This window comes from Mustela nigripes, chromosome 5 (genome assembly GCF_022355385.1).
Source record: "Mustela nigripes isolate SB6536 chromosome 5, MUSNIG.SB6536, whole genome shotgun sequence".
Classification (NCBI taxonomy): domain Eukaryota; kingdom Metazoa; phylum Chordata; class Mammalia; order Carnivora; family Mustelidae; genus Mustela; species Mustela nigripes.
The window spans coordinates 84,931,899-85,003,987 of record NC_081561.1 but is presented as its reverse complement, the minus strand read 5'-3'; the positions used below and the strand labels follow the sequence as shown (position 1 = coordinate 85,003,987).

The 72,089-nt window shown below is 37.5% G+C and overlaps 2 protein-coding genes across 17 annotated transcripts in view; both read left to right on the top strand.

Moving 5' to 3' along the window:
* Positions 1-826, top strand: part of MAP7 (microtubule associated protein 7) — a 167,451-nt gene extending 166,625 nt beyond the window's left edge. For all 12 annotated transcript variants that reach the window (XM_059400796.1, XM_059400791.1, XM_059400789.1 and 9 more), the window contains one exon: positions 1-826. This exon is cut by the window's left edge and continues 706 nt beyond it. The gene's annotated coding sequence lies outside the window, so the exon portion shown is untranslated.
* Positions 827-40,804: 39,978 nt separating this feature from the next.
* Positions 40,805-70,623, top strand: BCLAF1 (BCL2 associated transcription factor 1). 5 transcript variants are annotated; one of them, XM_059400783.1, is made up of 13 exons: positions 40,827-41,026; positions 47,883-47,985; positions 49,614-49,727; positions 50,454-51,359; positions 52,757-53,422; positions 53,573-53,742; positions 56,076-56,181; positions 57,246-57,330; positions 59,648-59,823; positions 60,956-61,136; positions 62,218-62,364; positions 67,671-67,883; positions 68,045-70,623. In XM_059400783.1, the coding sequence occupies exons 3-13, from the start codon at positions 49,624-49,626 to the stop codon at positions 68,048-68,050; spliced, it is 2,760 nt and encodes a 919-aa protein (XP_059256766.1). In that variant the 5' UTR covers positions 40,827-41,026; positions 47,883-47,985; positions 49,614-49,623; the 3' UTR covers positions 68,051-70,623. The 5 variants fall into 5 exon arrangements, 4 of the variants coding, with proteins under 4 accessions (XP_059256768.1, XP_059256767.1, XP_059256766.1 ...); XM_059400782.1 differs by having other exon boundaries at positions 40,828-41,026; positions 50,448-51,359; XM_059400785.1 differs by lacking the exon at positions 62,218-62,364 and having other exon boundaries at positions 40,822-41,026.
* The last annotated feature ends 1,466 nt before the right edge of the window (positions 70,624-72,089 follow it).

Genomic DNA, 72,089 nt, shown 5'->3' with positions numbered 1-72,089 from the left:
TTATAAAGTTTTTCCAGATAAACTAATCAAATAAATTAGAACAACGTGACAACATTGCAAACTTTGATTTATTAGATGCATTCCTTATGTTACCATGAGAGAATGTTCGTGATGATTCAGGGCTATTTCTGATGTCTGTACATTGCTGCTGTCCCCAGTGATGGTGGGACTTACCTTTGCCTTACCTGATCACAAATTATGTGGGGGTGGGGGGGTGGTTGGAAGGGGAGTAAAGATTTACTATTTCTTTAAATAAAAAAAGAATTTGGTTTTGCTCGTTTAAGAGCAAAGAAAACCTGATGAGATGTTGACTGTTTGGCACACGGAGCACTGTGCAGGTCACCTTCCCAAACGTCCTCCCCCTGTGTGGCTCCCATCAGCTCTGACTTTTCACTCTTCACTTTTGCTGCTGAGCTTAGCCGTGCAAGCTTGCACTTTCATCTACTAGCATAATTCAGTTTTATTTTACCATTTTAGAAGCTACTACTAACTAAATGTTGAAGGAGAGGGGACTCGGAAGGAATGCTGTGTGTGTGTGTGTGTGTGTGTGGAGTGTTTGGAAAGGTAAATGTCTAGCAGTGTAATATGTTGGCTTTATTAAAAGAGGGATTGGGTAATCTATATTGAATGAGAAACTATTCATTTATTAAAATCCAGACTATAGTAACAGCTGTAATTTGTGAAAATATTAATTTGGGGGGTTTCCCTATTCTCAGTTGTCCATGTACGTGTAGTCATATTAAAAAAAAAAATCTGTTCAACAAAGTTGTTTTATTTGTTTAAGTTGACCTAGCACGAAACACCAAATAAAATGGTTTTGACATAGTTTTACTTTTAGGTTTCTCATATGTTACAACTTTACTAGGATTGAGTCTTGAGTTTTCAAATTGCCCTTCATTCAATCACAGTGCCATTTCCCCAGCTTCCTTTGAATGGGAATATAGAAAGGTTTATTTAAAATTTAGAACAATAGTTCTATTTTGGCTAGATTTTCCTGGTTTTGTTTATATTTTTAAATTTGAGCCATCATTAACAAACAAAGCCTTCTAAGTAATCAAGTTTTAGTTAAAAGTGACATAAAATTAACTATTTTTTAAAGATTTTATTTATTTGAGAGAGAGCAAGAGAGAACATGAGCAGGAAGAGGGGCAGAAGGAGAGGGAGAAGCAGGATCCCCAGGACCCTGGGATCATGACCTGAGCCAAAGACAGATGCTTAACCAACTGAGTCACACAGGTGCCTGTAAAATCAACTATATTTTAAAAACAACAGTACCAGAGGATGACCTGGACCTTTACAATGTCTTGATTGCTTTTTCTCCAGCCCTTAAATGTCGATACCCGCTAGTCATAAAGAAATCTTTAGTAGGTACTATATCAAGGGCAGTGCTCAGGGATCAGATATGATCCTCAGCATGAAATGAGGGTGGATGACTTTTAGTTTCTTTTTCACACCATTGTAGACTGTCTAAGCCAAAGTAGTCACCAATCACAAGTTCCTTTGGTAGAGAGTGGCCCACCTCTCCTGGAAGGGGTAAGGCCATATGTCTCCTCTTGCCTAACCTCATTCCCTGGTGGAACATTACCATAAAAGCAAATGTAAAACAGAGTTCTCGCACGTGAACAAACGTTTATTATCAAGCAGTGCCTTTGCCAAACTTGGATAAGTTCCTTCTCTGTGCGTAATCCCACAAACGCCTCAATCAAAAATTTCATAGTAATACCAAAGCAGTGATACTCTTTTCTTTTTTTTAAGATTTTATTTGTTTGATAGTGAGAGAGGGAACACAAGCAGGGGGAGTGGGAGAGAGAGAAGCAGGCTTCCCACCGAACAGGGAGCCCGATGTGGGGCTCGATCCCAGGACCCTGGGATCATGACCTGAGCCGAAGGCAGATGCTTAATGGCTAAGCCACCTAGGCACCCCCAAAGCAGTGATATTCTGAAGGCAGAAGTAACCTAACTGAAACAGCCAATGCAGTCTTAAATGTGTGGGGTCGGGGGAAAGATGGCACAAGAGCAAAGAGCTCTAGGTCTGAAGCACTAATCAAAAGTCTTGAACTTGCATGGTCTGCCATATTCTTACACCTCGTTTTGTGTGTTTTGCCTCAATATCTTTCTAGGCAACCACTTACCTTTCAAGTTCCATTTGCTAATGAAAAATTACTAACCTCCCTTATGCTGACTAACACTGGTATAGATCTAGATGACAATAGCGCCCAGCCACCAGGTTGGAGTCCTTCAAATGCTATCTGACCTAGCCATCAGGGTAAGACTAAAGTGACACGGACATCACAAAGTTGATACTAAAGCATTTTGTAGTAAATTATTGCATGTTAAAATATAATAGGCACCAATAAATTCTCCCATCTTTGGCATTTTTGGAAAGGTTTTATTTATTTGAGAGCAAGAGTGCATACAAGCTGGGGGGAGGGGCAGAAGGACAAGCAGACTCCCTGCTAAGCTCTGAGTCAGACACGGGGCAGGATTTTAGGCCCCTGAGATCATGACCTGAGCCAAAGTACGCCACTTCGTGGGCTGAGCCACCCAGATGCCTTTTGCATTTTCTAGATGGTTGGAAATTATTTCACTATCGGCCTACATCAGATGGTGCGTAGAACATGAAAAGACATGATGGAACGGCTATTGGATCAAGTTGCAAAAAGCAACTAAAACATTTTTTTTTAAAGGGTTTTATTTATTTGTCGGAGAGAGAGACAGAGACAGCACAAGCAGGCAGAGTGGCAGGTAAGGCAGAGAGAGAAGCAGGCTCCCTACTGAGCAAGGAGCCTGATGTGGAACTCGATCCCAGGACCCTGGGATCAGGGTCGAAGGCAGTGGCCTAACCAACTGAGCCACCCAGGTGTCCACAACTAAAACATTTTTAAAGATGCCCTTCAAAGGAATTTCAATTCCCCGCCTACCCCTTTTTTTTACTCAGCAGACACCTAAACCCGCTCAGAAGTACCCAAGATTGTCACTTTTTCACATCCTTCAGCACCTCTTTAGTTTGGGGAAGAAGCTCCAAAGACTTTGCAAGAAGACAGAGGAAAGGACCAGCATGTGAATTGAAGATACAATTTCCAATTGTTACAAATAAAACAATTCATTAGTAACTTTTTCCTTGTTGACTATCACTTGGATTTTTATGTTGTTTGAGTACAATTCTAGAAGTCAAAATTACTTTTAGTAGTTAGTGCCAAGATTGGTGACATTCAAAAGAGAAAAACATTTTGATTCCTGTTTAAAAATATACATGAAAAAAGTAGTACTGACAACCACCTTTGAATTATTGGCTCTTTAACACCTTATAGAAGACCTAAAGGAGAAGGTTAGGAGATGGGACAATGGGGAAGAGCCAGCACCTAGTGTTACAATACATCTGATTTCCAGGTCTGCACTGATGGGCTTCATGAGGCTTGGTAAGTTCTCCATGTGCTCCGGGTCTAGATTTCTTCATCCGGATGTGGGAGACAATGCCCATCTCATTGGGTTGTCTTAGTAGTTATCAAGATTGGATTGAGAGTAGATGTAGGTTTCTGACACTGAGTAATTATCCAATAGATGTTAAGTGATTTTTTTAGTCTTTAGTCTGAGATCCCTGTGGTAGGCAGGACCCTGTCCTAGAAGGTAGGAAACTTCACTCTTTCCAACAGTAGCCTTGAGGGCCACTATATATATATATTTAAAATAAGTTGCCTGTTCTAAGTATATACCACACAAGCTAAACAGATAAGGATTCATTTGTCTAGAACAGTATAACAACTTTGGAGTTTCTGATCATTTTTGAGTTGTTAAAAATTACTATTTAATTTCATAATTTCCCCTTTCTCCACTCCTCCCACAATGGTTTATTTTCAACAAGAATTATATTATTACTTCATAGTCTTATACGCATGGAGGCACTCCTTGACATCCTCGGACACAATTAGACTGGTCTTGTTGGCTGCAAAGCCGGGGTTGATTAAATGTTCCTCTGGAAGCTGTCAACAGTGGACAACCTTCGGGAGGTGCTTGCAGGAACTGGAGCAGCGGGAAGTTTGCAGAGCTGTGTGGGGAACTGGAGAGCAAAGCAAGTCATCTTCAGACCTTAGCTAATGACTCCTTTTCCTCCCCAAGTAGAGCTGCTCAACCAAAAGATGTCAGAGAAGAAGATGGATTAGGAAGGTAAGAATTTGGAGGCCCATGTCAGATTTGAAGGTCATGAATCTTAGTGTGTTCTATTGATTGTTCTGGAATCATCCTTCCTTCTCTGGTCGGAGGGGGGTGTGGGGAGGTGGCAGGAATTTGCCTCTTCACACAGAGCTTCTCCTGCCCTGTGCTGTGACTGATGTTGCCAACTGACAGGCTCTCCAGCTGGAAGGTCAGTGTCCCAGGCTTTCAGATGTTTGGATTTAATTGGGAGAGTGTTAGGAAAGGTAAGAGGGGAACTAACATCGGTGACTAGCGTCATCAATTTTGCTAGGGTAAGAAGAGTAAAAATAAAACCACTCTGAAGGCCACTCTCAGTGGCTCATGCCGTCAGGGCACACATTTGAGGAAACTCTGGGAAAAGGTATGTACCTTTTCCTCACTGGATTAGGCTGTTACCATGGTAGCTCTCTTGATAACACTCCATTTTTTGGTTGTCTGTCCTTCCTTGTCTCCTTCCTCCATTTCCTTGGAGGAGTTCCCTTTGCCAACCAGATAAACAACTACTGCTCCATCCGTGCCATAGGGTGTGCTTTCCAGGAAACCAAAACCAAGATTATGCTGAGGTCTATTAGCATGAGGTTATAAAACAGCATTTTATTTCCCAGAAAATTAAAAAAAAAAAAACAACAACAACAAAAACCAGTTTCGTTCATAAATAAATGCATAAACATAACTTTGTCACACCAGTCAGTGAAACATATTAGGGTTAGGGTTAGGCATAATTCAGTTCTAACCATATGTAAATGAGCAGTAAATGTGCTTCAGTTTTTGGGTGGATCCTGGCCTGTGATCATCCGTGATCACCCAAACACTCCATCATTGTCCCAACAGTTTATGTTCAGACAGGTGGTTCCCAGCTGTTGGATTCTGATTCCTCACCTTCTCACTTATGTCCCAGATTCTTTTCAGTGAGGTCTCAACATGTTTCGAACTCCCTACTGTCCTCCACAGCCCTCGAACCCTCTCCTCACCCTCACAGCACGATCTGTGCTATGACGACCAAGTTCCGGAGGAGTCGGAAGTACTGAATGGGTAGCATTTGCTGAAAGAATCTTTTAAAAAATCTAATAGCTTTTTTATTTTTTATGTTTTATTATTTTTTTTAACAATGTGCTAAACTCAATATTATCAAGTACTTTTAAAAATTAAATTACTGCTACTACTTACACAAATTGCTCGTCAGAGAGGGATTTTCTTTCAGAGACTTTTATAGGAAACCAAGTGGAAGTGGGAAGGAAATATGAAAGATAATCCAGTAAGTGTGTGCTTTCACAGAAACGTGAAAGCTATCGAGATGTTACATAAACGTGCACATAAGGCTCATGAAATGCGTTCAGTTGGCCTCTACAATTGCAATTTTTATATCAAAATGCTTATTTTATTTTTATAAAGAAATTTTAGTTACAAAAGAGCATGGCAGATCATTTCAAAATCATATTTTTTTAGCCAACAAATTTTTTAGAACAATAATTTGGGCACTATTATAAACACAACAACCCACCAGTTGTCTGTCTTATACATGAAGTACTCCAAATGTAAGTCTTCTATTGAATATTAAGGTGATATATTAGGAATGGAGATAGAGGAAATACGAGGCCAAAACCTTTACTGGTAGGAAAATAATCTATTGGCCATATTTTCAACAGAAAGAATGAAATGGAAACCTAGCATAGTTTAAAAACTAGAAATACACTAGAGATGAAATGGTATTCTACCCTAAAAGGCCTCATGGTCGCTATGTAACTTCTAGGTTTCCTACAACTCATGAATGATATCACCCTCTTACCGTTTGAATCAGTCCAGAAAAAGTTCATATTTCCTTCAGATCTCTCTTCTAGGCTAGAAGCACACCCAGCTACGTTTGCGCTTCACTCAACCTAGAAAGCCCATTTCACATAGCCAAGCTACTTGTTCTAGACTCAGCCCCAACTATAGAAGGAAGCCAGCTGTCCAGTAAGGGGCTGTCCTGAATGTTCCTGCTGTCTATGTTGCTGCTGCCTGTGGATCTCTGCACTTTGGTGGCTTCTGCTCTGTGGTGACACCATCTGCCAGGTGACAACTGGACGCTTGGATATTTGGTGCAAGTTCTCAACAATAATGGGACTCAAAATCCCAACCCTTACAGAAACTACAAAAGTCACCCTGAGACAAAGAGGCCACTCCATCCAGAGGTGTCTGCAAGAAAGTATGTCAAAGATAAAGCCAGACACTAAAGTAGTAAGGACTGATTTTACTCAATAGTATACTGGAAGCACTGCAGTATTTTCAGCTGAGGGGGATTTACATACTTTTTAAATTGATGGAAGGACTGGAAGAGCATGCTGCAGACTGGACCTCCAGGAATGACTCCCAGGTCACAGCAGATATCACCCACTGGGAGAGATGCTGCCTTTCCCACATCAGAGACATGAGAAATCAGGAAGCTGTCCCTGGAACCGCTGACTTCAGGGACACCCTTTTTTCTTTTTTTTTTCTTTTTTTTTTTTTTGATGGAGAGAGACACAGCAAGAGAGGGATCACAAGCAGAAAGAGTTCGAGAGGGAGAAGCAGGCTTCCTGCAGAGCTGGGAGCCCAATGTGGGGTTTGATCCCCAGACCCTGGGACCATGATCTGAGCCAAAGGCACATGCTTAACCAGCTGAGCCTCCCAGGTGCCCGGCATCCTTGATTTACATGCAGGGACCACACATCATCCCGTGTGTGCCTGCTGTACTGGTGTATGTCCTGCCATCATCCCCTTTTGCTATTCCAAGGTGCTCAGGACACGGATTCTCTCATCAGTTGCTAGAGCCCTCCCTCCTGATTCTGGCTGTCAGGGCCTCTCCTGAGCCATCTGTCCATGAGGCCGCCCCCACTTCATCCCCATCTAGCCAGCAGATCTCTGACCAGACCATGTTCTGTTCAATCCCCAAGACTTAAAGCCACTTAGAGTCTCACGAAACACCCATACAGGTCTGCTGGTGAACTGAAGGAGCTTCGTGCACTCTCTCTTAAAATCACAGACACAGGGATTTTGCTCCTAATATCAAATTTTCAAAACTCAATTCTTTCCTTGTCAAAGAGGGCGTATGTTTGTTTACATAAAGCCCAAGCGCCTTGTGCCGATGGCTTCTCTCCATGTCATGATCTGTTGACTCCGAAACCTAATTCTCTAATCCTGCAGCTCAGGCGGGGTCCCAGCCTGCTCCCCAGTCCTCTCTCCAGAATGACATCATCACTCTCCAGCTGGAGGTGACAAGTGTTGCCATGACAAAACAAATAGGCTTTGCTGGCAGAGGCTTTTGTATGTGAGTGTGTGTCTTTTCTGTGTCTTTGGCTGGGGGGTGGGGTGCGGAGGGTGCAGTGGCGGGGGGGGGGGGGGGGGGTTGGCTGATGAAATCGACCCGTCTGACAGCCTGGATAGAACAGTAAAATAGAGAAACACAGGCAACATAAGATGTTTTTAAACCGAACATGGAGGCAGTAATCCCTGGAAAACAGGACCATTTACTTATGCTTCTTAGGCACGAAGAATCCAGATGTTTTGTTATAAAACATTTTCTTCTGATTCAAGATACAGGCTCTGCTGATAACATCGAGCTCCACTGCAGAGTGTACTTTTTCCTTCTGTTCCTTATCCCTACTTTCTCTGTTAATCAGAATGTGACAAGAACCATTTATGTGAGCAGAAGGGCAGCCATAATATAAATAACAGTGACGGTTCGTGAAGGGCTGCCTCATTTTCAATCACCCCAACAGCTGGTAGAAGTACCATTATTCCCATTTTAGAGATGAAGAAATTGAGGTCGGTGCCAGGGCCAGGATTTGAATCCTTGTCCCCTTGGCTCTGAAGCCAGTGTTCCATCCACCCAACACAGCCCAGGGAGGGTTGTACAAATAAACTCTACAGCTAATAACTCTACTATTTGTGTTGACACCTTAGGGATGGGTTGGGAAGGGAAAGGAGAGAAAGGATTTGGGAACTAAAGTAGCCGTGGGACACAAACTCCGGTACTCACTGCAGCCCTGAGATAACTTAATGAATAAAGCCAGCACATACAATCAACGGCTCTGAGCGATAAATATGAACTTTATTCCCCATTTTGTTCTCTTCAAGCTGTTCCCATGGAGACACAACCCCTCGATTGATCTGGAATCCCACGTGCTCAGGGCATATGACCAAGGGGGCTTGGAGGGACCGAAGAGAAGCCAGTCCTGCCTGCAGACTCACTCCACTTCCTTCCCATTCTCTCACCCTTTCTCGTTTTTCACTAGGAACTCAGGGCGGGATGGATTTTGTAAGGAGATGCAGACTCAGTAAAATACTCCGTTGGCAAACATTCTCAGGAAGAAAAAGAAACGTCTATGATGACCAATGGTTTGTGGGCGAGCAGCAGGCACCACTGGTCCCAGCAAAGCTTATCTCTCAGGGCTGGGAACCATCCCTCGAATGGTAGACATCACTGATACCCAGGGGATCTAATTAGACATCCCACGCCCAGTCTGGGCGCTTGCTTAATTAAAACACTTATCCTGCCATTTTAGCACTGAGATATATCCCATTCCCCCCATCAACAGGGATTCTTGAAAACAAAAATTACCTTCAGATAAAATGTTGTGATTGAAGATGCCGCCAAATGCTGTCTTATGTTTTCTTTCAAATGGGGCTCCTCGTTTGACCGTCTTGGCACTAGTTTTTCCCTTGTTTCTTAAGACAGGTGTTGGGGTGGGGGGAGAAATTTAGGTCAAAAAATAAATTGTAGAAATCTACCAAGTTCCCTGGCCAGTTTCTTATAAAACACAGACCATAAAAGCCCTCCGTGGCAACCCATTTGGGACCCCTCTCACTCTAGAGAGCATTTTATTTCCTTTGTGTTCTCACCCTCACTTAATAAACATTCACTTCACTTTAAAAAAAAAATCGTTGTCCTTCAAAGGATTAATATTCAACGTACGGAAAATTATTGAGTGAGAAAACAGCTAAGAACGTTAGTATTCAAAGGCAAAACCTAATGAAAATGTTAAATAAAAGTTATATGGAATTATCTTGAAAAAGAGAAAAAGAAGAAAAACTTAAGGAGAACTCATGTTTGTCTTCATTTTGTTTGTCGGTTCCTCTCTTTCCTTTTCTTTTCTTCTTTTTTTTCCCCCCCACTCGTCCTTCCGGGTCAACAAAGAAGACTTTTTTTGAGACAGACAGAGAGCAGGCACATGCGCATGCACCCGCAGGAGCAAGGGTGGGCAGTGGTGGGCATGGAGCAGAGGGAAGGAGAGAGAAAAAGAACCTCAAGCAGGCTCCACACTCAGCACTGAGCACTGAGCCCAAGCCAGGACTCAAACTCACAACCCTGAGATCATGACCTGAACCGAAATCAAGAGTTGGCTGCCCAACCGACTGAGCCACCTACATGCCGCCAAAGAAGACTGGAAGGAACCTTTGGTTGAAGTTCCTACCTTCCCTCCTTTGCCTTGCTAATGAGATAAATTACCTTAACACTGGAAAGAAAGTAAGAATCAAAGGTTAGTCCTCACATCCTATATAAATATATTAAACAGAAAAACGAAAAATACTCACAGCTTCTACATGTTAAATGCTGTGACCATAAGCCAGACTCGTGAGCTGTGCATTTGCCGTTCTCCCTGGATCCTCACACCACTCCTGCAAGATGAGCAACAGCAGAGCCATTTACCGTCTCACAGGCGCAGAAGCCGGACTCTGCAAAATGGAAGAACCTATTGGGGCACCTGGGTGGCTCAGTCAGTTAAGGGTCCAGCTCTTGATTTCAGTTTGGGTCACAGTCTTGGTGGGGGATGGGGGGAGGTGTCCATGCACAGCAGGGAGTCTGCTTGAGGATTTTCTCTCTCCCTCCCCCAACTTGCATGCACTCTCTCTCTCTCTCTCTCAAATAAATAAAAATAAATCTTGAAAAAAAATTAAGGAATATATCGAAGTCTCACATTTGGCAAACCCAGAGGCAAGGCTGGAACCTAGGTGTGTCTCCTTTGAAACATTATTGTTTCTGTACCACTCCATGATGTCACTCAACTGTTCACCTTAGGCATTCAGAGTATAAGAAACATGGTGAGTAAGGAGTGAAAATGTTTCTTCTAAACCCTAAAATCAGGTATGTTTAAAGGGAATAGAGTGAAAAGACTTCTAATATAGTAAAGTGCCTGACACACAATAGGAGTGAAGCGAAACTTCACACCCCTTCTCTCAGGAGGAGGAACCTAACTTGTACTAGAAAGTTCCATGACTTAATGATATTTTAACATTGTGGCTCACAAGCTTGAAAGTCTCCTCATGGCAGGCTGACAGAACAATTCTGGAAAATACAGTACTCACCAGTTCACTGCCCCGCATTCCCCTATAGCCAATACTTCCTTCTATGCCTTGCTCCAAGCCCAGGGATTACCTATTCAAGGCCACAGAAAATGGGATTAAAGAAAATGCAACCAGCAAAGAAATCCTTTCTAACCTTCCCTTCAACACTGAACATTTTCTGAACACGACCTATAGTCTTAATTAAGTACCCTACGCCCTTGTCATCTTGGCAGTATCTACACTGGGATTTATCTTCTCAGGAAATGTGTAACAAAGGGCAGAATAAGAAAGAAAGAATAGGAATTGACTAAATGTGTTATTCAAGCTTTAATGAATGAAATTTGAATGAATGAAACAGCTTCCACAATGACATCAGGTAAATACCTCTGGTTTGCAATTATGTGCTATGTAAATGCGTGTTTTCAAAGACCAGGTCTGTGCCACTCAGGGGACTCATAAGACTTTTAAATAAGCACAGTTTCATTCTAGTCATTAATAGGATTCCACAGTACCAAAGGCCAGGCCAGTATTTCTCAGCAATTCTGTGAGCGGGCTTGTCCCTTGAAATACATGCTGCTTTCTCAGGCTTATTTCAAATGAGAAATCTGTATTCTTCCTTTATCCCTACAAGCAGATCATCTTTTTTTCTCCTCCTCTCCATGCTCCTTGCTCCTCCTTCTTTTCCTCATTCATCTTCCTCTTCTGCCTCAAATTTTATTAAACTTCTCTATACCATATTGTTAGTATTTATCGATTTTAAGTTTGCAGCATTGTCCCATTGACCTACTATTTACCCTTCCACTTAAATACCTTCTCATAAAGTCAGATAGTAACCAGAAATCCAGATAGCCAGTCACATAAATGACTGTCTGGTTAGGCCTTTCTAACTAAAAACAGCATTTTTAATGAATGCAAACGTTAAATCTTATTTCAAAGACAGAGAACGGCATGACGTCTAGCCCAACTGTAAACACCTGCAGAATTCATGAAAAAGCAATTTTTAAAAATCCACAAAGAGAGTGAGCCTCATTATGGAGTGATAAGAATACAGTACATTTCACCTCAAAAGAAAAAGCCAAGCTTTTGTTTACTAAGGACTTAAATGTAAGGCTTACAAACTCTAAATGGTTTGTTCAGGTGCCGGTCATGGAACATTATTACGACCGGAAAAGATCTCTTGCTTTTCAGTGTCACTAGTGGATATCACTCCATCTGGACCAGCAACTCAGATCCAAATGGGGCCAAAGCCACTCAGCAGCATGACCTCAGAGCCATCTCTGTCCTTCATGTTGTCAAGCTAAAAGATCTTCACACCTAGCATCACACTAGCAAGGATAAGCATCCCGTAGGATGTTGGGGCGACAGAAGGGCTGATCCTATCGTCGTAATTAGCAGTGCAGCATCTGGAGGTCTGGTCTTTGCATTTGGATTCTGACTGTGTCCCTCATAAGCGGTCTGCTAACTTCTCTGTTCCTGTATTCTCATCCGCAAAACGGGCACGATAGGGGCACCTGCCTCCGATGGTGAATAAGGTCTAAGTGATGTAAGACTTGAAGAGCAAACAGTAAATATCGGCTGGCATAAATATTAGCTGCTGTGATTATTGCCCCCAGTATTACTGTATCAGGGCAACAAGTGGAAGACCGAAGCTGTTGTGCCAAGTCTGAAAATATGGTGTCTAAATTTGGGGGAGTGTTTTGCAAAGATCATTAGCGTGAGCGAAGTGTACATGTCTGATGGTCTTGACTAGGATTTTTGTATTGTGACATAAAATGCACATGCAGAAACACAGGTAAAATATTAATTACAGCAAAAAAAATTATTTGAAATCTAACACCCATGTATATCTCCCAGGTCAGAGAAAAACTTAAGAGAACCCCCCAAAACCTCTGCATGCCTTTTCCAAAACACGAATTCCTTCCTGCTCTAAACTACTATTCTTATTTGAATATAATCATTTGTTTTGCTCTCTTTCTGCTTTGAACCTAAGTATACCTAAACACACTGTGGTTTTGCAGTCTTTTCACAGCAAATATAAATGGAATAATACAGTGTGTATTCTTTTATATCTGGTTTCCTTTGATCAACATTATATTTTTAAAGATTCCACATTTTATTTCTTTTGACATTCTGCCACATGAAGATGCCACAATCTGTAAATATAGTTTCTGCTCTCAAGGAATATTAGTGTTGCTTCTAGTTTGGATTTTTAAAAATATTGCTATTACACACACACCTGAACATGTGTTTTGGGCTGCTCGTTTTATATATCTGGAATGGCATGGCTTGGTGACAGGAATGCAAATGTTCAAATTTAGTTGATGCCAAGTTGTTTTCTGAGATAAATGTACCAGTTGGCACTCTAACCAACGGTGATGAGAGTTTGGGTTACTCCACATTCCCACTCCAAACTGGTCTTGTTAGACTTTCCAACATTATCCATTCCAGTGGTAGCCCATTGCATTTCGTGGATGACTAATGAGACTGAGCACTTTTTCAATCTTTATTGGCCATTTAGAGATGCATGTCTCTTGTTCATTTTTCTTCTGGGTTTCATCTTTTTCTTATTGATTAGTAGGAGTTCTTAATATAGTCTGCATGTAATTTGTTACTTGTGCAAATGGCTTCTCTCAATTTAGACTTGCATTTTCACCCTCTTAATGGTCTCTTTTGGTGAATAAAAGTTCTTAGTTTCAATTAAGAGTTACCAATTTGTGGGAATGCAAGCTGGTGCAACCACTCTGGAAAACAGCATGGAGGTTCCTCAAAAAGTTGAAAATAGAGCTACCCTACTACCCAGCAATTGCACTACTGAATATTTACCCTGAAGATACGAATGTAGTGATCCAAAGGGGCACGTGCACCCGAATGTTCATAGCAGCAATGTCCACAATAGCCAAACTATGGGAAGAACCTAGATATCTGGAAACAGATGAATAGATAAAGAAGATGTGGTATATATATACAATGGAATACTATGCAGTCATCAAAAGAAATGAAATCTTGCTATTTGCGACCACGTGGATGGAATTAGAGGGTATTACGCTGAGCAAAATAAGTCAATTGGAGAAAGACAACTGTCATATCATCTCCCTGATATGAGGAAGTAGAGATGCAAGGTGGGGGGCTTGGGGGGTAGGAAAAGAATAAATGAAACAAGATGGGATCGATGGGATCGGGAGGGAGACAAACCATAAGAGACTCTTAATCTCACAAAACAAACTGAGGGTTGGTGGGGGGAGGGGGGAGGGAGAGGGTGGTGGAGTTATGGACATTGGGGACGGTGTGTGCTATGGTGAGTGCTGTGAAGTGTGTAAACCTGGCGATTCACACACCTGTACTCCTGGGGCTAATACATTATATGTTTATAAAAAAATAAAAAATTATTAAAAAAGAGTTACAAATCTGTTTTTTTATGGTTTTTCTGTTGTGTGTCCTATTTGAAAACTTCCCCAACACTGATGTCCAACACTGATGAAGATATCCAACACTGACTTTAAAAATCTTTGTTTTCTTTATCTTTCTCAAGAAGTTCTTCATCTTAGTCAGCTCAGGCTGTTGTAACAAGATACCTAGACTGGGGTGGCTTAAACAACAAATATTGATTTCTTACAATTCCAAGGGCTGGGAAGTCCAAGTTCAAGGTGCTGGCACTCGACTTCTGGTGGGAGCCCTCTTCCTGGCTTGCAAATGGCCATCTTTTTGCCGTGTTCTCACGTGGCAGAGAGAGTGCAAGAGCTCTGGACACACTAATCCCATCATGGGGACCCTACTTTCATGACTTCATCTATACCTAATTACTTCCCCCAAACCCCACCTCTAAACACCATCACATTGGGGATTAAGGGCTTTAACACAGGGTTTTGGAGCGGGACACACACATTCAGTCCATAACAGTCTTACACTGGGAATTTGTTTTTGCTAGCCATCTATTTTAACATTTTTGCTTCTAGATAACCAACTGCCCCAGCACTATTTGTGGATAAGCTGCCCTCTAGCAGCTAGCTCCCCTACAATACCCAATTTTGTCGTAAACCAAATGTCCATTTTATCTCTTGATATGTTTGTTTCTCTATTGTATCCCATAATTGGTATGTCTATCCTTAAGCCAAAACCACCTGATATAACAATATGCAGGTGAAGTGAGTCCTCCTTTAACCTTCATCAAGTGGGTCTCTGACCTTCGCATTTCCACAGAAACTTCAGAATGAATTTCATTTCTTTTTTATTTTTTAAGATTTTATTTATGGGACACCTGGGTAACTCAGTCAGTTAAGCATCTTGCCTTCAGCTCAGGTCATGATACCAGGGTCCTGGGATGGAGCCTCGCATCTGGCTTCTTGCCCAGCGGGAAGCCTGCTTCCCCCTCTGCCTCTGTGCTCTCACTCTCACTCAGGTAAATTAAAAAAAAAAAAAAAACTTTAAAAAAAGATTTTATTTATTTCAGAGAGAGAACACAGGAGCTGGGTGAGAGTCAGAGAGAGAAGCAGACTCCCTGCTGAGCAGGGAGCATGACTTGGGGGGCTCCTGGGACCCCAGGATCATGACCTGAGCTCAAGGCAGACACTTAATGGCTGAGCCACCCAGATGCCCTGCAGAACCAATTTCATTTCAAACATCTGTAGGATTTTTGTTTGAGTTTGCATTGAATCTGGAGATAAATTTGGAGAGAACCGGCCCATTTATACTATCTCATCTTCTGATAGTACTATAAATGGTTTCTTTTTAAGATTTTATTTTCCAACCACTAGTTGCTGGTAAATAGACATACAACTGATTTTTTAAAATTTATCTCCTATTAGCACCCTCGGTAAAGTCTCTTACTAGTGTAATAATTTATCTGCAACTTAATTTTTTTCTTATGTGTACAATCAGATAATCTGTGAAGAACACCTTTTATTTATTCCTTCCCAATACATATGACTTTTTGTCATTTGTATTTGTCAATATGCATTGACGAAGACCTCCAGTACAAGGTGGAGTATGATTGGTGGTAGGAGACAGTCTCTACTTGGTCCTGGACTCAAAGCAAAAACTTTCAACATGTCACATTTAAGCATGGTGTTTGCTGTAGGGTTTTTTAAAACTTTATCACATAGAAGTAGTTCTCTCCTATTGTCTTCTAAAAGTCTTATCATGATTGGATAGTACATTATTCTTAAAATATCTGGAAATATCTGGAAGATATTTTAAAATACCTTATTTTAAAATAAATTATTTTAAAATAAGGTATTTTAAAAATAATTTATTTAAAATAATTTTTAAAAGTTAAAATAAATTTAAAAAATATTTTAAAATAAATTATTTTAAAATATTAGAATTATTTTGAAATAAAAATATTTTAAAATATCTGGAAGAGAAAATATCATAAAGATCTATGACGGCAGAAGCCCTGTGTAAGTGTGGGAAAGAAGGCACTTTTTGACTTGATCTTTAGCTAAAAATGGAATGGACTATTGATTATAAAATCTCACTTAATTAAAAAAAAAAAAATTCTAAACCGGACAAGCTGTGTGAGCAGAAGAGACTCTATATAGCCGATTATCTGTGTTCTTAGATATTAAAAAAAAATGACTTAAAAAGAATGTGGCCTTTTTTTTTAAGTCTTCAAGCAACAGGATCTTGATATGGTAAGGTTTTGGTTGTTTTTATCCCAATATTAATTTTCAGTGTAAGAGAGGTGATAAGGAATTATTAAAGAAAAAAATGCCTAACCAACAGCCCTGTTATGTCTCCAAATTTCCAGAAGGTGGAGGCAGCGAGCCACTAAGAAGATTTCAGCCTCGTCTGTTTTCTGCCTTTAAACACCTATTAGGGGGCGCCTGGGTGGCTCAATGGTTTGGGCTGCTGCCTTCGGCTCGGGTCATGATCTCAGGGTCCTGGGATCGAGCCCCGCATCGGGCTCCCTGCTCCGCAGGAAGCCTGCTTCCCTCTCTCTCTGCCTGCCTCTCTGCCTACTTGTGATCTCTGTCTGTCAAAAAAAAAAAAAAACACCTATTAGTAATTTGGATTGTAGAGAAGTTGGCCTATCTGTAGCTATTTTATCCTTATTTACTCATTTAATTTGTAGTACTCCCAGGCAGAAATAATCCTTATTAAAGCAGCATCACGTAAGGAGGGCTGCTTCCCTGGTTTGACCTCACTGGGCTAGAATACTCAGGGGTCACTCAATCCAGGAGGCGTCTTTAGTTTTGGACTGATGACAATAAAATTCATTTGCAATGACTGAGCCCATGTTCTGGAATGAGTAAACAGAGGTAAGTGTATTGCTACAGGCTGTCTCCGTCTGCTCGGGCTGTGGTAACAAAATGCCCTTAGGGTGGCTGGCATAAACCACGGCAAATTTATCTTCCCATTGCTTTGGAGGCTGAGAAGTCCAAGCTTTTGATTCCTGGGGAGCACTCTCTTCCTAACTAATTGCATCATAGGCCTCATTCTCATGCCCTCATCTAACCCGAATTATCTCCCAAAGGCACCTCCAAACACCATCAGACTGAGGGTTTGAGCTTCAGCATGTGAATCTGGTGGGAGAGGGAAGACACAAATGTTTAGTCCCTAATGAATAAGTGCAAAGGGTGAACAGTGGGTCTCAGAAGGAGCTGCTGAAAGCTCTGAGCCCTAAAGAAGACAATTGACACATTCCTGATGGTCTGGATCTTCTCTTCTCTGATCTCCACTGTGTATCTCAGCTATTTCTGTCCAGAGCCTGGAGGGTTCCTTTATTAGGGCCCTTATTACCCAGAACAAAGAGATTTTATCTCCCTCCTACCTACTCTCAGACATCCCTTTAAAATAGACTTGTAATCACACTATGGTTAACTGGGGTTTATTTAGTTCACTAAACTCTGCAAAATACAAGCCACCTACTTTTGTTAGTGCTCTGCAACAGTAGCTTTAACAGTTTTTGTTACAGTTTATTTTCTCTGAAAGTTTTTCATTGGACCTTAAAATTCCCGTAATTATAAGCATGGGTCATGACTCAGTTTTAGCCTTGGCTCAAGAAAAAGAAGCAGTTTCTGGAAAAGAGCTGTTCTTTCGGGCGCTCTCTTTTCTCTTCCCCTTCCCTATTATTTCTCTTGTATTTATTTCTCTTGTATTTATTTCTCCCTCCTTTTTCCTCTTTCCCTGAAAAGCAAATGCTTTTTTTTTTTTTTAAGATTTTATTTATTTATTTATTTGACAGAGATCACAAGTAGGCAGAGAAGCAGGCAGAGGGAGAGGGGGAAGCAGGCTCCCTGCTGAGCAGAGAGCCAGATGTCTGATGTTCCATGGGCAGCTCGATCCCAGGACCCTGAGATCATGACCTGAGCTGAAGGCAGAGGCTTAACCCACTGAGCTACCCAGGCGCCCCAGCAAATGCTTTTTTCCATGGTAACAATCTTTTCCTGACTGTGCTGTAATAGGGAACAAGCCACCTCTTCTAATCCCTTTAAATTCTCTTAAAGGAGCAGAGCAAAATATAATAAATAACATAACGTAATGTAACATAACAGAACAACATAACATAACATCATAACATAACATAACACAAAAATGAGCAATGCTGGGAGACTCTTCAGTGGGGAGGTGGAGGGTGTTTCCTCAGGGGCACTTGGCATCGTTTCTCGCACCAGTGCCACTGCCCTGGGGATGCCAGAGAAACTGGACTCACTTGCAGACATTGAACGACTCCTTCGAAACTCTACCGTTGTTATTAGTTATTTCAATGACTTCTTTTTGTGTTGAATCCCCTTTTCAGCTACTCCTACCATTCATAACAGCAATACCAGTAATGGTGGTGGTGAGGCTTGTAGCAGTAACAGCAGCAGGAGGAGGGAGAAGAGGAGGGAACAGACATTGAGAACTTACTCTGGGCCAAACCAGATGGTAAGAGCTTTGTAAGTGTTATCTCATTCTGGGTATGTATGAATTCAGAACATTTTGGATTTGGGTAAAGTAATGTATTGTATGTCCTGTATAGTATGGCACACAATCAGCAGGGGTTGGGTGAACTTGTAATCAAATAAATTTACACACCTGCAGCTTGGTCTATGAATATGGCAAATTACATGGAGGCTACACAGGAAGCCTCATATCACTTCAGATTAGGTTTGTAGCCACTTAAATTAGTTTGGTTGGATTTTGACACCAAAAGTTTTGGAAAGAAACATGTGGTTTTCAATTTTGGATTTTGGAACCACAGATAAAGGAGTTGTGAACTGACAGCTTGATTTTTTTTTTTCTCAGATGATAAAACTAAGACTACCAAAGTTCAGTAAAGGTCAGGAAGTAAACATGATCAAGGTTAAGTTTTTCCCTAAATGTGTGTCCACTTGTTTAGCAGTATTTATTCAAAAAGACTTTCTTTTCTTCATTTAGTTATATTGGTAACTTTGTTGAAAATCAATTGACCATTATGTGTTTGGGTCCATTTTTAGGCAGTCTATTTTGTTTCATCTCTTTGTCTACCCTTACACTGAGGCCACAATATCATAATTACTGTGGTTTGCAGTGACACCTGCAATCATGTAGTACAAGCCCACCACATTTGTTTCCTTTTTGGGTCTGGCTTTTCTAAGTCTAGCACATTTTCACATAAATTTTGTAATTAACCTGATAATTTCCACAAGAATGTTTGTTAGTTACTTGTGGCTGATACAATGATATATCTGGAAAATCCTAGAGATAAATAATAAAATTAACTCAAACTCAAATTAAGTAGAGTAGGATATAAAGTTAACATGTGGAAATAGCATGAATATATATATATATATATATATATATATATATATGAATAGCACTCATATGTACAAACAGTAACCAACCAGGAATATAATGACAGAGAAAAATCCTAATTACAATAACAAAGCTAAAATAATAGGCATACAGTGAATCATTGATATAAAAATCTATATGAGAAAAACTTTAAAACTCTCCTAAAAGAGACAAAACTAATTTTGATTAAAGGACATTTCTCATATTTGGATATGATAACTCACCATTATAAAGACATCAGTTCTCCCTAAACTTATTTATAAATTTAACTCAGTCCTCCTGCCAACAAGTTCTAGCATTTTCATGAAGCTAGGCAAGCTGATACTTAATTTCATATTGAAAACCATTCAAGAACCATCAGAGAAACACTAAAATAAAAATATATATGAGAGGGCATTAGTCCCCTTGCCTGCCATATTAAAAACATATTATAAAGACACTAGAATTAAAACTGTAGTACTAGTATATGAATATGCAGGTATACCTATATATAGAATAGAATAGAAATAGTAGAAGTAGAAAAAGTCTAGAAATAGATCCAAGTTCATATGAAACCTTAATATGTAATACAGGTGGCATTTCAAGTTACTGGGACCAAGATGGAATTTTAATAAATGGTGCTAGGACAACTGGTTGGCCATTTGGAAAAAAATAAAATTAGATTTTTACTTCATGCCATATATAGGAATAAACTCCAAATGGATCAGTGACCTAAATGTGAAAAATGAAAGCATACAAGTACTGGAGGAAAACTTGAGTGAAATGATCTTTGTCTTGGGTGAGAAGAAAGACTTTCTAACTATGACTGAAACTCCAGATTGCAGCAAAAGAAAAATGGACACATTTGATAATATAAAAATCAAAACCATTTTCATGACAAAAATGCCATAATCAAAGTCAAAGTCAGGCTGGTGACTGGGACAAAATATTTGCAATACATATCATAATTAAATGTCCAGTATGCTTAATATAAAAATTTTTTAAGTGAGGAGGAAAAGACTTGGATGAAAGATATTAGGATAAAAAAATCCATACAAAGAGATAAAATAGTGATCCTTAATTAGGCCAAGGAGCAAGAAAAATCTCTAATAAACAACCTAATCTTACACTAGAGGAGCTAGAAAGAGAAGAACAAACAAGACCCCAAATCAGTAGAAGGAAGGCAATAATAAAGATTATAACAGAAATAAATGAAATAGAAACTATAAAAACAATAGAACAGTTAAATAAAAATGGGCGCTGTTTCCTTGAAAAGATCAACAAAATTGATAAACCTTAGCCAGACTTATAAAAAAAAAATAAAATAAAAAGGGAGGGAGTACTTCCTGGCTAGCTCAGTCAGTAGAGCATGTGACTCTTGATCTCAGGGTTGCAAGTTTGAATCCCATGTTGGGTGTAGAGATTACTTAAAAAATAAAATCTTTAGAGATGCCTGGGTGGCTTGTTTAAGTGTCTGCTGTCAGCTCAGGTCATGATCCCAGGGTCCTAGGATAAAGACCTGTATCAGGCTCCTTGCTCAGCAGGGAGCCTGCTTTTCCCTCTGCCACTCCCCCAGATGGTGTTGTCTCTCTCTCTCTCTCAAACAAACAAACAAATAAATAAATAATCTTTAAAAATAAAATAAAAATAAAATCTTTTTAAAAAAAGAAAAGAAAAAGAGCGAGGACCCAAATGAACAAAATCAGAAATCAAAGAGGAAAAATAAAACCAACTCCATAGAAATATGAAGGATTATGAGAGAATATTATATAAAATTATATTTCAACAAATTGGACAACCTAGAGGAAATGGAAATATCCTCAGGAACATATAATCTACCAAAAATGAATCAGGAATAAATAGAAAATTTGAACAGACCAGCATAAATAAAAATAAATCCCACAGCTAACATCATATTCAATGGTGGAAAAACTGCAAGTTTTCCCTTAAGATTAGGAACAAAGATTCCATCCTTACCATTTTTATTCAACATAGTACTGAAAGTCCTAGATATAACAATCAGATAAGAAAAAGGAATAGAAGGCATCCAGATTGGTAAGGAAGAAGTAAAACCTTCACTATTTGTAGATAATGTGATACTATACATATAAAACCCTGAAGACTCCACCAGAAAACTACTAGAACTGATAAATGAATTCAGTAAAGTTATAAGATACAAAGATCAATATATAGAAAGCTTTTGCATTTTTTTTTAAGATTTTATTTATTTGACAGAGAGACACCTAGAGAGGGAACAGAAGCAGGGGGAGTGGAAGAGGGAGAAGCAGGCTCCCTGCTCAGCAAGGAGCCCTATGTGGGGCTCGATCCCAGGACCCTGGGATCATGACCTGGGCAGAAGGCAGACGCTTAAGGACTGAGCCACCCAGGTGCCCCGAAAGCTGTTGCATTTTTATGTACTAATAATGAAGTAGCAGAAAGAGAAGTTAAGAAAACAATCCCATGTACAATTGCACCAAAAATAATAAAACACCTAGACATAAACTTAACCAGGAGGTGAAAGACCTATAATCTTAAAACTAGAAAACACTGATGAAAGAATTGAAATGACACAAACAAATGGAGATATTCTATGCTCAGTGATTGGAAGAACAAATATTTTTAAAATGTCCATACTATCCAAAATCTACAGGTTTAATGCAATCCCTATCAAAATACCAACAGTATTTTTCTGAGAACTAGGACAAATAATCCTAAAATTTGCATGGAACACAAAAGACCCTGAATACCCAAAGTAATGTTGAAAAACAAAACTGGGGATGTCAAAATCCCCAAGATACACTACAAAGCTGTAATAATCAAAACAGTATGTTACCGGCACAAAAATAGACACATAGCTCAATAGAACAGAACAGAAAGCCCAGAAATAAACCCATGCTTTTATGCTCAATGAATCTTTGACAAAGAAGGTCATATGCAATGAGAAAAAGACAGTCTCTTCACTAAATTGTGTTGGGAACACTGGACAACTACATGCAAAACAATAAAACAGGACTACTTTCTTACACCGCACACAAAAATAAACTCAAAATGGATTAAGAATCTAAATGCAAGGGGTGCCTGGGTAGCTCAGTGGGTTAAGCCTCTGCCTTTGGCTCAGCTCATGATCTCAGGGTCCTGGGATGGAGCCCTTCATTGGGCTCTCTGCTCAGCAGGGAAGCCTGCTTCCCCCTCTCCCTCTGCCTGATGCCTGACTCTCTGCCTACTTGTGATCTCTTTCTCTGTCGAATAAATAAATAAAATCTTAAAAAAAAAAAGAATCTAAATGTGAGAACTGAAAACACAAAAAATCCTAGAAAAGAGCACAGGCAGTAATTTCTCTGAATTGGCTGTAGCAACATCTTTCTAGATATGTCTCCTGAGGCAAGAAACACAAAAGCAAAAACAAACTATTGGTACTACATCAAAGCAAAAAGCTTCTACACAGCAAAGGAAACAATCAACAAAACTAAAAGACAACCTACTAAATAGGAGAAGATACTTGCAAATGACATATCCAATAAAGCATTTGAATCCAAAGTCTATACAGGACTTATACAGCTTAATGGCAAAAGAACAAAAAGTCCGATTAAAAATTGGTAGAGGACATGAACAGGTATTTCTACAAAAAGGAATGGCCAACAGACATATAAAAGATGTTCAATATCACTCATCATCAGGGAAATGCAAATTAAAACCTCAGTGAGATACCACCTCACATCTGTCAGAATGGCGAAAATCAAAAACCCAAGAAATAACAAGTGTTGACAAAGATGCGGAGAAAAAGGAACATTTGCAACTTGCACACCATTGATGGAAACACTGGTGAAGCTGCTGTAGAAAACAAAAAAAAATTAAAAAATGGTGCTCTATTCTTTTAAAAAAATTAAAAATGGTGCTCTATTCTTTTTCTGGCTCTTTCTTTTGTGTGTGTGTGTGTGTGTGTGTGTGTGTGTGTGTGTGTGTGTTTTATTGTAATTTCTATCGACTTGTCTTCAATCTTACTGACTCCTTCCTCAGCTGTGTTCAGTCTGCTGATAAGCCCACCAGAGTATTCTTCATTTCTATCCTATATTTTTCATTTTAGTATTTTCCTTTGACTCTTTGTTATGTGTCCATGTGTTGCTAAAATGTTCCACCTGTTTAGTCATATTGTCCACCTGGATCACTAGATCCACTAACATGTGTGCCACAGTTCTTTTAAAGTCCGTATCTGATAATTCCAACATCTTGGCAGTATCTTCCATGTATGGCCATACCCTGCATCTTGGCCATCCCTTGGCCATTCTGCTTTCTTGCATGTCTCATAATTTTTTATTAAATGCAAGATGGAGCATATATAAAGATTGAAGAGACCAAAATAAATAAACTTTATATTCAGAAGAGGGCACATCTCCTTCTCTGTCAGAATGTTAGTATAGGAGGATGAGTCAATCTGGTCTGTAGTTGAGTGGGGCCTGGGCTTTGTTGTTATTTTAGATAGAGTCAATTCACCACAAGCTTCAAATTTTCAAGGGTTGAATTAAAACATTTTCTTTTTTTTTTAAGGTTGTATCTATTTATTTGAGAGAGAGATAGAACACAAGCAGAGGGAGTGGAGGAAGGAGAGGGAGAAGCAAGCTCCCCATTGAGCCCGGAGTCTGACATGGGGCTCGATCCAAGGACCTTGAGATCAGGACCTGAGCCAAAGGCAGATGTTTAACTGACCGAGCCACCCAGGTGCCCCAAAACATTTTCTTTAGTATATTTGGGATCTGTTTGCCACAGGAGTTCATCTCTGCTCTTCAACAGACCCCACATTTGTACCTCAAGGGGAGAAGGTCTCTCTCATAGCTCCTATTCTTCCCCTAGCTGTCAACGATGCCTGATGTGCAATGTAAGGGCCAGAGTTCCTATGATTCACATTATTCTCTCATCTTGCCATTAGATTTCAGCAGACCCCATCCAAGGACCTGTGCCCCAGCACGGGTATCTCTCAGCTCTCCTATTTGGGCCTCAGTCTTTTTCATGAGCACTGTGTGAAAGCCCAGGGACAATCCCATGGATTTTAAATGACCAAGTCAGCCTATAGGCAGTCTTCAAATTCTCATTGTAAGTTCGGCTGTTTTCTGTCTTCTCCTTACCTGCCTCTGTGGAAGCTTCCTCCTCCCCTGAGCTGTCCTGCTCACCACTGCCCTGTCCCTCTTCTCCGAGGGGATTCTACTTTTGGGGTTTGAATTCATTGGGTTTTCTTATGACCTTCTCGTTCTGGTGGGCTTTAAGAACACTAATTCTGTAGTTTATATGGTGGGAGCAATAGATTGTGTTTCCTGTTCTCAAATTTCCATTTCTTACAATTGATTCCAATTCTCTGCCAAAACTTTTGATTTTGCCTTTTATCACCTTGACAAGTTAAATATAAAATATATGCACAATATTTTCAGTTTCCAGAACACTTAGAGCTTGCTCTCTTTTTCTCTGTCTCTTTCTCTTTTTGCTGGCTTTCTTATGTTGTTTTGTTTCTCATGTGCCTAACTATTTGAAATTGAATGTCAGACACTGTATTTATAAAATTGTTGCCAAAACCAGTTTGAGACTTAGGAGGCCATCTTCCTTGCCAGAAGCTTTATGTTTGCTTCTATCAAAAGTCTTGGGGGACCAGATCCTGGAATACTTGGACAGCTAGCTTTGTTCCTTTATTCAGTAAAGGAACAGGATGTCTTAGCTGAGCTGCAGTCCCAGGGCCAACCTACTTCTGATTCATGCTTAGTCCTTGGTGAAGCCCTCTGGGTACTCAACCCCAAGTAAGGCCCGTCCTTCCGAGAGAACTCTTGACTCTAATCACTTTCCCTGAGAGGCTGTCAAAAGCACTTCTCAGCATCTTAGCCACCTCCTTCAGAATCCACAAATGCCCCCAACGTAAAATTACTCAGGTAACAATGCCTTTCTAATTTTCTTGCCCATCATCTTCTCCAGATCTTGGCCTACTAGTCCTTCTCTATCTTTTTACTTCTTCAGTGCCTTTAAGCAAAAAAGGGAAAAAAAAACTATTTGTCTAATATTTTAGTTGTCATTAGTAGGATGGTTAATCTGAACTTGTTGGCCCACAATTGACTGATAAAAGTAGGACCTCCTTCTTAGTATTTTTCTCTCAGTTGTTGGCAGTGTTTTAGAGAACAGGAGTCTGGCTTTTGTCTCCCCAGCATCCTTTCCCATCACCACTCTTAATTTGGTAGACTTCCTCTCTCACTCTACACGAACCTGGCTGAGGTGTCATTCAAGATGTCCTAAGGTCCCCTTCCCAGGGAGTAGGCATGTCACCATAGCTAGGCAGTCAGAATGTCCCTAGCAATGACATTAGTTTGAAATGGCTACTCAAATTCTCTCTTCTTTTTTCTACATTGTGTTAATTGATGAGTTCATGTACTTCTAGCTCTTTAGAGCAGTATTATGTTCTCCATTTAACAGATGAGGACACTGAAGCTTCAAAAGTTAGGGTTAGGGTTAGGGTTATGCTGTTATTAAGGGACTTGGAACCTCAGTACCCTGGCTGTAGAATTAACACCACATACTATTATGTTTTTTCTTTGCTGGGACAAACACCATTAAGCTGAGGACACAGTAATGGGGAGAATATGGAGGCGTGTTCCTGAAAGAGATCCCAGGAGCTACTGAAGATAGCTCTGTGAGCAACTCAGTTTCAGTTTAGCTAAATATACTATTTCCCTTACCTAGAAACCCTGAGCATAGAGGTGGGCATGTGACTTCAGCCTGGTCAATCAGAGATGCCACATTAATTTGTGCATGGAGTAAGCATGTGACTTCATTTGGGCCATTCAGAATCTTTCCCTGGGATTTATATATAAATTTGGGAAGAATCAGCAGCTGCTTTGCCAAGCTGCCAATTTATGAATCTGGGGTTGCCAATAGTCATTTTCCCCACATCTCAGAGGATACACCTATCTGCAGAGTGACAACATAGAGAAATCGGAAATACACAGACAGATAAAAATCAGTTCCTGTGGTAGGAGTATGTGTTCCTGGAGATTTCTCTTCAGTCCTAGGACATAAACAAGGATCCTCAGATATCTGATTCAACAAATTACTTTTCTCTTGAGGCTAGTTTTGTTTTTCTGTTACCTGCAGTTAAAGGTGTCCTGATAAATAAATAAAGTCTGAATGAAACCTTTTGCAGGTGCATAGGACTTGAGGTGCTTAAGAATTACCTTATAATTTGGACCAGAAAGAAAAGAAGTGCTTCTAAAACTCTATTTGTAAAATAGCCCATACAATTTACTTTCAAACTTCTTGATTTAATGTATTTGTTTTGTTTTGGGGGCGAAATCCATCATTTGTACAGTGGATATAGTTTTGTATTTTATTTTTTTTTTAAGTTTTCTAATAAGTCCTAAGTAACACTAAAGTTAAAAGGCTTGTAGAAAGGACTTTTGGATCTTCCATATTCAACAACTCTTAACATTTTACAACTGTTACATTGAGTTGATCATTTTCTCTCTTTCTTGTTTTGTGCTAGCTGCTTCACTTAAAATATGGCTAGTGTCACAGAGGAACTGAATTTTTAATTTGATTTAATTTAAATGTAAATGTTAAGAGTGCTAATTGATTCAGTTATTGGAGAAAATTTTAAGTATGTTAGGAACAACTTGGTTATGAGAATCTACTTTTTTGAGATGTTAATTTTATGACATCTAAATACAGACTGAGTATTTCCAGGAAAAATTTAGCTCCCAAATTGAGATGTGCTTTAAGTGTAAAATATATAATGGATTTCAAAGACCTAGTGTGAAAAAAAGAATATAAACTCTTTCATTGATAATTTTAAAATATTAGTTACATGATGAAATTATATTTCTTTGGACAGTGCTGCTATTCTATCCGTATGAGAGCGCATAACAGATGTCCTACTTTCTTATCCCTGAATCTTTTAGAATGCATTTCCTAAGCAGAAGGACATTTTCATATATCACCAATATGATACAGGTTTTCTTTTGTACTACAGATCTTGATTGAAAAAGGATGAATGAATCTGCCATTTCATAACGACTTGACTTAGCAAGAATTTGACTAGAGGCAAAAATGGCTTCTGAAGAATCTCTATTACACTACATTTTAGCGAAGTATAAAATATTTTCACATATTTGATGGAGAGCTAGAAGCCTATGGCATAAGCCAAAGATAGTATAGAAATAGTTCTCTTGGATCGGAAATCCTCTAGGAAAGCAATGATCTGGAATTTTCTACAACATCATCATACTATGTTGCTAAGGGTCATTCTAAAAAGATGTGCACTCTTAAAAATTATTTGTATCTTGTATTTCAATTTTCTGTGTTTTATATTTCAATTATCTGTATTCTGTATTTAAAAATAATCAAATATTTTGAATATCTGATACACAGTTTGAACATCAAAAGGGTACATGAAAAACACATAGGAGGTATGAAGCAAGTTATTTACTTACCCTACCAGTTTGCATGTCCATAATAGAGGAAATAAGTGGTTATGATACTGTATTTTCAGAACAAGTTTTTAGAGCTTCTAGCATTTTCCAACTAGGAGCAACTTAAGTCCTAAAATATGTGGAGTGATACGGCAGACTTTCTATTGACCGGAAAAGCTTGGCCTCAAAGAGAAATAAAGCAGACCACATGTAAATGTGTCTTTGGCACACATGTTTGCAGTCATGCTCGTGGGCATGTCAGGTAGGCTGATCCACAGTCTTGATTTCAGAGTCAAGAACTAGAGGACATCCAGATCTGAATTGTGGTTAGTTGGTGCCACAGGCTGCTGCTTTTAAAAATATTTTGATTGTCTGGGCCGCTGGGTGGCTCAGTGGGTTAGGCCTCTGCCTTCGGCTTGGGTCATGATCCCAGGGTCCTGGGATCGAGCCCCGCATCGGGCTCTCTGCTCAGCAGGGAGCCTGCTTCCTCCTCTCTCTCTGCCTCTCTGCCTACTTGTGTTCTCTGTCTGTCAAATAAACAAACAAATAATCTTTAAAAAAAAAATATTTTGATTGTCAGTGGCTGGGGATGAGGAAAATGAGTAAGTTACCCAGCGATGATCCCCATGACGAGTCCTTAGTATGACTAGTAAGAGACCATCAATTGATGGGGAAAAAGCTGCCAAACAGAGGGCAAAGCCACTGTTGGAAAGAGGCAAAGAAGGAGAACAAACCATTCTTTTGGCAAGTGAACATCAGATGGAAGTTTGAAGAGAAGCAAAGAAAAGAGCAAAATAGGCAAGGAGAGAAGCTATTTATTTTGGTAAAAATGTAGGGATCAACTAGCAGATAACAGTAGTAAATACAAAAAGGTTTCTTGCATTGACCAAGTGGCCCTGAGACTGAAGAGCTTTGGTGCCTTCCAAGACTCAAGAGTCATAGTTGAGTCTAAGGCAGAACCAGCAATTTCTTTCTGGAAAGGGCTAGAGAGTAAATTGTTTAAGCCTAATGTGGGCCATACGTTCTTTATTGCAACTACTCAACTTTGCTGTTGTAGGATGAGGGCTTGATTTCACCCATGAGCCTCAGCTTGTCCACCCCTGGTTTAAGGCAACATCTAGCCTAGAATTAGCCTTCCGTGTGAATATTCTCTTTTCTGGAATTGCAGTTATCTTTTACTTTATTCTAGTCCTAAGTAAGCTTGATCTGACAAGAATAACATACCCCCTTTCCAGGGTACCCAGGCCCATGCTGGGCTGTCACTGGCTTCTAGAACACGCTGCTGTCTGTGGAGGGAGAGGCCGAACCCCGAGAGAGCAGGACGAGTGAGTATTCAGCTGGACAAGGTCAGTTGGGGTAGTGCCATTTATTCCATTTCCTTCACAGAAAATGACGAGACATTGCTAGTCACAATGGTCAGTCAGGGGCTACAGGAACTACTGGCCCTTTGAGTCATGAGCTTCTGAGTTTTCAGCGTGGGGTGTGAGAGAGAAAAAGCCCTTCCTATGATCAGAGAGCAGAGCTGTCTTCCCGGATGGGGTCCCATCTCACCTGTCTTCTCACAGTAAACTATAATGGTGCTCTAAGCAGTTTGTTTCTACTGTAAAATCATTCCTAAATCGATTGAATTAGAAGAACTTTAACTCTACAGATTAAAATCCTCAGCTGTTCAAGGGATTCCTGATTTGCTTCAGAAACCTTTCACTGCCAACTCCTGTTCCCACTCTTGCCCCACCCTTGCTCTAACTCCTTCTCAAGCTCTGCTCTCTGGTGTACTCACACCCACCCTCTGCCTGTCCTTACTGGAGAACTTTCTAGAATAGATTTCTTCTTATGCCATTGACCATACCCTTCATGGATGCTGAGAGTGGCTTCCGTCTTTCAATGTTTCTCTGGCTCTGAAGGAAAGAGGGGGAGAGCTGTGGTCCCATGCAGCTGTTGCAGGAGGCAGATGTTGCTGGCATGTGCTCAGATTTCAGTTCCATCTTTACACCAGTGAGGGCTGCAGGCAATCCTCCCTCCCTGCCTCAAGTTACTTAGGGGTGCATACAACAGCCTCTGCCTCCGCCATTGTTCAGACTCATTCTATTCCTCCTATTAACATGACTTTTATTCTATCCTGTGAAAGAATAGTGCAGCCTAGTGTGTTCAGGAGCATTTTGATTCTTTCCCAAGCTGATTCACAAGACAAGGGCCATTTGATCAAGTGGGCCTGGGCCTACCACAGTGGTTCTCAAAGTCAAGTGTACATTACAATCCCCTGGAGGGCTTGTTGAGCTGTGGCTTGCTGGGCCCCATCCCAGAGTTTCTGATTCAGTAATTCTGGGGTGGAAACTTGAGAATTTGCATTTCTAAGATACAGGGAGGCTGCTGCTTGTGGTCCAATGTCCATTTACTCTATTAGAATCACCTGGGAATCAGGTGAATCACATCCTTCTTTGGTAGAGGAGGAGGAGGGAGTATCTCAGTTCCTATCATGACCTTGGTAATTTTTAAAAAGTTGCATTCAAGAACTGAATGCACCTCACCAGTGTATTGACATCAGGCTTGAGAACCACGGCTTTAAACTGAGGGTATGGATTACCCATTACAGAGGCAAAATCTTCCTAAGCGTCAGTCAGATCCTTTTGAGGAAGAGTTCTTAAAAATTAAATGTTTCTTTAAATAGAACTGCGATAACCACTCACTCCCTTACTTTTTCTGATACATACAATAACGAAGAGTGATGTTTTAATTAAATATAGATTTTAGAAGTTTCTGGATGTGAGGTTACTTGTGTTCAATGAGATCATTCATTTCCTATCATATATTTATTGTAAGTGTATACTTCATTATTTCAGCCAAGGAACAACTATCAATAAATATCTGTTGACTGATGAATGAATATTCAACGTTATGAAGCTGAATATAATTCCTACATAATCCTGTTGGCTCACTAGGGAGAATAGATGTGGTGCTAGGAACCCCAGGTTGCTGAGGGGGGAGAAGAAAGTGACAGGTGTTCAGAAGGGGAGGGTAGCAGGGAGAGAGGTGCTGTTCTGCGAAGAAACTTCCAGCAGGCCTCTGCTTGTGACTGATGGTCGTATGGATTATTGTCTGCATTGGAATGTGCAGCCTCAGGTTCAAACGGGACTGAGAGCCAGCCCGCACTCTGTTTCCTGCTCATCAAGCTATGTAACTGAGCACAGGGCTAACACAGTCCAACGGAAAAATTAATTGCCTAATCTTCCTAAATAAGACACCTGGCGAGCTACTGGCAGCCCAGGTTTCCTTTGTCCTGATTTTTCTCCAGGAGTCATTCGTCACCGGCTGGCTTGTCAGTGTTGGAGAGAACACAGGATAACTCATTTTTCACATGATACTATGTGTATAGGACCTTATGGTGGACTTTTAAGAATTCTTTCTTGCCATTCCCCCATCAGCAGAGGACTGGAATCCTTTTTTAAAGCTTTCTGTGAACATCGAGGGATAGCTTTACTTTGTGAATTCAGAGATCCTGGGAGTGGCCCCATAAATGATCCCAAAGAATTACTCTATTTAACAACTGGAACCTGACATTCCGATTTAATATCATGTTTTTAGCCCAAGGCATATTGAAATTAAAAAAAGTAATTGTGAATTATTCTGCTACTAGCACCCTGTGGTTATGTATGCCACAGTACACAGCAGAGAACACTGTATAGATTGAGTTGGCTAAGCCATTTCCTTCATCATAAGCTCTAGAAGGGGAAGTCTTATTTTTGGCAATCTCATTTTCCCCAGTACTTACGTTAGTCTCTGTTACATAGTAGACTCTCAGCAAATGTTTACTGAATGAATGAATGCACACCATGATTGTATTCCATTCCTTACTTCAGAAAAATTAAGACTATATTCACAACCTGACAAAACTCATTCTTAAGGACAACTAAAGAAAAATTCCACTTCTGACTTTCTGATCCAGATGCTGGACTCAAATTAGTCCTCTACATCTTCAGATCTATAGATGTCTTATCACTTGGAATAAAAATCAATTCACAGAATATGGTTTATGTCATTACCATCTGCTTCTTTCATTTGACTGTATTTATTTTCAAATTAGCTTTAAGATTTTATTCTAGCAGATGTCATTTTCCTTGCTTTTCTTCATATTTGGGCATTTGCTCTGGCACAATCTATTAAAATATATCCCTCCCCTAATATAGAACAATGGCTAGCAAACGTTGTTCACCGAGGGCTACGTTTCCCAGCCACCACTGCATCAAGAATGTTTTAAGAATACGTAAAATAAAATACTAGAATTATAAAGGAAATAAATTACATTGAATCCAACTATCAAAATATTTATAAAATTAGTGATATGATAATATACAGGTATATTAGTGATATATTTCTATGGAACAAATTACCCCAACACTTAACACTTAACTTCTCCAGGTTTCAGGAGCTGCTTAGCTGGGTGGGTCTGGCTCAGAGTCTTTCAGAAGGCTACATTCAAGTTGAAAACCAGGGGATTCAGTCTTCTGGAAGCTTGACAACAAAAAAAGTCTGTGATTTCTATTTGCCACAAAGTCACAAGCATTGCTAAGACTTCTATGAGTTTTACCTACATTCATAGCCAAAGGAAATGATAAGTTCTGGTTCAGAGTTCAAAGGGATGTAATTGTCCCCATACAAGTATACTGATAGCTCGGAATTCTACTCATGGATCCTTTGGAAGTTTATGGACCTTTGAGTTCAGCCCATGGGTCCTATGAAATGAAGGAGTCGCAACATTGCCTAGGGCCCCAATCACTGCTCAAGGAAATATCTACCAACCTGTCCTTACTGCCTTAAGATGTTGAGAGAGAAAAAGCCTTTACTACACATGTGCTACTATGCATTTTAGAGTCATTTGTACTGGCAGCCCAGTCATTTGTACTGGCAGCCCATGTGCTACTATGCATTTTAGAGTCATTTGTACTGGCAGCCCAGTACTCCCTAGTACCTTTGTCAATTAATTATGATATTGTTACTTTTTTCATTTTTTCCTTCATCATCTACTTTTGGGTAAAATTTCAGCTTACCTTTGTGTTAAATTCCATATATGTTTCTGCTATACTAGAGCACCCATCCTATTCCATTAACAACTAACCCACTAACTTAATATGTATTAAAGATGTATGGAGACTATATTTTCCAGTGATTTTTACTTTATTTTTTCCCTTTAGTTTTCAGTTTTATACCCCAGATGGTTGCCAGCTGGATCTCTATGAATAAATTGCAAATGACCAATAATGATAAATATTTGTAAGGCTGCTGTTCCTGAACGATTTTTAAGCATGTTAATGGACTTGTTTTCAAACAACAACCATCTCATTGTGGGGGCAACAGATCATCTAATATGCCATTGCCAGAAATATCTCCCTCAAATCTCCCTGAAACATCTCCCTAGACATTCTGTGTCTAGGCAAAGCTACCAGATGGATTTGTGTTGGCAGAAATTAACCTAGCTACAGTACAGTATTAAACTCTCTCTCTCTCTATATATATATTTTTTTGGTCATGGACATAAAAATAAATAATGGCACAAATGCTAGAAAAACAAAGTCTGGTTCATGATTTTACAATCTTTTTTAAAACTTAATTTAAAAATGAGCCAGTGGTGTTAACTTTTAACCCAACTAGCCAGATTCCACTATGACAAAATGAATTTTGAAGACAACTGTCTTGCAAAAAGATCATGCCATTTTTAGGCCTATCTATCATGGCTGGTTGGAATTCAGTATATAAGTTCCTTTTAAAAGATTTATTTATTTATTTTTAGGGATAGGGGAGGGGCAGAAGGAGAGGGAGAAATAGAATCTTGAGCAGGCTCCCCGCTGAGCATGAAGCCCAGTGCAGGGCTCCACGCAGGGCTCAATCTCACCACCCTGAGATCATGACCTGATCTGAAATCAAGAGTCCATTCCTTAACTGACTGAGCCTCCTAGGTGCCCTTTTAAGTTGCTTTTAAATGGAAGCAATTTAACATAACATTTTCTCACTGAACTACAGTATTTCCCTTAATTGCTCAAGAGAAGGTTCATGAAGCAAAACAGAGCACTGTAGGGCAACCAGGAAAAAAGAAAAAAGAAAGAAACTCAAAAATTCTTTCTGAAAGCAAATATCCCCCTTGAAAGTCATTTAGAATTGGGTTTATCAAAGAACATGCTTTAGTAATAGATATTTTATTCTTTGTTGGACTTTTGACATCTGATTTATAAGAACCACATATTAAAAACATCTTTTCTTAGATTTTGAGTTCTTAACTCAAGATCTTCCACAATTCAAATAAAATTCAGTAATATAAATTTTAAAGTTTATTATAAAAGTAAAGCTTATTGTACAAATTTTATTAAATGCAGAAAAGCGAAGGGAAAAAATTGTTTAAAAATAACCTATAACAAATAATTTTTAATTTTTTTTTAAGCAATTCTTACTAGGATTAACAGATAAGAGACACCCTTGTCTTCTTAAAGTTTTCCAAAGAAGCTTTGTTTTTATTGTATTTTCTTTCTTTGGAATCTTCACAGGGACAAAGCCTATATTATTTCTGCCCTGAAGTTTAGTGATTGTTTTCCTGAAAAGCTAGAGCTGAGCAGTCATAAAACCTTTGTCATTTTGGAGCCAGACTCCTATCATTGCCCTAGTTTATTAGTCAGGATGTTGTTATTGTAGAGGAGAGGCCTAAGCAAACATGAGGAAGGCCTCTATCTAAAAACTCACCAATACTGGCCTTGTTTTCGGTTTGTGAATATTGAACAAAATTACTATCACAGTATGTGCTGCACAGTAGATGCTTAATAAATATCATTTCCATTTACTCCGTTCATACCAACTCTGTCCCCAATCCTTAATGCCAAGAATTATTCTATTTGCTATTCAAATTGACCCTTTTTTACTTTTCTAGAGGAGCAAAGAAAGCTAGTTACCTAGCCAGATTTCTTCAAATATTTTTTTAAAGATTTTATTTATTTACTTGAGAGAGAATGAGAGAGAGAGAGAGAGAGAGCGCATGAGATGGGTTCCCCACCAAGCAGGGAACCCAATGCGGGACTCAAACTCCAGGATCATTACCTGAGTCAAAGGCAGTTACTTAACCAACTGAGCCACCCAGGTTCCCTCTTCAAATATTTTTAAGTAACTTGCCCAATTGTATCTTGAACTTAAGACTCACCCCCCCCCCCACTTTTTAGTCATTTCAATAGGATCAATTTTCTTAATTTTGTAGCTTTTTGATTTATTTTTATTTATTTATTTTTAACTTCTTAACCATTGCCAGGGTATAAAATGAGTTGATATCTGGTTGCTCTATCTTAAGATAGACTTATTCACTTGTGGCTTTGTTTCCACAGTTCAAGCAGTTTTTCTTTGGCTCCTTTCATGTGTTTTCTTCTTTAGATAGCATTTAGTAAGGAATTATGACTTCATTAAAAGGTTCTTTATATTTTTAACTTACATGGAAAACTTATTCTAAATCAAATATATCAAATATATAGTACTATAAGTGAAGTAAACTCATGACGAATTTCTTATGAGCATGTTTTATCTGTAATGGCTATAGTTCTATGAACACTAAAAATCTAACTTTATGATATAATCAAATACCATATTACATTACTTTTATGATGCATATTTTTATATATTTTAACAACTCTGAAACTGACATTTATATAATAATTGATGAACACTATTAATGTGCAGGATTTTTTTTTCTTTCTTATTGGTACTAAAATAATAGAGCATCTTAAAACTGGCTTTTAAGATTTGATGGAAATGCTATAAACAATTTTTTTATAGAATGAAGGATAATATTTGTTTCTAGGGTAAGCAAGATTTGTTAAATATGAGACATAATATTAGAAATAAGGTAGTCAAGGGAAGCCTCATCCATGAAAAAAAGAAAAAGAAAAAAGTCCATGCTGCATCGAAATCAGTTACAAAGTGATTATAGATGCATATTCTCATTATAAGATTTTTCACTAGTTCATTGTAAAAGAAAATTCAAAAGCAGTTTTCTTTATAAATGGTTAAATGGTGGAGAGTAAAACTGTTGGGTGTCTAATAATGCTTGTAGAACATTCAAGGTAAATGGATTCAAGGTAAAATGAGTATGACTCTGTATAAGATCATATAACTTATGCTGGAAGGCACAGCCATTTTCAAAGATGGCTAGAATTTTGCTTATGACCTGGATTTATCTCAAGACTCCCAGGAACCTTAAAGCTTAGACTAAGATTTATTCCCCTCCCATACATTTGTTCTTGAAATCGTGTCAGTTTCATGAAGCAAGAGTCAGGCATTTCTATCAACTGAGCATGACCAAATGTTTGGAGATGCACAGAAAGTTCAGTTGTGCCACTGATCATTTATTACCTATCTTGATAAAAAAAATGTGCTGATTAACAGATATGGCATCACAGTTCATCCAGCTGACTTTATCTACTTTTCAAAATTCAATCATTTTTTTTTTTTTTGACATTAGCACAACTGTTTATCTCTGGAAAGCTGAAAGGCATACTTTCCATTCAGGTAATTCATATGTTTACAACTGAGCCAGGCTCTCAGAGAGATTATTTAATTCTGTTTTCTGTCCCACACTTCTCCTGCTATTGTACATACCCTTAGTGCCTTACTTTTCTAACCCTTTAAACATTCAGCTTTCAGTTAATGTGCACCTAAATCCATCCTTGAGCTTGAATAAGGATGTGATGCCAAATGGTCCCCTTGGACCAGTGAGTCAACCATTTTTGGCCATTTTGTTACCTGTCCCACAATGTCTTTTCTTTTCTTACATCACTAATACATATACTGACCTGAAGCCCTCCCACAGATGTTCATTCCACATTTATCCCTGTGTAGCACACCATTTGTGGCCCACATCTTGAAACTACTTAGATTTCCTTAATTTAAGTAGTCTTGTGATATACGCAATGAGTGGCTCAGGTAAGATCTAGCCTGATAATCCCCAACACTGAGAAAGCCCTGTAGGCAGGGAGAAGTGGTAATATTATTACTTATCTAGTGCCTTAATCAAATATCTGAAAAAGGAAATTTGAAATGAAAGAAAACATTAATACTTAATATATACCAAGTAAAATTATATCATGTGTCATTCATCTAGTAAGACCATTTAATCATGGCTTGGAGACTATGAAGTTTCTAAATTTGTTTCTTTATTTATGGGTAATAGAAAGCTATTCAGATAAACAAATAGACATGTAGATGTACATATGTTAGAATATATATTCTATTACCTAGAATAGGACACATGGGAACTATCAATCAAGTTGAATAAAATAGAAACAACACTTGAGGTGAGGCTGATCTAATATTATCTGTATTTTATTTATTTTTTAAAAATTCTTTAAATTCCATTTATTTAACATATACTGTTATTAGTTTCAGGGATGGAATTTAATACACAGTGCTCATTACATCAAATGTCCTCCTTAATGCCCATCACCCAATTATCCCTTCTCCCCACCCACCTCCCCTCCAGCAACCCTGTTTGTTCAGCGTCTCTTATGGTTTGCCTTCCTCTTTATTTTCATTTTATTTTATTTTTCCTTTCCTGCCCTTATTTTAGCTGTTCATGTGTGTAAATACAGCTGTGGAAAGAAGGTGGTTTTTGAAGCCGGATGGATCTTTGATAAAATCTGAATTATTTTAATATTATTTATATTTAATAATATTTATTAATATTATTTATTTTAATATTATTTAAAATTACTTACATTTGATACTATTTAATATTATTTAAATTTTAATATTATGTAAATCTCATATAAAATGTGATTTATTTATTTTGGCAAAATACTCTACCTCTCCAAACTTCAATTTCCTTACTGTTAAAATTAGGACTATATACTAAACGTTATACAGTTTTGTTCTAATGCATGGATGTGCTCATAAAAATCACTATGCTATGCAAAATCACACAATAAAGACCACAGGTTTTATGGAAAAATAGGATTGCAGTATGATACTCAAAAACGTCATCAGTTACACATGAAAAAAAAAAAAAGGAACCAACCTAACAAAAACGGTAGCAGAGATGGCTAAGAAATACATAAACACTATAATTAATACAGTATTTTATCTTAAAAATACCTAAAGTATACTTTAGGAAGTAGATGTCAGGAGACTTGTGAGTTGTTAGTTATTGTGACGTTGGTAGAAGGACAGCTTCTAAGATTAAATGGACAGTTGTAAGATGAGAAGTAGATGTGTGTGAACTGAAGTAGCTGGCAGGTGTTTGAGGTGCTTGTATGTGTCAGTATTTTTACCTCTTAGTGTGTCCTGCAGGCAAAATTGCACATAAGCGTATTTTGTCCTTTGTCTTTTTTGACCTCACACACTTGAAACACTTGTCTCTCTTGGTGTGGTAGTCAGCCTCCAGGATGGTCCCCAATGATCTCCACCTCCTGGTATTCACACCCTTGTGTAGTCTCCTTCCACACTGTACCTGGGGTTGGTCCAAATGAAGTATGGCAGAGCGATGGTGTGTCACTTCTGAGATTAGGTTATAATAGACTGTAGCTTCTGTCTTGGGCTCACCTTGGATCATTTACTCTGGTGGTGGGTGGGTGGTGAGGAGCCAGCTACTACGCAAAGGGACACTTGGGCATCCTATGGAAAAGTCCAGGCAATGAGGAACTGAGGTCTCCTGCCAACAACCCTGACTGATCTTGGAGTGAATCCACAGACTTCAGATGACTGCAGTCTTAGCTGGCAGATCAAGACCTTAAGCTAGAACCATCCAGATGACCGCTCCCAGATTCCTGACCCATAGACACTGTGAAAAAATAAGTGTTTTAAGCTATTAGATGTTGGGGTCATTTGTTATGCAGCAATAGATAACTAATACACTTGATTTCACTATTCCCTACTTCACCAGCTATTTTTTTTTAGATTTATTTATTTTTTGAGAGAGAGAGAGAGAGAACATGAGTGAGAGAGGCAGAGAGAACCCCAAACTCAGTGCAGTCTTATTCTATGACCCCGAGATCATGACTTGAGCTGAAACCAAGAGTCAGTCACTCAACTGACTGCACTATCCAGGTGCCCCATTATAGGCTGTTTTTCTGAGTCTCCTTTACTGGCTCCTCCTCCTCTTTTAACAAATCTCTGGATGTTGGGATTCTTAAGGGCTCAGTCCCAGGTCATCTCTTGTCTCTATCTTTTATCCTGTGATTTTAAGTATCATCTTTATACTTTATCTCTCAAGCCAGAACACTCCTTTGAATTGCAAACACACATGTTCAAATTCTCACCTTGCCTCTCTACTTGGATGTTTCACACATATCTCAAACCTAACATTAAAATGGAGTGCTTGTGTGGCTCAGTCAGTTAAGTGTCTGACTTCTTGGTTTCACTCAGATTATGATTTCAGGGTCGTGAGATCCAGTCCTACATCTAGCTCTGCATGGAGTTTGTTTGAGGTGCTCCCCTCTCCTTCTCCCACTGCCCCTCACCCTGCTCTCATGAGCTTTTCCTCTCTAAAACAAATACATAAAATTAAAAAAAAAATGGAATTAGTGATTTCCTTCCCATTTCACAACATGTTCATTCCTTCCTATCCTATCGTTTTCTCCAATCTTCCCAATTATTGTAACAGTACCAAAATGCACCCAGTTAATCAGGGCCACGATCTAGTTAGCAACACTATTTCCCCCCTTTCTCTAAACTCCTAATCCATTCCATGAGGAAGACCTGTCAATGCCATTTCTAAAATATATTTACAATTTTTCCTTTTCTCAGCATGATCATTACCTCACTTAAATTACTAAACAACATCCTAACTGATCTCTTGCCCAGTGTCAACCATTTCTCACATAGCAGCTTAAAGATCTTTCTTAAATAGATGTCATACCTCTGATTAAAACCTTTCAACAACTTTCCACTCCCCCTCCCCCCATGCACAATAGTAGAGTTATATTGAGCTATCAAAGTTTAGGTTTTTTTCTTTTAATATAGTTCACCCATTCAACAAATACTGAGCACCTACAAAATGCTTGGGACTTGTCGGTGCACCACATAGGCCAAAGATTACTTTTTCCACATTGGGATGGTGGTGGTGGTAGGGTTAGGGGCAGGCTGTACAGCAAGAGAAAAATGAGAATTTATTCCATGAAAATGAGTTTTTTTTTTTTTTTTAATTGAGCTGGCAAATCGGATTGTGAGAGAATGCCCTAAGCACAGTGTTAAATTCACAACTAGGGCCCAACACTGGATTTAATTGACACAAGATGCTTTGCTAATTATAAGTTTGAAATCCTTTAAGGTAGTTTAAGTCCCTAAACATCAAAGTAATAACGGTTTCAGGGCCTAAGGAAGAAAGTGCAGCCCAGACAAGTATTAATAGAAAATGCACGATGGCTTTTATTTGAAATTCTGTCCCAATCAAACGCGGCTTGCCTATTTATAATCTGACTTATATTTCTGGCAGACCAAGCTATATTGGGCTGTTTCTCAGCCGGCACAAATGATCTTATGCTTCATGCTCTGTATTATTTTTATGCCTACGCCAACATTCCAGGGTGCCTAAGTGGTAATGCTTTAGCAGCGTCGGGAGGAAAGGAGCACCGGCTTCTGATGCAAAGCAGGACAGCCCAAGCTGCTCGGAGCTCTGTGGTTCGAACTCTGTTACGGGTAACAGAGTTGGTCTGACGCTACTCTGGAAGGGGACTTAGCTCGTGGCCATTTTTCAACAATCGAAGTGCGTTTGGCACATTTTACATCAAAGCAAAAGCGACACTTCCAAGTTTCCAGTTAAGGCGTCCGAGAAGAAACTCGGCGCTTGCTGGCGAAGGGAGACTCGGTGTGCCAACAGCCCTCTAGCCTCCTTGTCTTTCCTCGGCGTCAGACTGGCTTTCTGCTTTTGGTCCGCGTCGGCGCCACAGTATGAATAGACCAAACAAGCAACAAGCGCGGCCGACAGAGAGGTCCACGGAGCACCTTCAAAGCTAGGTAGAGACTCCCGCGAATTCCACCGTGTGGCCAGGAGACCTCACGGCCTAACAAAACACCCCGCCCACCATCTACTGTCACCACTTCCGAGGCGGCAGCTCTAGGCCGGAGGGCGGAGCCACCAGATCATCGCGCGAGACCTACCACGAGACTTCCCAGAAAGCCTCCGGCAACATCTTAATAGCTGGGGAGCCAGTTTAGGGCGGAAGGGTGGGCGGGGCTAGTCCAGATATTTAGCGGCACTGGCGGCCACGCCCCAAATCGGAAGTGACGGAGGCGGGCTAGCGCGTCGAAGATACCTCTATGGTTTTCTCCCGTTCTTGAGTCGGGAAATGGCCGCTGTGTAGTTACAACGGAGATAAGTCCCGGGAACGGTGCTTTCGGCTTTTCAGGTAGGCCTCATGCTGCATTCAAATCACTCGAAGGGCAGCAAATCCCGAGGATGAGTGAATATTGTTGAATCTTTTGTGGGTAGTGACGGGTTGGCGGCTACAGGAGGACCCAGGAGACCCTTTCGCCGTTATTTATGCGTTTCTCCCATCAAATTCCCTCAGGTTTTCGGGGCACTACAGGTCGGAAAGGTGGGGGGTGGGGTGAGCAGCGAGAACGGTGCGCGCGCGCGGTTACGAACCTGGCTCGAAACCCAGAGACCGCGCGGCCTTCCCGTGCGCGTGCGCATACCTCCCTCTTCCACCCTTCCCCCATTTCCTCGGCCCGGACTCTTGCGCGCGCCCGACTGAAAGCTCGCCCGGCGCACGCGCGCTTCCTCCGTTCTCCGCCTACGGCTGCTGAGGCCGCTGGAGGTGCAGCTTGTGTTCGCTTCTCATTGGCTGGGAGCGCCACCTTTCTTCCAGGCTTTGGGGCTTTCACAAAACAACTATGACCTGAAGCAAAGTGCGTTGGGTAGGTTGACCCGTTTTCACGTGGTCTTTAAATTCCTTTTTTCCGGCTTCACGCTACTCGTCGGCTTAGGCCCCGTTTTTTTTGTTTTTTGATTTTTTTTTTTTTTTTTTTTTTTTTGTTACTAAGAACGTGTTCTGTTGTCCCTCGTCTCTGACGCGGATAGCCGCCTCCGGCGTCGCGGGATGGTTTTCTCCGAGGTTAATCTCGGATCCCCCTGGCAACCCACTTTGTTTTGAAGCGAACGTGTGCGCTCGACTCTGAGTTGTGCCTGGTTACCGGTTCCTAGCCTAGAGAGCAGGCCTTAGCTGATGGATCGAAGAGTAGCCTTGTTGTTTCTCCCCCGCCCCCTTACCCGGGCCCAAAAGGCAGTCTTTGAGTAGTACCCGCGAGACCACATCCTTTTGGCAAGTGATTCAGGTCTTTATTTCGAGTCAGATATTGAAACCATGATATGACAGTGGGGGTAGTTGGGGGGGGGGAGTGGCGAGTTAAGGTTAGGGACTTGGCCCTCACTTTAAGTCCGTAAGTTGGCTTTCTTCACATTAAGATTTATCTTATCAGAATCAAGCAGTAGTAGTAACAACCACTTTCCTATGTCAGTTTTTTTTTTTTTAACGTTTTAGGCTGAAAAAAAGGCTAAAGTTGAAAGTAGATGTGACCAAAACTAACGTAAAGAGATTAGTTACTTAAGACACATGTTATTGGAGCAGTGCCTTTTAATTTATTGTGGATATTAAAAAGGAAACCAGAATTCCTTAATCCTCGTGTAAATTCTCGTTCCAGTTACACTCTAGTTGGAATGGTTGGGCTAATGTTTCGACAGTAGAGATTCATTACATAGGAAAAACCGCTACAAGTTTATCAGCATTTTTATGTGATTCTAGCCAATTTAGGGTAAATAATTCTATAAGAAGTATTATGTGTCTAAAATAACTCATGGTGAACAACCCAAAGTTTATGTACTGATGGCTCATAGCCATTTTGTTTTAAGGATACCGTGTTTTCACTAACGTTGTGGTAATAAACATTGGAATCCCCCTTCATTCAGATAATTGGTAGCCTAGGAGATTTTTCTTTTTTTGTAAGAACAATAATATTTTAGGACTCAAGAGACAGATCTCTGAAAACCACCTGAAAGACTTAGGTATACGTGAGTTTATTGAATTCATCTACCTCTATTAGATAACTGTGTGATGAGAAGACTTGTAGAAATAAAGTCTTTTCAGTTCTGTATAGAACTTTGGATAGGGAGTTTCCAGAAACTACATTCAAAATCCTTAGTTGAACACTAGCTGAATTCTTTGTAATTTACACTGATTTATTAATGAACAAAGATGTAGATAAGGGAATCAGGAAGCACAGTATATCTCTGGATAGTAAGTATAAATGTTTACGTTACACTTTTAGGTTATGAATTTGTTCCTTCTTCACATCCAGATTCTTAGACAGTGGTCATTTAGTGTTATCTCAGAATCTTTTTTTTCTTTTTTTTTTTTTTTAAAGATTTTATTTATTTGACAAACAGAGATCACAAGCAGGCAGAGAGGCAGGCAGAGAGAGAGGAGGAAGCAGGCTCCCTGCTGAGCAGAAAGCCGATCCGGGGCTCGATCCCAGGACTCTGAGATCCTGACCCCACGAAGGCAGTGGCTTAACCCACTGAGCCACCCAGGCGCCCCTGTTATCTCAGAATCTTAAACATTAATGTTTTATTTGACTCCAGGACAGAAAAAAAATAATCTAGAAACATTAAGGTAGTAATAATTCTCATCTACATTTGTGTATTATTTTGTGGAGTTCTCAAACTTGATCCAGTATTTCTACACTTAGGTAGACACCAAAAAGGTATAGCATTTTAAGGCCACATGAGCCAAGGTGTGGCTCAGTCTGGTCTAGAATGCAGGCATTTTTCTCAGTCCCTTGCTGGTTTTGTTTTGTTTTGTTTTAAAGCTGGATGACAGGCTGGGCAAAACTTGTGACTAAACCTGTCATTTTTCAAAAGTTTTTAATTATGGAAATTTTCAAGGACAAAAGAGAAACAATAGTGAGCTCCTGTGCTCTCATCATACAGGTTTAGTAATTGTCAGCATTTACCAATTTTAAATTATTTAAAATTTAAATTATTTAAAATTTCACTCCCCCTTTTTGGGGAGTATTGTATTTTTATTTTAAAGATTTTATTTATTTGAGAGTGTGAATGAAAGAGCGAGCCTGAGGGGCAGAGGGAGAGGGCGAAGTAGACTCCCTGCTGAAGGCTCAATTCGCAGGACCTTGGGATAATGACCTCAGTGAAAGATGCTCAACTGATTGAGTCACCCAGGTGTTTCTTTTCGGAGTATTAAAAAGCAAAATTCCAGTCATTTTATTATGCATTTATAATGCTGATTAATTTTCTATTGGAATTACTTATTCTTAAAAGAATCATTTGAAGCAAGATTAGATGACCTGCAGGAAAAACGGTCACAAACCAGTTACCAATAATGATAGCTGATGTTTGAATGTACCGTGTGCAAAATGCTGTTTACATTCATTAGTTCATGTAACCTTAAACCTGTAAGTACCATTACTGATAGCATTGTTTTATATCTGTGGAAATTGAAGCTGAAAGAGATTAAGGTAGTAACTTTTCCAGTGGTGAGCACCTAGTTAATGGTCAAGTCAGGATTTTTGAACCTAGTCTGTTGTAATAATAGTATTAGGATATTATTTTTAGGATTATTAAAGATGTGAATAGCAGTGATTGTTTACAGAAGTCTGGAAGCCAAACTCCCTGAATCTGCTAAAATGAAAACTTGGCTCAAATATGCTTGATAGGGTAATCTAAAGAAACCATTTTGGGGGGCTTGAGCTTGAGTATTTTGTTGAACTCTGTTCTTTTCATCACTTGTGTTCTAGCTGATCATAATGTATTCTTGCATAAAAGACTTTCTTAACAAGAAATAATAAATATGGCCTGATTTATTCTCTTAGTGTTTCTCACTGGTTGGTGAATCAATTGGATAAAAACATACACAGCAATTTATTCCCTCTCTTTTTACACTTTTTTTTTTTTTTAACAGTCTCTTAGTAAGCAGTCTTGGTTGTAATAAAGGGAAGATTGATTTGGCATTTTGAATTCTATATATAGGTTATGGCCACATCAAGCACCTGTCAGGGCACTGGAGAGAGTGCAGGAACTGGAATCAAGAGATCTGGGTCAAATTCTGGATTAACCATTTGTACTCTAACCATGGGCAACCTGAAAGGGCAAAGAAATCTCTTCTTTACTGTCCCAAACTTGGACATCTCCCAGATGCTTGAGCCCAAAACAGACTTCAGGGACACTGTCGAAGTGCCCCGCTCTCTTCCCTCCCGCCTTCTCTCTGCTCCCCACCAGCAACCTATGAACAAGTGCTATTGACAGCACTTCTACATCTGATTCTCACTTTGCCTCTTTTTTCCAACTTCATTGCTACTACTTTTCCAGGTAACCATTATATTGAATCTCAACCTTCTAATTTATCTCCTTGTTGTCCTCTCCGTATTGTCCATGCTAGGCACAGCCCCATTTTAAAATGTAAATCTGGTGGTGACTTCCCTGATTGTTGCAGAGCCTTCCCATTGCCGTTATAATAAAATCTACTCTTTTTTTCTATTCTGGCCTGCTTTCTAGATGCAATTTGATCTGGTCCATTCCTGCCTGTTCACCTTAACTCCTATACTCTCCATGATCAGAGTGCCTCAACTTTATTACTGGTCTTTCTGTCCTGAATTTGCAAAGTTTGTGTCTTCGGTCTAGAATGCTCTTCTTTCTGTGTAACTTTGCAGTGTACCTTGTCTTTAGCTTTAATGTTTAATGTTAACTTCTTAAGGCCCAGAGACCCACCTTTGTAGTCTTCTCTCCACCTCTTAACATATCATCTTGTAGGGTATTTCCCTTCTCTCTTTCCTTCCCTTTAACGTAAGCTCCAAGAGAGTAGGCAACTTAATGTCTCACTTGAAGTACAGTATTTCCAGTGCTAGGATAATAGTGCCTGGCATGTTATAGGCATTTTGTAAATTCAGAAGAATTCTGAAACCTTACAGTTTTCTTCATTTGAGAGATGGGTTAACATGTAGCTTATGAATTTGAGGATTAAATGTGATGATTTTATTTAAAGTCGCCTAGTAGTTCTTAGCACTTGGTTGGTATTCAGGTGTTTTTGGCTATGATTTGTTGATTTTTATTCCTGTTTAGTTGGCTTTGGAGAGCAAGCACCTCTTTCATAGTCCCGTTTCCCATTAAAACCTAGCATAGTGCTTTTTAAAAACATAGACTTATTTAAAAAATATTAGAGTTGATTATGGTCTTTGTACTAACTATATTAAATATCATTAATGTTATTAAATGTTAAATATATTTTGCGTTAAATATATATTATTAAATATTGTTAAATATGTTATGCATCTCACTTCACATATGTTCTTAGGAGTTTTTTTTATAGATACTTAACCATATTTATAGATCGTGAACAAGAAAGTGTTTCTACTAGTATAACCTACAGCGCCTCCTCTCTTTGTTATTTCTAGTGTCTATTTTTTTGGAATTTCAGAAGTCATGATTTGAAGTAAAGAGGGACTTGGCAGTTGGTTTTTCTTTGGATATGTGGAAATTAAAATTAGCTTTTAAGAATTGGTTAGGGGAAGTGTTGGATAAAATGAGCCTTGTATCATTTCCAGCAGTGGATTGGCAGTGTTGAAATTCTAGGTCCAGAATAAAGTTTTAGAACAGTGAATCAGTATAGAAGATTAATTTTTTTCTGCTCCCTTGGGGAGATTTGATATTTTTTAAAAACTAAACATTCATGCACTTTAGGAATTCTTTTGTTTCTGTATGTATGGTCTTTTTGTTTTTATTTTTTATCTTAGTATGTTTCCCTTAATTAGTAGTTCCTATTCTTCCTAGTTTGAACCTTACATCTCTTAATCTCCCCAACTGTAGGATCATGGGTATATAGGGACAACGTTCTTGATTCACCAGTTTAATCTTAACATTTCTTTTCCTTTGTATTTCCAATTTTATTGCAATTTTTATTGGATCTTCATTAAGAGTCACAGATTTTCACATTTATGTGTATTTTTTTTCCATTTATAATGGTCTATGAATTCCTCAAGGTTAGGCATGTATTAATCTTCTGTTCGTTAGTTTCTGCTCCCCCAGTGGTTTTTGACTATCCTTTGCATGTAATTGGTGATCAATCACTGAATGTTACTTATAAGGCTAACCTGTTGGGTGTTGTTAACTGGTTAAAATTTGGGCAAAATTTTAATTTATTTGCATAATAATGGTAAATTGGGAAGAGTATTGGCTTTCATTAGATATTCGTTTCATTTATGGCCTGTTTTTTTATTGGAATGTCTGAACATGTATCAGAATGCTTTCAGGCACTGAACTTAGAGTTTTAAAAACCAGTTTCAGATGAAACTAAACTGTAGAAAGAAAGTAATGCAGAGAGAATAAAGAAAAGTAGCAGAGCATTAAAAATAAACTGGTACTTAGGTAAGTTATAGGTATAGGATTATGAATACTAACTACTGATAGATCACACATTTAGATATTCCAAGAATACCGTATTTGGCATTATATTAGCCACTTTGAAATTTTTTCTTCCTTTTTTAAAGATTTTATTTATTTGACAGAGAGGGGGAACACAAGCAGGGGGAGAGGGAGAGAGAGAAGCAAGCTCCCCACTGAGTGGGGAGCCTCATGTAGGGCTCCATCCCAGGACCCTGGGATCATGACCTGAACCCAAGGCAGACAGATGCTTAACAACTGAGCGCCTGAGTAGATCCAGGCGCCCCACTTTGAAATTTTCTGGTAGGATAGCAGCACAATTTCTGTTTTCTAAAGCTCACGTTACTAAAATGAGAATTCAGGTATTTAAATTAAAAAGTAAAATGCTGTCAGTTTCATGGTGTACATCTGCATTCTGATTAAAACAAAAACTATTTCTTAAGCTTTTATGGTTAAAAGTTTATTTCCTAAATGAGTTTCCCTTTCCCTGAAATCATTAGTGCTTTTATTAAGAGTTGATTTCAGGGGCACCTGGGTGGCTCAGTGGGTTAAGCCGCTGCCTTTGGCTCAGGTCATGATCTCAGGGTCCTGGGATCGAGTCCCGCATCAGGCTCTCTGCTCAGCAGGGAGCCTGCTTCCCTCTCTCTCACTCTCTGCCTGCCTCTCTGCCTACTTGTGATCTCTCTCTGTCAGATAAATAAATGAAATCTTTAAAAAAAAAAAAAAGTTGATTTCAGTGCCAGTATAATTCATTGTTGTGAACTGTGGTTGTTTAATTTACCATAAATCAATTCGTATTTTTTTTCCTTTGCTAGGAATTTGAATTAGAGTTTAATTTCTCAGACCATTTTCTCCAGGAAGAACTTTACAGTATCTAAGAGACTTCATTTGATTGTTTAATCCTGCATAAAACTCAAGGTAAATAGCATTTGTTTTTCTAGTTTTCTAGTTTAGGTTTATTTGAGAAAATGCAATTACTTTAATTCATGAATCTGAGTGATTAAAAGTGATTTAGTGGGAAGCTTTTTTTGTTTGAGTTTGTTTTGGGGGTTTTTGTTTTTTTGTTTCGTTTCTTTTTGGTGGCTTACATGAAGTAAACCAGATTTTAAAAGCTTGAGGAAGAAGATTCTCTTCATCTCTTTTGGTTCTCTGTTGTGTGTCTCCTTCAGCTTTTATAAACACGTCAACTTAGACTCAGGCTAATAACTCTTTTTTCCTTATGCATATAAGAGGAATTCCATAAATTAACTTTTTAACACCCTTGCATTAGTGTATTAAGGTAATTAAAGTTGATTTTACATGTATTATTAGCTCATTTAGTCTTCACTACAACTCCAAGGAAGATACTGTTTTTATATGTTTCTTATTTAGAGAAGGTAGGGCTAATATTTGTCTTTAGGATAGTTATGTTTTATTTTGAAATATCTGAAACCTTGAATTTGTCATTTATGGTTTTCAATGAAGTATGTGCAGACATTATGTTGCTTCTTCTGTAATTCAACTCAATCTTAGTACTTTAAAATACTATTTTCATAATACTGACAGTTCTTAGGTAGGAGAAATTGGTCATATGGCAATTGTAGGCTATTAGAAGTTTAGTGAGTCCATTTTTATGGAAACAGTTATTTTGGTAATAAGTGGAAATTTGGAAGTACTTACAGCAGAAATACACTTGGGAGGCGTGTGTGTGGGTGTGTGTGTGTGTGGGGTGTGTGTGTGTGTGTGTAGTTTTGAGAAGAGTAGATCTTCTAAATTATTTAGTCCTGTTATTTCTGTACCCAGTGACGTTTAATTACTGCACTAGATATTAAGTAGTGTTTAGAAAAGTTTGAGTACTGGTGCCCAACTTTTCTTTTTTCTTGTACTTCCAGTATCTTTCTTCTAGTGTATCTTTTATCCTTTTTTATCTACTTCTTCTACTTTATCTACTTCTTCTAGTGTATCTTTTATCCTTTTTTATCTACTTACCAGAAAGCTACAGGGTGAATTAGCAATGTCACATAAGTCCATTTTCATGTGTAATCGTGTAGTGTTACATACACGGAGTGGTTAATTTAGTCCCATTTTAAGGCCATAAAGCATTTAGGATGATAGTCTGCTAGGTTTTTTCTTTTCTTTTCTTTCTTTTTTTTTTTTTTAGTATTCTATCACTTGTATTTTCTTTGTTTCAGTTTCCTTATCTGACCTTATTACTCTGGTACTGTTTATCTTTGTTATAAGACAGGTAGGCATTTGATTTGGGCAGGGAATAACATCTAACATGCTGCTATAGTCTTGTATTGCTCTTTCTGGCTTCTGTAATTGCTGACTTTTTGAATTGAGGCACATAGGTGGTGCAGTCCATAGAAATCTGTCTACAATATACAGTACCTGTCATGCAGGTGAAGATAGATAGGGATAATTGTCTTATTATTCATTTGAAAATGTTGATGAGAAATATCCTTTAAGAAACTTACATCTTGTAAAATTTAGTTCTTTCAAAATAAATAAGAATGTGGAACTTCTTTAATTGTGATTTTTGACTTTTTTGCTCTCTCATTGACTAGGAGAAAAGAAATGGGTCGCTCCAATTCTAGATCACATTCTTCAAGATCAAAGTCTAGATCACAGTCTAGTTCTCGATCAAGATCAAGATCACATTCTAGAAAGAAGAGATACAGGTGAATTACTGTGTTTTTAATTCTTTTAATAATGATGATCAGCAAATATTCATGGAGTGCTTACTGTGTTCAGACACAATGCTAAACTCACTAATATATTTTACCTCTTAACTCTGAAGTGGACCTATTCTTACCTTCATTTTAGAGTTGGAGAGATTGAGAATTGTTCAAGATACAATGTGGCAGGGCTTAGTTTTGATTTAAGTTAGTGCGACTTCAGAACTCAGATTCTTACATTGCATGTATGATTAATTTCTTTGAATTTAAAATGTTAAGAGATAATTGGGTAACACGAAAATTATTTGACAGTAAGCCATCTTTGTATATTAGTTCATAGTTTCTCATTATTTCCGATTCTAATGTCTCAGTATTATGTATGCATTTAGGCAGTAGTTTTTGACTGACGAATATTCTTCTATGTCTTTAAATATTCTTTTACTCTATTACTTTAAGTGCTTGTATAACTTTACTATAATTTGTTATTATGTTCTGTTGTTGGATATTTTTCTGTTTTCTCTGCCTTTGTTCCTCAAGCCTTTATTCTCTCAATGTATATCTTAGAAGTGAGGCTTTTTTCATTAAAAACAATAAACTTTACTTTTGTATAAATGAAAGGTTTTGTCTTTCAAATGTACATTTTTGTATGCTCAACCATAAGTATTTAGAATGGTAGAGTGGAATAGTTTATTTTTCTTGCATTGATATTTATTTCATTTTTAGTTCTAGGTCTCGTTCCAGGACATATTCAAGATCTCGTAGTAGAGATCGTATTTATTCTAGAGATTATCGCCGAGATTACAGAAATAATAGAGGAATGAGACGACCTTATGGGTACAGAGGAAGGGGCAGAGGGTATTATCAAGGAGGAGGAGGGAGATATCATCGAGGTGGTTATAGACCTGTCTGGAATAGAAGACACTCTAGGAGTCCTAGACGAGGTCGTTCACGTTCCAGGAGTCCAAAAAGAAGATCCGTTTCTTCTCAAAGATCCCGAAGCAGATCTCGCCGGTCATATAGATCTTCTAGGTCTCCAAGATCATCCTCTTCTCGTTCTTCATCCCCATATAGCAAATCTCCTGTCTCTAAAAGACGAGGGTCTCAGGAAAAACAAACCAAAAAAGCTGAAGGGGAGCCCCAAGAAGAGAGTCCTTTGAAAAGTAAATCGCAAGAGGAGCCGAAAGATACATTTGAACATGACCCATCTGAATCTATTGATGAGTTTAACAAATCATCAGCCACATCGGGTGATATTTGGCCTGGCCTTTCAGCTTATGATAATAGTCCCAGATCACCTCATAGTCCTTCACCGATTGCTACACCACCTAGTCAGAGTTCATCTTGCTCTGATGCCCCCATGCTTAGTACAGTCCACTCTGCAAAAAACACGCCCTCTCAGCATTCACATTCCATTCAGCATAGTCCTGAAAGGTCTGGGTCTGGTTCTGTTGGAAATGGATCTAGTCGATACAGTCCTTCTCAGAATAGTCCAATTCATCATATCCCTTCACGGAGAAGCCCTGCAAAGACAATCACACCACAGAATGCTCCAAGAGATGAGACTAGGGGACGTTCTTCATTTTATCCTGATGGTGGAGATCAGGAAACTGCAAAGACAGGAAAATTCTTAAAAAGGTAAGCATTAATGTATTTAGATTATAATATTAATATGTTTGTATTTCAAATTATGTTTGGATTTACAAGTCTTAAAATTGCACCATGATGTATAGTTAGCTGTTTTCACTCAAAATTCTTTATAATTTCAGGTTGTTTATACTTAATCTGGTTAACTTTGGAAATTAAGTGTTTTAATAGAAACTAATTTATATTTCTCTTTTTAATTTTACTCATTTTTAGTCAGTCCAGAATTAAGAATGTAAATAAGAAATTGAGTAGCATAAAGCACAACTGGGTTAACATGTAAGATCTTACAGAGGTGAATTTTGTGTTAGAGCATTGAAAGCTTATTTTGTTTTCTTCATTATAAGGTAACATATAAATAATGTAGTTATAGTACATATTCTTATATGTGTGATATTAATACATGCAGCTGCCACTTAATAAAACTATCTGATTATAGAAAAGATAGTGGTATTTCTTATTCTAGTAATGTTTGAAGCATACTTTGTTTAAATTCTGATTTCAAGCATTGCTAAAGAATTGCTAAAAAACTGAAAATTGGTTGCTAATGTAGTTTGATTGACTCTAAGAAATAGAACAGGCATGCTTTTTATGGAATAGGGCTGTACAAACTACAGTTAAATTGCTTGTTGCACTGATACAGTTTCTACTTAGTATTGCCAGGAATCATTTTCTGCAGCAAAGTATATATGAAATATTTTGTGATTCAGTTAGAGTATTTAAAGATTTTATTTATTTATTTGACAGACAGAGATCACAAGTTAGGCAGAGAGGCAGGCAGAGAGAGAGAGAGGAGGAAGCAGGCTCCCCACCAAGCAGAGAGCCCGATGGGGGGCTCGATCCCAGGACCCTGAGATCATGACCTGAGCTAAAGGCAGAGGCTTTAACCCACTGAGCCACCCAGGTGCCCCCAGTTAGAGTATTTAAATAATACTAAGTTCACTTTTGTGAACTCCCTTCTTTCAGTAGATTGTGTTACAGTCTGAAATTTTGAGTATAATTAATAGAATTCTGATAGATGAGTATACTCTTTATTAATGGTTTTTAGTCTCAAAAATTAAACAGTGTTGCATGCTATGGAAATTCTGGATAATTGGATTTGTTCGTGTAGAATTGTGGTGTATGACTAGAACAGGTTTTTGGGAAAGGCTTTTCTTTCTAAACTTCAGGTCTAATATGTAAATTTATTTAAAAACTCAGTGCATAAGTGCTGTATGGATGCTTTTAATGTTTTTTAGAAGTGGAATCTGAAGAAAGCACTTTTTCAGTAAGGTTTTTTTTTTTTTTTCTTTATTAGTGGTCCTGTGGTATTGGGAAACACATATAAGTTTGCAAGTGATCCACAATGAATGCAATCCAGAGTTACCATCCTCTTCTCTGCTTATTCACAGGTTCACAGATGAAGAGTCTAGAGTATTCCTGCTTGATAGGGGTAATACCAGGGATAAAGAGGCTCCAAAGGAGAAAGGATCAGAGAAAGGGAGGGCAGAGGGAGAATGGGAAGATCAGGAAGCGCTGGATTACTTTAGTGATAAAGAGTCTGGAAAACAAAAGTTTAATGATTCAGAAGGGGATGATACAGAGGAGACAGAGGATTATAGACAGTTCAGGAAGTCAGTTCTTGCAGATCAGGGTAAAAATTTTGCTACTACATCTCACCGGAATACTGAGGAGGAAGGACCCAAGTACAAGTCCAAAGTTTCACTGAAAGGCAACAGAGAAAGTGATGGATTTAGAGAAGAAAAAAATTACAAACTTAAAGAGACTGGCTACGTAGTGGAAAGGCCTAGCACTGCAAAAGATAAGCACAAGGAAGACGACAAAAGTTCTGAGAGAATAACAGTAAAGAAAGAAACTCAGTCACCTGAGCAGGTAAAGTCTGAAAAGCTCAAAGACCTCTTTGATTACAGTCCCCCTCTACACAAGAATCTGGATGCACGAGAAAAGTCTACTTTCAGAGAGGAGAGCCCACTTAGGATCAAAATGATAGCCAGTGATTCTCATCGTCCTGAAGTCAAACTCAAAATGGCACCTGTTCCTCTTGATGATTCTAACAGGTAATTCCACATTGATACCCAGAAAATAATCTGTGATGATTTAGTTAATATTCTAATTATCTTATTTTGTGAACATACTACCATTTCATATTCAAACCAATGGTATATTTTGTTTGTTATGTGTGTGTGTGTGTTACCAATTTGCTCCAGACCTGCTTCCTTGACTAAAGACAGGCTACTTGCTAGTACACTTGTCCATTCTGTCAAGAAAGAACAAGAATTCCGATCCATCTTTGACCACATTAAGTTGCCACAGGCCAGCAAAAGCACTTCAGAGTCTTTTATTCAACACATTGTGTCCTTGGTTCATCATGTTAAAGGTATGTTTACTATTGTGAATTAAATATTCCTTGCAAATTAAAATGAAGAGTTAGGCTTTAATTAATGTACTCTAGGGCTAGCAGTTTTACGTAGATAGCATTAGAAATTGGGAAAAATAGTTTCATGAAAGAGTGATCAGTCTTTCTAACATCAGGACCCTTGGAAATGTTTAATACAAAGTGACCGAGATACCAGATAGAGTTGAAACACACTCTAAAAATCTGTATCATGATAAAACTGATAAATATTTAAGGGGAAGTCTTTGAAATGTATCATTGTACTTGAAGGGCAGAATGCTTACAGATGATTTTTCATTGCATGTATAGGATTTATAATGCGCACTTGCATAGATTTTATAATAAAGATGAGGCCATATTGTTACTGCATATTATTAAGAATTTTTTTTCAATTTTTAAAGAAACCTGAAACCAGCAGAAAAGCAGTATTGATTTTCTACCTATAATTTTGTTACTTAATTTGTTGTAATACTTAGCTTTTTTAAACGGTAAACTGGAAAAGAATTTATTGGAATTTTTTAAGGGAAAAAAGTTTAAGAAATTTAAAAATGCGTTAGGAGAGTAGTGATTTTACGAATAGTTACTAATTAGGATGATAGTTTTATTTCTTTAAGTCCTGAGGATGATAATGGTGTTTACATTTCAGTTAAAATAAGGATGCTCAATTTTCACCAGTATGTAATTAACTCAAAGGTACTAATAATTTTCAAAGGTTTAGGGTATGACTTTTTGGGCAATTAGGTTGTTTTGTTTTTGTTATTTTCTTTCTGTGTTTAAAAGGCAACTTACTATGAAATAGGTTCTTACCCAGGAAGCTACATGGTTGTTGGTCTAAAGCCATTTTTTAAAAAAAGTTTGTCTTTTCATAAGAGAACAACTCATTGTAATAGCTGAAACTTGTTGCTAGCAAATTCTTTACACAGTTGATGTTTCAAAACGGTGAATAGTAAATGAATTTCTTTTTGACTGTTATTTAAACATGGTAACAAGAGTTTTGTTATTTGGCTATAACTAGGTTTGTGAGCCACTTTATGACCATATTATTGTGGTACATAAAATATGAAACATTTACATTTTTTCTTTTTTTACCTTTTTTTGACCTGTCTCCACATTTTACAATTTATTGCTGAATTTTGAGATCAGGTTTTGATAAAATTTTTTCTTTTTCATTTTCTTTTTGTTTTTTTTGTATTTTGTTTTTTGTTTTTTTTTTTTTTAAAGAACTGTAGTTATGTTTCATATTGGTATTGTGCAACCGATCTGAACAGCTCTTTCTTAATTCAGAGCTGAAAATGCCCAGTGATGTTTTCTTTTTCATTGTAACTAGGTCCTGGAATATGTTTTGAAATGGCAAAATCCATGTTTCAAAGTAAAATAGCGTTGAAAGATACAGGCAAAGTTGAATCTTCTGTCTTCCTGGCAAAAATGGCATAAAAACTGAGTTGCTAGCTCAAATTCCTGGGTTTCATGGAATTATGATTGAGGCACTACCCTTGTAGTGGCCGTTTCAAGTTTTAATGATTGGTTATGAGACATGTGCTGGATATTGGGCGGTAAGTTGACACAGATGTATGTTGACCTGTTAAGCAGATAGCTTGCTTCGTAATGTGACATTTCATGACTTTATACGTCTTTCTATTTTACATTTAGAGCGTATCTTGAATGGTTTAAAAGCTAGTATTGATGTTACTAATTTTAAAATTTAAAAGGACAAGGGAACAATAGCAGATATGCTGTCAGGGGTGCCAAGATGCCAGATTTTTGGAGTAATAAGTGTTAATTGATTTGAAGAATATTTTTTGAATTGAAATGGTACTATTCAGTTTTTTCTTAAATCCGTTTTTTTGTTGTCAACATAGTTCTTGATGCAATAATTTTATTAGTATACTAAAATCAACTGTGTAGTTATTTCAGTATTTTTGTTTTCTGCAAATGATTACTTGAAGTAATTTCATTGGTGTTCGTATTGGCAAGGTGTAAGGACATTCACTTACTGTTCCTTTCTGTTCTGTTTGAGGAAGTAGTAGTGCATTACTCAAATTGAGTTAGAGATTCTCAGTTTAATCTGTTTATTGTTCTTGGATTATATGTAGTACTGACAGTGCCCTCTGAGGGGCGTTGTATCGGTGACCAGTTGAGGTACAAAAAGTTAAAAGGGACAGAGTAGGAGCTCTTTGTAACACTTGATTCTCTTCTGCTAGGTTTCTTGAGTATTTTTATTTTCTTTTCACCTGCCAAATGCCCTTCTGTCACAAATGAAAATCTCTTTTGAAGTAAAGATAACTAATTGGGCAGTATTTCTCCTAAATCAACAGAGCAATACTTCAAATCAGCTGCAGTGACCCTAAACGAGAGGTTCACCTCGTATCAGAAAGCCACCGAAGAACATAGTACCAGGCAAAAGAGCCCTGAGATACACAGGTATGTGCACTGATGAAGGGGCATATAAAAATGTTTTGATAGAAAGATAGTGTTTAAACAGTATTGTAATGGAACTGTGCTGTCATCATGATATAAAATGAACTTTATTTTTCTGATTCATACCTTGAATAAGTGTATTTCCAGCCTTGAAAAGTTTGTAATTTATTGTTTCTATTTAATTTTCAGTTCACTTGGTTTAAACAGGTTCTTAGAACTTAAAATACTAAGTATTTAGTATTAAGCACTCCCCAGTAAGGAATTCAATAGATACCACATTTTTGGGGGGAGGAAGTTGGATACCTAGAGTAGCCCTTTATTTAATTTACTACAGGTAAGTTTGTAAAATAAAAATGCTTGGTAACAGGTAGAACTGTTTTTCATAAGAGCATGAATGTTAAAAGTCAGGCAGTTATGTTCACAGCATGGTTCATAACTGCATTGTGATGAACAGGTTAGTTAATCTCTGAACATTTGTTTTTTTCCATCTACCAAATAAGGACAACAGTGCCTCTTTTGCAGAGTGGTGGTGACAATTAGTATTGGTTATAAAATACCTAGTGCTTAGTCATAGTAGATAGGGTTTTGGTGGTGACTGCTGAAGAAGCTCTGAGAAGTTGAAACGGACACTAGTTTAAAAAAGGCAAGGAAAGGCACAACATAAAACTAAAGATCCACTGATTATGTAAAAATATGGGAGATATTTAGGAACAAATAACCCTGTGTGTGTGTTCATTGAGGATCTGGAGGTATAATTGTATGATGGTTGACAATTAGGATGGTAATAGTCAACTTATTTAAAACATGAGTTTTTTATGATTAAGTTTGTTTTAAAAGGTTAGATTTATTTATATGTAAAAATATGTGAAGTATTTTTATTTTTAATGGATATAGTTTTTATTTCTTAATTGTTCATTTGGAATTAGATTAATAACCTTACAATGTGAAAGTTCACTTGGGAGAGGAATAACTGTCTAGTTATTTCCTTTATTAAAGTGGACAGTTGTGAGGAATTTTTTGAACCATAAAGTTAACGTGACTACAAACAGACTTTATTTTACATTAAGGAGAATTGACATCTCTCCAAGTGCCCTGAGGAAGCACACTCGTTTAGCAGGGGAAGAGAGAGTTTTTAAAGAAGAAAATCAAAAGGTATGTTTGGAGTGGACATTTTTTTTAATGTTAATGTTTTCAACTTAGTTAATGATATTATATATTAAGTGTAGTTTGTGTAGATAAAATTTGTTTGCAGAGGTCATCTATTTTTAACTTGTAAGTAAATGCATTTATGGTAGTGTATGTAGTGTTTTTCCTAAAAGAAATTAAGCTGACACTATATTGTATATCTAAGTAAAACCAAAACTAATTTTTAAAAATGATAATATTTGAAAGGAGAAATTCGTTCTAAGCAAAGGGTAAAGAATCAAGCAGTAGAAAAATTACAAAAGCAAAAATAGAAATTATAGTAGGGTTTTTCTATAAAGTTTTGGGGTTAAATGAGCCAGAATAAATATTCCTTGATTTATATATGCCTAAATTAATATTTCTAGGTTTTTCACAGCAAGAACAAGAAGTAATCCCCATGCTTCTGGGCATTTTTGATCTGGACTAAGAAATGAGCTTTCCTCACTGATTTACAAATGAACATTTGGAATGAAAACTCACTGTTGGAATTTTTGTGGGTTGGGGAAGAATGTTTTTAAACTTGAGAGAAGGACCTGTGAATGTTGGGGGAGGGAGGTCTTTGGAATAGAATGACTTTTTTTAAGGGGATTCTGATACATTCTGTTGATATCAAATTGGTGTTTTCTAGGTAGGCTAGTCCATATGGCAGGCAGATTAGGGGACTTGGAAATGCTGCCTGGTTTCAGTTTGGCTGTAGCCAAGTATTATTTTTATGATACTTGGAAGATAATTAACCCTTGGACCACATGTTTTGCAGACCTAAATAGTTGCACTAATATGAAAACATCGGCACTTTCATTTTCAGAAGCTGTTATTAATAGTTGTATAATACAAATATTTTAATAGGGTATCCTGTTGACTTACTAGATACGAAATTTATTAGAGCTTAAAAGAAAGTGGTCTCTGTATGGGGCATACTGATTTTGGAAAAACAGATTCTGACAGGTGAATACTAATCTTGGCTTTTACTTTCAATATCTTGGGTTCAGTGTTGGTTTTGTTTTGCCAACAATTTAGTCTATCCTGGTGCTCTTGACAGAGTGAGTATCTTGTTTCTTTCCTCATTATTCACCAGATTTTCATGTGGAGGAGAGAATATAGTGATGACTTATGGATGGATAAGGATAGGACATTGCTTTTTATCCTTCATTTTCTGATCTGAATGGATAATTAATATGTGTTAATTAATGTATATAGTTTTGGAGTTTATAAAGTAGTTTTACTTAAATTATCTTGTTACTTGTGGACTTGGTAATATAATACCTAAGTGAAAAAGGAAGGTTTTTCCTCTTGATTAGACTTTTTTTGTTACCCAGGGAGCAAATGGGTGAGTAGTTGATACCATTTAGAGATATACTTTCAGTCTTATGAATGCTTATGAATATCGTAGCTAGATTTCCCAGAGTAAGTACTTCATATTGTTGAATACTAGCAAGGATGTCCACATTGCTTAGCATCTTACTGATGTATAATTTTTCTTCATTCCTAGATGCCTCTTTCCATCTTCCTAAATTATATAGTATTTGAAAAAGCAATGGAACAAGAAGGAGGTGAATTGTGACCCAGTTAAACTAATGTCCGTTGCAATACCTGAATTGAGAAAGGGCAGTATATTGGCCCAAGATACTGAGTACAGGATTGGGAATATTCTCTTTCTGGCTTTGTTTCTACCCTTATTGAAGCTTACTTGGTTTTATTACTCATACTCCACTTGCATGTTACGGAAATTACACAATTCTTCCTTTTGAAGTCGTTTTTATTGGGTTGGTCAACTTATTGGGAAGAGCTTGGTGACAGTGAGGCTTAAATAATGAGAACCATTACTTTAGGATTCCTTGACTTTCTAGGTAGAAAGCAATACCACAATTACAGATCGCGTATAACTTCTGTCATTGTTCAGCTTTTTTTAAAAAAAAAAACAAAAACCCTTTGAAAAGGATGAGTGATGACAATGAGGATGTGCTGAGTGGAAAAATAATTATGTCATTCTACTGTACAGAGTTTATTATGGATTGCTTTGAATAAAAACCTACTACACTGTCAAGATAATTAGCTTTTCATAACTTCCCTAGTCCTGTTTCACTGTGTATACAAATGTCTGATCAAAATAACCTAGCATATTTTTTAACAAAAACTAAAACTAAGTGTGGAAGTAGTATTTCATGGTCCACTCTTCTCTGATACTAAAATACCAGTTTAGAAGCTGGCATAAAATTTGGCTATTATATATATATTTTTTCTTATATCTATTCTGAAATTTGTATTTTACATTTGTCTTTTATAGGGAGATAAAAAATTAAGGTGTGATTCTGCTGATCTTCGGCATGACATTGATCGTCGGAGAAAAGAAAGAAGTAAAGAACGGGGGGATTCCAAGGGCTCCAGGGAATCCAGTGGATCAAGAAAGCAGGAAAAAACTCCAAAAGATTACAAGGAATACAAATCTTACAAAGATGACAGGTAATTGTTAAAACTGTGTGAGTTAGGTTTTAGCTTCTAATTAGCCTTTAATAATTGTCAGCTTAATTGCTTTCAATTTTGACTGTGTAATCGAATGTTTAAATTTAAACAATTAAAATTATTTGTTTTACAGCAAAAATGTATTTGTCTTTTACACGGCTTATGGTGGATGAGGACAAAAACTTTGGAATAGCAAGCTAACACTGAAAAAAAAAATGACAAATTAATGTGTCCTATTATCCAGGCTACATCAGGAGGTTGGACTTCAATGCAGTGCATTTCTAGAAACAGTTTGTGTAAGAACTTTGGTTCGTTATGCTTGATTCCGCACTTTTTCAACTCATAACACCCAGAGTACAAGAATTTTAAACTGATAATCTAGTGGTTTAACATGGGAGAGATGGGGGGAGGAAGGACTAGTTTTTATGAAATAGCAATGTGTATTTATCTTTCAAAGTAATGTTTCCATGGATACTGTTAGCAGTGGTAAGAGTTACCGCAGGTATGACCTTTTAGGGTGTTGCATTAGAACCATACAAAATCGATCATCATAGAGTCAAATAGTAGGAATACTTAGTATCATAGATAATCGTTTTCTTGCTATTCATTAGGTAAATGGTGGATTTTACTCGTGTTTTTTTTTTAATTTATGACTGGTATTTGTATGTCATATGCTTTTTATTTCTATAATGGAGTTACGGCCCAAACCATACCAACTGTTCTCACCCAGAGTGTACAAACTGCAGTCATTTTGAAACTTGGCCTTAAGAACATTCTTAACTTTTTCCTACTCTTCTTTTCCTTTCCTTAAAATAACAACAACAAAAAAGTTAAAAATATTGAAGAACTGAACCTTATTCTTGAAGTTTCCAGACTGCTAGTTTTTAACTGGCAGGCTATAGCATGTTTTTCAGTAGTTATGTAAAAAAAATAACTGAAGGAGAATGGAAACAGACTGTGTCAAAGTTTAACACCCAATCATTTTAGTTATGTAATAATTTTAATAGGGGATAGTTTTTTGTTTTTTTTTTTTTTTTGACTTGAAAAATATCCCTTTTATATAAGATTCAGCAGGGTCTTCATCTTTTTTAAAGTAGCACATATTTTTTTGTTTTCTTTGTTTATTTTGCAGTAAACATAAAAGTAGAGAGCAAGATCATTCTCGATCTTCATCATCCTCAGCATCACCTTCTTCTCCCAGTTCTCGAGAAGAAAAGGAGAGTAAGAAGGAAAGAGAAGAAGAATTTAAAACTCACCATGAACTGAAAGAATACTCTGGCTTTGGAGGAGTTAGCCGACCACGAGGAACCTTTGTAAGTAGTAGAAATACCTTTGATTCTTGGTAGGACTTTACTTATTACTCACTATGCATAAGGAAAGTTAAAAATACGTGATTTAGATGTTGTTGTGAGTCATTACTCTTACAGTCAGAACTAGTCTTGGAAAGTGAAGTGGTATTTGATTTATCTTCAAGATATGCCATTTAGTGGTTGGAAGGAGGGGCTGGAGCTGGGATGATGCTTTCTTTGTATGCAGAGTAAAAAATAAGTGTTTTTGTCTAATTCTAAAAAAATTTATGTACATAAACTAGATTTTTAAACTTTGGGGTCAGTATCTTTGCATAGTGCATAAAGACCCAAGAGTCAAGTAAAGGTATTGATTGAGATCCAATTCTTTAATTACTTAGTTTTTGAAAAGATACCTTAAAACATTAAAAGAAAACACCCCTAGTCTCTGTATTTACAACTACTTTTATTTTGCCTGTTTTGCCTTCTAGTCCTTGCTTATATGTGTATAATCACAGAAATCATATAATTTTTCTTTTTATTCTACATAGCATACACATTATCCCCATATTTGCATAAATTTGTTGTAATTATTTAATGACTTCGTAGTAGTGCATCTTCTTGACTCTTCAATTTCTATATTCAGATTCCTACTGTAAGCAAGTATCCAGTCAATTATTAGTAGGGTTCATTAATTAGATCATTTAGGAAAGAGAAGAGCTTTGCTTATATGGTGATAGGTGTAGTTGAACACTTGGGACTCCTGTGATTGAAATTCAAAGAAATAGACAACTCTTTCAGCTAGTAAAGGTGAAAAGAACCAACTTTATTATTTAAAAATATTAGTTCAGGCCATGAAAGTGCAGTCAGTATGCTAATACTTAGATTGACTGCATTTTTTTTTAACCTTTTCAACTTTCAAAAGGCAGAATTTTTTGCCTATATCAAATACCAAATAGCCACCTTTTTTATCCTCAGTGGCTATGAGATTGAAATTTAGGAAGGAAATTAGGGAATTTGTTTTTTGTTACTGCAGTAAAATTAGAGTTTGCATGTAACTAAATACCTTTTGATTGCATTACTAAACAATTTTGTTAATGTTAATCAGTTTCGAATTAGAGGCAGAGGAAGAGCCAGAGGAGTTTTTGCTGGGACAAATACTGGTCCAAACAACTCAAATACTACTTTTCAAAAGAGACCGAAGGAAGAGGAATGGGATCCAGAATATACCCCAAAGAGCAAGAAGTACTTCTTGGTGGGTGTTAGAAATCTGTGTTTATTTGGTTTGCATTAATTTTCAAAGCATACTGGGTGAATACATTTGAGTACAGGTATCCACTGCTGTGAGAAGTTTTCACCATAATGCAGGAAACCTTTTAAAAATTCATTACCCAGATGATTTGAAGTTTTGAAAATGTGGGTCCCTTTGGTCCTGTTTATACTTCATTGATAGCACCTATAGGCTGATCAGGGTAAAATTTAAAATGTACCTGATTTGATAGCCACATTCAGAGAAGAACACTAACATATGTTTCATGTCTGTCTATAAGACAATGACAGTTATAGAAACTTCTCATTAAGATTTACCTTTCACCATCACAGCTGCCTGTTTAAATGAAAAAGAATTCTTTCACAGTACACATAAATAAGGATCTCAGGGAGGTTGTTTACTTCCATTGGAAGACAAGGAAGATGGAAAATTACATTGGAAAAGTTGCTAGCTACACTAATGTGGTGCTTCTTTGTGATATAATACCTTCTGAGGCAGTTTTCTAAGAGATGGAACTAGAGGATGTGGATCCCGAGTTTCTAGGTAATGATGGGCATTTTCTGCAGTTTGATATGGGAGAAAACGGCCCATGATTAAAGACACTTTAGAAAATACCAGAACTGTTATCAGAAATACTTACTTTTTATTACAGCTTTTCAGAGAAGTCATGTTTCAGAGACTGGTTCTGAAGATTAGTTGTTTTGCAGAAGCAAGGAGTAAAATAATAGATGTATTGAATCATGTCTTTTATTTGGCTTTTTATGAATATACCTGAATACCCATAATTTATCTGCTAAGTGAGAGGAGAGAGCTATATGCTGAACTAGATCTATATTGTTTGAAGAATGGCAATCAAATTAATTGCTATTTGACTCTCCTGGGTACTTTAATGACCAAGGTCTGAAAAAAATTTTAAAGTGTATTATGCATAAAGTTTACTCTATATGCACTCCTCTAAGGGGAAATTTAAGCTTGTTTGAATTGGGTGAGTTGACCATGTGGACAGGGAAGGACATGTTATTCAGTTATAGGAAAGTTTAAAAGATTGATCTCCTTTTTGATTTAAGACTTTATATATTCACAGACTGCTGTTTATGCTGGATACTATGAATGCAAAAACAAATCATGATTTCAGTTCTTGGCTGGAACAGATTTAGAAACAAATGTTCTGAATACATGTGGTTTTCCTCCAAAGCAGGAAATGGAGGATTATTTCAAAGGAGAGAGTGATTTGGAGAGCCTTCTTAGAGGAACTGGGCTTGAATCTTGAGCCTGAAAGATAGGCAGGTATACTGCAGATTGCAGGAGTGAAACATCTTGAGAAAGAACTCTATGGCTAGATGGTTGGTTTAAGTTTGGTAAAATTAAGAAAAAGCAGGAGCCAAATTCTGGAAGGCCAGAATAGCTTTATAAATTTGGGTTTTAACCAGAGTTCAGAAAAACCATGGTTGTACAGATAGATCTGAGAGTTATTGTCGGAGCTAAGGGGTTAGATATTAGAAAAGTTACGTAACATTTAGGAGGACTTAGGGACCCTGTATGTAGTCGGATGTTTATAGTGAGATGAAGGAATCTCTGAGATCGGGGATACAGAGGAAAGAACACAATTTGAGGAGATAATTAAGTTCTGTTCTTGAAGTGCCAGGGAGAAATTAAGCGCACTTGTGCAGTGGGTTGTTGATAAGGTGATCTATGGAGTGAAAAAAATCTAGAAGGACACAAGGCCAGATCACCCAGTTGAAAGAGATTAATAGGCCACCTTGTCAAAAAGTGGGGGTGAGGAGTGTTCATTAAAAAAAAAAAGAAAAAAAAGCCAGAGGAGACCAAATGTTAAGGATCAGAAAGTTAAAAGGGAAGCTAGAGGAGAACAAGTAGATGGTAATTAATACTTCTGAATGTGTTACAAATACTTAATTTAGGCTAGACCTTCATTTATCTATGGCATTCTTTCAGAATCTGGTGTTGTAATTTTTATCTTAAATTGGGACATATTTTAGTTTGGCATTTAGGTGGCAATTTTACTGATTTTTTAAGAATTTAGCAGCTTACAAGTAGCAGTACCATTTTTATATGTTGCTATTCTGGGCTATATTTAAAAACCTTCATTTCTGTATAAAACATGCATTTTATCAGAGACTGATGTTCACAAGCAGTAAAATTAAAATGTTAATATGTTTTTTCTTATAAATCTATTCCCATAGTTAATTATTTTGGTTCTTAATTAATGAACCATTGAAATGACAGCTCTAGTTTTTTACATGGATATTTAAATTTAAAAGATTTTGCTTTTGCAGAGATACAGATTGCTACTACTAAAAGTAGAAATATAAACAAAAATATTCAGAAGAGATGACATTGAAAATCTACAGATGTTCCCTTAGGTTCTTTCAGAATAATTGACACAATGAAGCTTTTGGTGTCATGTTAATAGTTAGTAGTAATAATAACAGTGTAACATTTATTGAGCATATGTACTATGCTAGAAAGGTGCCTAAGTGTCTTACATATATAAACTTATTTCATGCTTATAAAAAATCATTTTGAGATGTGTCCTTTATTCCACTTTTAGAAGATGAAAAACAGTGGGGTACAGAGGTTGACCAAAGTCACTTGACCAAAGTTACATGCTTAGTAGAACAGGGGTCTGGATTTAAACCCATGCCTTGGGTCCAAGAACCAGATTCTGAAAGCACCTGATCACTCATTTCTCCAGTACTGAGTAATAGTAACATTTGTCGCGTTCTTTTCTTGAACTTTTCATCTCTGATTTTGGATTTATGCAAAGATATGGTAATGTTTGTAATAATAAGTACTCCAGGAAAGATAATCTATTTTAGAACCTGAAATTCTGTGGAGGGGTGAGTATGTGAAGAGTTGGAGCAAGTGGGAAAGTACTGAAGTGGACAGGTTCTCAGTGTTGATGTTGTCTTTTGAGGAAGAGAAAAATCCCTGGTAGGGAAGAGGATTCAGGAGGTCTTGTTCTTTTAAGATTATTTACTTGAGAGAGGTTGGGCATGTGGAGCAGGCAAGGGCAGAGGGAGTGGGAGAGAAATCTTGACCAGATTTGCTGAGCGCAGAGCCAGATGGAGAGCTCCATCTCAGGACCCTCACATCATAACCTGAGCCAAAATCAAGAGTCAGATCCTTGGGGGATGGAGCCACCCAGGCGCCCCAGAAGGTCTTGTTCTAATATGGCCTCCTTTATGTGTTTTGTGTATTGTAAGTATCTCACTTCTCCGACCCTTATCGTGTGAAGTAATTTTTAAAAATTGTAGGACTAAAATCTTGCAAGTTAGAATATGAGGATTAAGAGTTCGTATACTTAGCATGAAAATCACTTAGCTGTCAGGATACCCTCTGAAAAAGTAGTGTGATTTAGCTGCTGTTTTCTTTATATGGTGTCAGATCATTGGTTATTTAAAGGTAATGGCTAGTTTAACTCTAGTGTTCAGTTATGCCTCTGCTTTTTCTATTTCTGTAACTATTAATAGCCTTATGGTAATCATTTACTGCCACCAGGATATCTGGGAAATGTATTCTGTGGGTGATGGACCTAGGGAGTAGTGGAAGGAGCCAGTTTTGTGGCCTTGGACAAGTAACTCAGTTTTTCTGCCTTGGTTTCTTTATATCTAAAGCAGGATTAGTAACAGTATTTTGTAGGGTTCTTTGAGGATTAGATGAGTAAATACAGGGAAAGTGCTCCTTATTATCACCACTGTTTGAGTGCTTGCTTGTCACACACTGGGCTGGGCACTCTATAGATTAATACTATGTTCCTTTATAGCTGTCTCCCATTTTTAAAATGAGGAAGTCACACAGCCTCTGTTTAGAAACATTTAAACCCATGCCTCTGACTCCAGAACCCGTTTGCTTCTTCCCACAAATGCATAGAATACTGTGTAAATACCAGAAACAAACATAAACTTTAGAGTTTGTGCTAATAACAGAAGGGAGCCTGAAATTATGTAGTTGTGTGGGTATGATTTTGAGTGGCAGAGTATTTTAAAATACTTTATTTCAGGTTTCTCTTGAACTTTCTGATACTCTGAAATCTACACTTTTCTATAGTTCCTAAATTGATTTTTTATGGAGTCCCACACACCTCTTGCTAGTCACTTTTCATCAGTTTGGTAAAGATAGGTTGTTGGAAATTGGTAACTGTTCTTTTGTATGGTGTGTTACTTGTGTAACTGAGCTTTGCAGCTCATGCCAGGAGGGTGATTGGTATTACATGAATACGCACAAAAGCATATTGTGTTTTGGAGAAGGTGCTCATATCACATAATACTTAATAAGAAGTTTTAGTGACTTGACAGCTGGTCAGGTATTCCATTGGTTATGCAACATTGTTTGCATTATCCCCGTTGTGTCATTTAGGGGCATTATTTTGCTTTATTTTCCATTTTTTTCTATAGGTGATAAACTTGAGAGTTTGAGATGGACAGCAGTTTAATTACATTATAGGAGAACCTTGGTTTTTTGTTTTGTATTTTGGGATGTAATACTCATCTATTGATCCAGAAAGTTAAGTGCTTTTCAAGTTTGCAGATTGTTTTAATTAATGGAACAGTTTGTAATTTGAGGAATATCTGTATTTGGATATAGTTAATGAAAATTAAGGTTATGATAATAACTAAAAGTAATAAAAACCTATAGTACCTCATGTTGGTTAAGAAGAAATAAGTTGAGCTATTACACTAGGGACCATCCGGTCATGATCAGGCATGTGAAATTCTCTAGCTTAGAAGGTGGATATGTAAGATTCATTGAGTTTTAAACCTCAGTAGGATTTTAAGATCTGTTCCTATAGGTAAAGTATAATTTATACAACTTACTTAACAAATTTTATAGTTTTGTAATGATATTTTTATGACTTTTTAATGTCTTTATGACTGGTAATTTTTGGGAAAATGATTGGTTATTTGAACTCAATTACATGCAGTACATTAGTCAGTGGAGTTAGTTATATTGAAATAATGGAGAACAAAAAAAAGTCAGAACTTTGGAAATTGGCAGTAATTTAGCAGTTGAAATCCTCCAAAAAGTTGGACAGCTCTCAAAGCTTGGGTTACAAAGAAGTAAGATGTAATTATTTGTTTTCACAATGGAAAATATTTTTGCCGAAAACTTCAGTGTTACTGGATTTGTTTTAATGTGTTTTAGAACATTACCAATCTTACATACCCTAGTCTTCAGAATATTTATACCATGAGTATGATTGTGGGCATATGATCATTTTCCCTTTAAGAAAGAGATTTTAGTGATGATTTTTTTTTTTAACCTCTCTGTAGCATGATGACAGAGATGATGGTGTGGATTATTGGGCCAAAAGAGGAAGAGGTCGTGGTACTTTTCAACGTGGCAGAGGGCGCTTTAACTTCAAAAAATCAGGTAGCAGTCCAAAATGGACTCATGACAAATACCAAGGGGATGGAATTGTTGAAGATGAAGAAGAGACCATGGAAAATAACGAAGAAAAGAAGGACAGACGCAAAGAAGAAAAGGTAGAAAATGTCAACTTGTGAATCTGACACATTTTCTTCAGTGTGGGTTTGGTGGGCCAGTTTGTTAACTATTTCATTTTTAGGGACAGTGCTTATTATGGATCATTTTCACTCCATATTTTTGGTAATCTTTTTTCTCTTTTTTTCTCTCTGTTTTTTAGGAGTAATAAATATGAAGTGAGATTGCAACAGAGAGCAGAACTTGCACCCACCATTTTTTTTACCTGATTTTTGTTTTCAAATAAGAATGTAAGCATTTTACTTAAATTTTACTGTTTGCAAGTAGTCAATAGAAATTTTGTTTTAAGTCTTCAAATATCTTGAAAAATAGTAGACTGTATGTTGAAAATTGTACTGAAATAAAGTAGAAAATTGTTAACGTACCATATTTGTAACTATCAACTTTTAAAAAATACTTTTACTGTTTTTGTTACATGCATTGTAATTCGCTTTGTCTATAAGATATGGTCAAGTACAGCTCTGTGAAAGTTCTGATTCTCTTCCTTCCCTGTTTGTTAATGTTTATTCTGAAGTAAACGTTAGCTCTACATACAAATTCCTGAACAGAAGTTTATAGAGACCACACTAATTATTTTAACTGTATACATCTGTTTAACATTCTCCTTAATTCAAACGCACTACATTGTAGGGTGACTAATTTTTGAGGTGTACCACAGAAAAGGTTTTTACTTTGGTAAACTAAGGTAGTTTAACATGTCAGCAGATGTTTAAGAGGAATAAAAAGCTTTACCAATCGCTAAAAAGTACAAGCTATTAAAAAGATACACAAGTATGAGGGGTTTTGTTTTTTGTTTTTTTAACTGAAAGCAAGCAATGGCCTATAAAAACTGATCCTTCACTTTTTGGGCTCAAAATTCAATGTTCTCTTTCTATTCTTATTTGAAAGTTTGAGTCATGGTCTTAGATATCAGCTAATCCTGTTGAGAGAGGAACTGGTCTATAATAATACAAATAAAAAAATCCATTCCTACCAAATGTATTACTTTAATCCTGGTCTTGGTATGGAAGAGGATTATCCTGCAGAATAACTTGATACATTAGAAAGGTGTACCTGATTTCATATCTTTCATATTTATTTGAGCTTCTGGACAGCTGAAACATTAGTTTGTAGTCTAACTGTAAGGAAAAATAGATAAACAAAACATTGTTCATTAGTAGTATTTTAAGTAACTTGTTTTTCAATAAAAAATTTTGGCAGGAAGTTTGTTGCAGTATTTGTCTAACTTGGTTTTACTTTTCCCCCTATTTCAGTTGCAACTTATAAAATGGCTTTTTCTTTTTCTTCCCAAGGGTTCTATTCTTCAGGTAGATATTCTTTCAGATGTAAATTACCTTTGTTTAGGCTGATAGTTCTTAAGATGAAAATCCGAAATAGTAAATTTCAGTATTAAGTTTGTCTTGCTCTATGAGCATATATAAAATTAGTCAAATTTCATTTGTTAATTCAGCAACCAAATGAGTTGCATACGTTTGCATTAAAAGAAGGTAATGCTTATTCTGTTAGTGTGAACTTTCAAAGATCTTAAGTACATGAATCTTTCATCTTCACTTGATTTGCAGTGCTCCAAGCACCTAGATTGTGGCCAGGGGCATTTGCTAAGAGGGAAAAATAAGAAAACAAAACTCAATTTATGTGATGTATATGGCCCTGGGATCTTTAGTATTGCATGATTTCTCCTATTTTGTCTTTTCTGAAATTGTTACAGAGAAGCAGAGGAAATACTTTCAGAGCAAGTTTGTATTGCATTAATCAGGACACAGCTAATTTCTCCTAGTCAGAATACTACTTAATTACATGCTAAAGCAACATGGATTTAATCTTCAACACAGGAGAATTTTCACAATCATTTTATTTTATACAAATAAGTTTAGCTTTTATTTTAACAGTTATTATTTGGTTAGATTATTTGAATCTCTGTGCATGAATCTAAATGTGCAGTTTTGTTTTTCCACTTAAGACAATAGGAGAATGGGAATTTGCTGAGAAACTATTTAATAGGGAGTGGGAATAAAGCTCCTTAAATCCTAACAGCAGGTTATATCTTAAATGCAAATGCATTGCTTTAACCCAGAAAGAAACATGATTTGGTTACTTTTATTCTATGAAACAAAATTGAGGAAAGGATTATACTAGAATTTAGTAGGAAGGGTGATAGAACTCTGCAATAGGATGCCATTGTGGATGTTACATCTTTTTCAGAGCCAAGCATATGAGAAAGCCTGTGTTGTGTTTTTTAAGCCACAATTTAACTCCACACTTCACAACATATTATAAAGCTGAATGGTTCCTCTTAGTAAGGAATTTTGTTAACAAATGGCAGAAAATAATAACTTTGATACCTGCATTAACAGACTTCCTTTTGCCTAGAGAAGGAAAATAAAAGTGAACCAAAGGATATTTCCAGAAAGGATTAAGAAAGCTGTTTAAGAAGGCCATGACTCAGTCCTTACTTAGGTGTGTATACCTTTCAACATCCTAGGAATTTTAATATAATATAGCAAAAAATGTTTTTCTAATTGCATCCAACTTTAAGGAATTATTTGTTCCCTTTTGTCACAGTTAAAATCAAGTGTTGGGAATTAAATTATAATTTGAGTAAAAATATTACCCAATACAAATGAAATGTAGATGGCTAAACGATTCTTACTCAGTGTGATGTATAATGCAACAGGGACCCTTGTAAATTGTCATATGCCAATAAAATGTCATAAGTGGTAATAGCTGTTGTTTGTTTACCTGATTTTGAGACTATTTCTGTGTCTGTTCTATACAACTGATTTCTATGGCCTATTTATAGAGTTTAGAATACCAGCTCCTCTGTTGGTAAAATTACTGGTATGTTGTGGCTTTTGGGGGGCTGATAAATATTTTATAAAACTCCTGAAACCCCATTTACGTTTTTTTAAAATTTTATAGTGGATAATTCTGTTATTTTTAGAGAATACAGGAATTCCAGATTTCTAGTCTAGTCCTCCAGTTCTTGTGTTAATACAGGAACTTGGTAGCCATAATATTACAAAGAATCAGCATTACTTCTCTTTTTAAAAACTGTAATGGGCATTAACTAAAGAAGTTGGATTTTCTTTTGTCAGACTCGTTCATTTTGAGTAACATCTGGTATAATTCTTACCATGCCACTCTTAGAAATTATTTGAAATATAAAGTGGACCATTCTGTCAACTTTAAACAAAAGTATTTTCATAGAAATTTATGTGCTAAGGCAAATACATTTTGCTTAATAAAATGACAAATTATCCCCTTAAAACTTTGTTAGACAAGTAAGAGCTTTCGGTGGATACTTAATGAATTGTACTGGTTAATTTTAATGTTCTATACCAGTTTCCTTCCTTAAATAAAGTATGCTTATTTGTTAGGGACCTTTAACTTCTTTTTGCTCTAAGGTTTACGTAGGTATTTTTTTTTTTTTTAATTTTTTCAGTGTTCCAAGATTTCATTGTTCATGCATTATACCCAGTGCTCAACGTACTACATTCCCTTCTTAATACCCACCGCCAGGCTCACTCATCCCCCGACCCCGACTCCCTTCCAAAACCCTCAGTTTGTTTCTCAATAGTCCACAGTCTCTTGTCTTCCATTCCCCCTCCGATTTACCCCAATTCACTTTGCCTTTTCTTCTAATGTCCTCCGTGGTGTTCTTTATGCTCCACAAGTAAGTTAAACCCTATGATAATTGACTCTCCCTTCTTGACTGACTTCACTCAGAATAATCTCCTTCAGTCCCATCCATGTTGATACAAAAGTTGGGTATTCATCCTTTCTGATGGAGGCAATAATAATCCATTACATATATGAACCATATCCTCTTTATCCATTCGTCTGTTGAAGGGCATCTTGGCTCTTTCCACAGTTTGGTGATTGTGGCATTGTTGCTATGAACATTGGGGTACATATGGCCATTCTTTTCACTTCATCTGTGTCTTTGGGGTAAATACCCAGTAATGCAATTGCAGGGTCATAGGGAAGCTCTATTTTTAATTTCTTAAGGAATCTCTACATTGTTTTCCAAAGTGGCTGCTCCAGCTTGCATTCCCACCAACAGTGTAAGAAGGTTCCTCTTTCTCCACATCTTCTCCAATGCTTGTTGTTTCCTGTCTTGTTAGTTTTTGCCATTCTAACTGGGGTAAGGTTGGTATCTCAATGTGGTTTTGATTTGAATTTCCCTG

What these genes read in the sequence shown, in the direction of transcription:
- BCLAF1 (XM_059400782.1), top strand. Translation starts at nt 49,624, where the DNA reads ATGGGTCGCTCCAATTCTAGATCACATTCTTCAAGATCAAAGTCTAGA. An exon ending in CCTCTTGATGATTCTAACAG is followed by an intron (nt 53,423 to 53,572) that starts GTAATTCCACAT and finishes AATTTGCTCCAG; the next exon opens with ACCTGCTTCCTTGACTAAAG. An exon ending in CTTGGTTCATCATGTTAAAG is followed by an intron (nt 53,743 to 56,075) that starts GTATGTTTACTA and finishes CTAAATCAACAG; the next exon opens with AGCAATACTTCAAATCAGCT.